We start from the raw sequence: 72,089 nt of genomic DNA, 5'->3' as shown, positions 1-72,089 counted from the left end.
TATGTTATCCGGTGTGCATGCAAGCTTCTGTACATAGGCAAAAGCATAAGCAGGTTGAAAACCCGAATTTTTGAACATTGCTCATGTATCAGAACTGCTAAGGTGGAAGCCCCTTTAGCAGCCCACTGGTTGGACACTCATCATTCTTTACGTGACATAAGGATTTTTTGCCTTGCAAGTGCCACTTCCATTCCCATGTGGCGGTGACTTCTCTAAATTTCTAACTTATCGGGAGCAGTGTTGGATCTTTACATTTAACTCCGTAGCACCCACAGATTTAAACAAGGATATTGAATGGTCTGTTTGTTACTAGCTCTGCCTGCGCGATCACTTCTCTTCAAAGTCATTGCCCCGCCTCTATACCGTCACCGCACGGTCAGCATCTTTTGCACGCGTTTTTGATCCTGTCAGTATATTAGTTTGGCAACTCACATATCCGCGCTTCTAAGCCGTGGTAAAAACTTCTTTAAATGCCTGAAAAGGTAATGTTACTTTGATCCCTTTAGTATGGTTTAATTTTAAACTTACTCTCCCGGTTGTTTGCCTGATCTCTGCTTCTTTTAGATACTGTTCCAAATCCCATATGTACTGTGTCGGTAACACTGACTCGATTTCAGCAGTGGTTTGTGCCTTCATTATCTGGAATTGCAATTTCTTCATATTTATGCCGAAAAACAGTTTTAATGACTTCACTCATCAGTGTTAGGAATATTCATGAGTGTGTCCTATAACAAGTATCCCTTTGTCTTTTAATCTATGTGGCCTCAGTGCTATCAGTGAGAACCCTGTTGTTGCCCAACCTATAGTACCTTTGATTTACACATACATTTCAATCTGTTTATTTTAATCTGTTTATTATATGTATATATATTTTGCAGACGATTCCTTCTGTTTAATAACTGCAGATGGTATGTGTACCAAACATTTTCTTTTCTGCTGTAGCCTTCCTTTTCGGTCTGTTGTTTAACTATTTGTTTAACTATTTTGTTTAAACATCTTTTGACTTTTATTTAAACATTTTTTGTCAGTTTATTTTTTTCCATACTATTGTTCCTCTCAGTGAAGCCATGGCGAAAGATGGTCCCGTGTCTGGGAACAGAGGAGTTTGGAAGAATACTGCAGACTGTTGAATAATTGGCAGGCATTACATTTTTTTTATATTATTTGCTCAGAGTTCCTGCAGGTGCCAACATCTTTAATCAAACACTTATGAGGCATCCTGAGTTCTTCCTGCTTCATGCTGCGATGAAAATGCCCTGCTACTTTCCTGCGCTTCTCTATCGGGTCCTTCCGGAACAGATTCCCATGGTCCTTGGGATTCAGCCCCAGGGCATCCCTCACTGCCAGGTGCAGCAATTGTGCAACGCAACGGATACCCCCAGAGCCTCCTTCCACTGCTCTTGTCATATTTGTACCACTGTTTGTCACAAGAAAAGCGTAGTCCCCCACCAGAGCTGCTATCTGGCCTTGCCTCGGCCAGATCCCACCAGTGTGCCGTCAGGGAGAGGTATTTATCGTATCAATACCACAAATGAAAGAATCCACTAAAGCCAGGAAAATAATGATTTCAACTATACAAAACGATCCCGTATTGAATAAGGAGTGGGAAAGCTCAAAGAGACCGCATAATCAGTGCCCATGGTTGGGCTGATGTAAAGCTTATAATGGCTCAAGCTTTTCTTGTTAGAGCTTATAATCATTGGTCTCCATGAGCTGTTAATGAACGGTGCTACTCCGATATGTAGCTACCTGAATGCACTGAGAGTCTCTTTGAGCTTTCCCACTCCTTATTCAATATGGGATAGTTTTGTATAGTTGAAATCAGGGAGAGGTAAGCATGCATAGCATTCACCCTGATCCAGATATCGCCGGCGACACGCACTCTACTCCCCTATGTCCTAGGTTGTTGCACCTGGATGCCGCTACAGCACTGGTTGTACAGGGCGTGGGAAACCTGTCTACTAAACGTAGTCCTAGAAGGAATTTTGTAACTGGGGGCTGTGACATTGCCAAGCAAACTTAGGCTGGAGACACGAAGGAGGATGATTCCAGCCTTCTTTCTTAACGAATTGTTTATTTATAACACAAAGTAGTAACAGCATCCGAAGTGCTTACCTCCAGCAGCATAAACATAAGTACAGCAGTCACTTTCAGGACAGCAATCTTACAGGAGCTGCATTCTCCTGGAAACCCAAGGCCTCTCTGTTCCTCTCTGGGTCTGCGCACCTATGCCTGCTCTCAGGGGACCCAACCACAGAGCTATCTGTTTCTCTAGTTTCTAAGGTGGATCCAGCTAGATGCCTGACCCAGCATTGGTTAAGGAGGGCTTTCAGGAACACTCATTCACAGGGGCTAATACTTGCAGCTAGTGCTTAAATCTCAAATTCTCCACTCCCCGCAGGGCCTGGTTATCTAAGTGCAAAGATTTCCCCAATGTTCCTGGTTACTACTTTGGATGCTGGGACACTGATATGAAACTCCACCCCATTTTCTCGGTAATGAGTTTCCACTGTGAACTCATGGCAGAGGGGCTGCTGGCCTGCCACCTGCCTGCTGGAAGGGACTACGGGAGAAGTCTAGGGAAAAGAATTGCCCCTTTCAACCCCCTTTCCTCTGGCTTTTGCGTGAAATGGTAGAATAGGTTCCCAATCTGCTACTGCCACCCTCCCCTGGTGCTTCTGCAGGTGATATTGCATACCCCAACATTTGTCAAATGCCCCATTTCCTTCCCTAGACTAATATCCTTAGCACAGGGAATACACTGAGCAGAATGCAAGTCCTCACTCACTTTAAAGCGCCTCCAGATCAGGAATGTCTTCTGTGATCTCATCGCTAAACATTTGGGGGCCGGTGATGATACTGAAGCTGAAATTGAAGATGGACCATATAGAAGAATGCCAGGGGCATAACTCACACTCTCTACCTGCACTGGAGGTTGCTGTCATTACTGACTAATTCTCCCAAATTTTCTTCAGGTATTAGCTCTTCAGTTTCTGATTCAGAGAATTCCAGACAAGATTCTTTCTCAGAAACAGTTGCTGAAAATACCTCTTCTATTTCCTCAGGAGCAGTAACCAATGTAGAGAAGCATGCTGCTGGTTTTGGCTGCTGATCTTCTGCTGCCCAGTCTATGCTCCTGCCTTATTAATGTCAGCCTTGCATAGCTCTCCAACCTTTTCCATCTGCTCCAAAATAAGTGAGAAAGGAACAGACGGTGGTGGCACATATTTCCCAAATTTCAATTGCTTCTGCCTTGAACGCCCTTCCATTCCTGCCATTCTGTGGATAAAGAAGTCTCTATTAAATTTAGGAACAGGAATCCCTTTTTTTTCACTGCTACTGCTAGGCTAGGAGATTTTTTTTTTTTGTTGATTTTGTAACTGTACACCCACTGACAGTACCGTTCTGCTGTGTGTGTGGAGTAATATGGGCAGCCAGGACATCACTCGCTCACATCCGCCCTTTTATATTTCCAATAATACAACAGACAACAGTTTGGGTTAACAGGGCCGCAGCTTTAATAAACACTAGGGAGGCCTGATCCCCGCAAATAACATTACAATTTTCAAGCAACAAAATCTCCTAACCATTCGCTGCTCCCCCAGCAAGACGGTCAGCACCAGCCACATGGCTCATCCTTCCAGGCCTTACACCGTGTTCAGACCCCCGCCACCTCCCAGCAAGGAGCCAACCCAGTGGACCCCCGCCACTAACCAGCAAGGAGCCAGGCCTCCCATCAAGGAGCCCATACCCGACAACTGCCCCAGTTGTCAACCATTACCAAATTGTAGCAGGAATCAATCTTAATAGATAACAAATATAAGCTGTAGCGGCTCGAGCCATCCGCAACAACAACTCCCCCTCCCCCCCCCACTGCGACAAACGAACCCCCAGTACAACAACCACAAAAGAAGAAGTGTGGGTGGGAGAGAAGCGACCAGCCGGCTCCCGAGACAGACACCACAAAGTACTGAGCCAGCATCACGCTATCCCTAAGCCCCTCCTACCTACTGCTGACCTCATGCTAACTGGCCTATCATGGCCAGCCAGCACCACAGCAGCTCCCCTGGGAGTGCCCAATCCCGAGCCATCTAGCCCGGAGCCTAGTCACTCCTCCTACTTGCATCGCCCCCTATACCCCCCCTTGACCCCTTGCTGTCCTTCCTGCCCTGATTGACCCCCCAGCCTAGCCCCCCCCCCTCCCCTCACCAACTGCCGTGGACCCGGGCCTGCTTCCCGAGCATGCCTGGGCCCATATTACCTTGGCCGACCGGACACTAGGTCCAGTCGACCTCCCAGACGGTTACCTACTCACACATACGCAGACACATATACCGTGTATATGTGTGCTGTGCGCACGCAGTGCTAATTGATTCCTTTTCTAAATCACACAGGAAAACCTGTTAAACAGAACCAAAATTTATGTCAGCCAGATAAGACTCTCCTTCTCTTCAGTCTGTCAGTATGCTAATACCTCCACTGCTGCCCCACCTCAGACACTCAGACAAAACAGAGAAAAAAAAAAATCACTAGCACTGTTTCAATCTCCATATTCCTACCCTGATCCTCCCCCAGTGAAGAAAGAAAAAGCAGCTGTGCCACTGCCTTTGTTTTTCTGGCTCAATGAGTGAGACCACACTGCAGCAGAGATGAGAAACAGCCCTTTAACAGTGTCAAATACAAATGTTTTTGGTTTTGTTTTTTTTAACTTTGAGATAGCTTCCGAACATAGGCCCTTCCCTAACAACTGCTAGAGAGGAAATAAAGGCCTTCTTACACATGCTCAGACCTTAAAGTGGAAGTAGGTCAGCATCACGTGATCCAGATAGTAGCTATTGGCTAGTTCAGAAGATGCTGCACTCTGATTTTTCCTCTATCTGGTCTCCTCACCCTTTGTTTTCTGCCTCAGGCCTGTCAAGGCTGCGAAGTCACACAGGCAATAGTTGGTTGCTATAGTTACCAGTTGTTTATTTGCTCAGCAGTAGACAGTCATAGACTTAACTGTACCGTAGACTTGAATGGGAAATGTAAACAAATGAGACAAACATTTTTGTTTATATTTGTGGGACCCCTGCATTTGTTTCGGGGGGGTCCGACAAACGGAACAAAAATTGACTCATTTGTTCTGTATTACCCATTTGTTTCAAATGGATGCACATCCCTAACAGAAACTCCCTGACAGTATTATTAATAAACTGTGCGCAAAAAACAATAATGCAATATGAACATTCATATCCACATGCACTACTTCTGTTATGTGGTTATCAGAGCCAAAATACAGTGCACTGAATTAACTTGTCCAGTTCCACCTGTATTGATTCAAAGTGTTTGCCATTCCTGATAATACACAGGAAGAATCATTTACTGTTCAAATAAATATTGCCAAAGCTGGTCTGTCCTACCAGTATCTCAGCAGAAAGATTAGTCACCAGGCAGTAACTGTTTGGTCTGTGAGAATAAACGAGACTGAGTGATGACAAGAGAAATCTTTCTGGTCTATAAGATAAGATATTGTTTGCATATACTGTGCCACCCATTTGTCAATAGAGGTGAAGGATCTGCTGTCTTCCAATGTTTGTTTCACAGCCGTGTTCCCTTCCATTCATCGTGCTTGCCAAAGCTAGGGAGAATGTGGTCTGAATGCAGGCAGCAGGTGCCTGTAGTGTTTATAAACTAAAGCGGTGCCAATATCCTGTCACCCGATTACTGGTCGACTGCTGGAAACCTCCTCTCTTTGTCTATATTTCATCTAATAAAAGGAAGTAATAATGCAATAATAGTTCTGTAATCCACCCATTTACAGCGTACAGGCAGAGCTCGTTTTACATCCAAACCCCTCCAGAATGAAAAGAATGGAGGCAATTCATACAGTTTAATATGTCTCTGCTTTCTCCTCCCCACTGAAAATCAAGGGGGTAGAATATTATTTTTACTTTCAGAAACCGGAGACTGCTTCCAAATTGGGTACACACATATCACATTTTAAGAGAATCCCCATCGACTAGTAGGTCGACATGGGGTGGCAATACCAGGCTCCAGGGGGCAGCAGAGGACACAGTCCTTTAGACAGAGACAATTATCGGTGCCACATGGCACAATTCCTTAAGGATCAATACCAATATGAGCTTTGGGGATTTTTTTAACAAGGTAGAATAGTAGGCATGTAACTAGAAATCACCGACGATCTGCTCACTACTATTTTCACTGTTTCCACTGTTCTCATTAATTGTATCCACAGAATTGATTTTTTCCTGCATTTTCATTTATTTTTAATTCCCCCACCTTAGATGGTATGTCCGGGTGACTCATTTATCTTTATTGGACCTGAGGGGACATAGGGAAATTTCCTCAGAGACTATACCTAACCTCAGCGCCGTATTGGGGACATCAGGAGCCACCAAAGTAGCGGGATTAGTTCTAGTCGTCAATTATCCTAATAGCTTTTAAGATTCAAAAGTCAGAGTTAGAGATTTTTATTTTCTTTCTTCACTGCTCTTCTGGGACAAATGACAAAGGCTTTCTGCTTCCTGTGCAGGAAAGTAGTTAGACCTTGCGGCAAGCAAGATGTCGTGAGTGGGTAGAAGTAAAAGGCAGCGTATGTATGGTGATAGGGAGTTCAGACAGATTGAACCATGGAAATGTCAAAGATTGGAAAGTCGCAGCTTGGCAAGGTCCAAGTTATACCAACGTACTCCTCCGGCCAATTAGCAAGAATAACTTTCCAGACAATGAGAAAGCACAATATTTACAGTAGACTGAAACAAGCCACTTGTGCATAGGTGACATTTCAGAAGCAGGTGACAAATTGCTGAACTATAAAGATAACCTTGTTGGGGGCATTGCCGGGATGTACCTCCTGGTAAAATGGCGTCTGAAGCAAAGTGACCACAGCCTGAAGCAAAGTGACCACAGTCTGATGTCGTACGTTACGTCAGTTGGCAAACTTGCTCTGATGTGAACAGAGAAATAGCACACGCATCAATGAAAGGAGTCTCTTTGCAACTGGCTCATGAGTTTCACCAGTATCTGAACTGCAACCAAGAAGATTACAACGTTTCCTGAGCGGAGACCAGGAAAGAGAAAGAGGAAGAGACCCTGCCAAACATTGGAATCTGCATTGTGAGACTTCCACATTGCCACTGGAGATTTTCCACTAGAGATAGCCACAGTCCACTTCGAGTGAGATAGAATCATGCTGGGATTTTAATTCCTTTGGGTTTTTATTTTCTTTCCTCATATAAATACAGAATTGGGTTCACATGCTTGTGCTAAGGATATATATATATATATATTCTGATGAATAAAGCTTGGCATACAATTCTTAATGTGTCCCAATGAGTTGTGACTTACAAGTGTTCTGAGTTACAGGGTAACAATTTCTAGGGATATTTGTGGCATCGCTATTACTTTCCTTTCCTAGTAACCTGATCACACCCTAAAGGACTAGATTTAAAATACAGGCATCTGAATCTGAACTGGGGACCGTGTCCTGGAATGACTGGGATCACTCATGTTAGTACAAGGGACAAGGTGTGGAATTACTTCACTTCGGGAGATTTTCTTATTGGGATCTAGGAGGTGCTTCCTTATCCAGTTCACTGTTTAGTGTGCTCTTTAGTTTTGGGATGAGAGTTGGAGAGTTGAAGCTGCCATGAGCTGGCCAGTTGCTGGAAAGGGTGAGCATACACCTCCCTCAGCAGCAGCCGTCTTCCCTCCCTTCCCGGGCTCAAGCACATGGGCCCGGTGACATGCTCGGGTCCTGCTGGCTCTGTCAGACGGCAGACTCAAACCCAACTCTACTAAGCTACAGCATGCAGCATTACAACTAAGCCAAGAAGTATGCTCAAACGTTGCTCTTTACTGAGAGCTATCATTACACTCTTTTCTCTATACAGACATTTCAGACTACTTCACCTTTCAAGTCATTAGAAGAATTTTAAAACAATTTTTCATTTTTGGATTTAGCTCACAAATTTTCAAGTTGTACATTCATGTGCAGTAGCTATTGCTCTGCCCCTAAAGGGTTTACAGTCTAAGGGGGTCATTTACTAAGCTGCGGTATTCTCCCCTTACGTAATGGGGCAAAGGCAAGATATCAGCTGCCAGGCACCATTTTGGAAAATGGCTGCAACAAGTCCAGAGCCTTGGGCAGAGTTTTTCAACTCAGTCCTTGGGACATACCTAACCAGTCAGGTTTTCAAGAGATCCACAATGAATATGCATAATATGGATTTGCATACAATGGAGGCAGTACATGCAAAACTACCTCATGCATATTCATTGTGGATCTCCTGAAAACCTGACTGGTTAAGTGTTTCCCAAGGACTGGGTTGAGAAACATTGGTCTAGAGTATGCCCTTGGTCCCCACTAGAGTACCAGAGCAATTTTACCAAGCTGGGGCTCCAGAAAGGGCAGAATGTTTTGGTTTTTTTTTAACAAGGGAAGGGGTTTGAGGATTTGGATGGGGCCTGTGCCACTTTTTGTAAGTATAAAATTTTATTTTTCTGACGGTGGCTGCTTCAAGGGGTGGTGGGAGATAGGGTCAGCGGGTCTCCAAAGACCCCTGGGATTTTTGGGACACTTGAGGAGGGGGTAACTTCAGGCCAGTCAGCCTCTTTAGAGCATGGTCTGTGGAGCATTTGGATGCGCATTAGCATCCCGATGCTTTTGGGAACAGTTGTAACTAACTTTCCGGGAAATAACACAACTTGTCATTTTGCAAGCCAGCCACGTTATTTTTTTTTTACATGAAATTGCCTAGTAATGAGCTATTTTGCATGTAAAGCAGCTCATCACCATACCAGCAGTATTGGCATTAGTGCTGCATTAGGCCATTTACCATATGGTGAATGCCTAAGGCAACTGAGCAAACGAACCCCTAAGTTTGTATCCAAGGCATTGGAGGGAGAAGCAACTTGTCCAAAGTCACAAGGTCCATGACGTCATAGTTTGAACATATGGAAGTCAATAATGAGTCTGATTAATAGTAAATAAGGAACAGGGAGAAGTTCTTCCATGAATTAGTAACCAAAGTGAGAACAAATTATGCTAACATGTTATCAGTTACTGTAGAAAGAGAGTGGCCTGTTAGTCTGTCAATAACAAAATTAGTTAAAAGAAAATCACAGTTGAGTTGGATAGGGATGGTTATTTTATAAGATTAGAGAATGCCATAGATGGAAGCTTCAGGACTACTAAGTTAAGCCTCATTAACTTTTTCAGCATTGGTGAAGCTCCCCTTAACAGGAACTAACAGAGAGGGGTACAGTACATATTCAATAATAAATTGTGGCCATGGTGGAAGCCATATTGAAAGGCATTGCACACATGCTCAGTGCAAGCAAAACTGAAGAAGGCATCTGCTTATAGTTCACTAAGGGTTGGGATTACTTTCAGATCCTGAAGGTAGAGGCAGCAGACCTGAGAACAGGTGCCAGGTAAGCTGCAGGCCTGCGGCTTACCAGGAACCTCAGAGGTTTACAGAACTCATGTGGGATACGTTTGGCTAGAAAATAAGTTTTTATATTGTTAAAAGTTAGCTTAAGCAATGTAAAGCGAGAGCCTATGAGATTGACAGTGAGTCAGAATTGTGCTATTGAAGTGGGGTTTTATAATGTGGGGTTTACTTTACTCCTGTTGAAACCCATTAGGAGCGAGAGCCAGGCAAGCTTCAGACCTGTGGCCTAACCAGGAAGCTCAGAAGTTTAACATCTGACACCCTAGACGGAGCCATCAGTGCTTCGGAGAGGAGGGCTAGTGCTTCATAGGGATGTGAATCGTTTTAGGACGATTAAAATTATCGTCCGATAATTTTAATATCGTCTTAAACCGTTATGGAACACAATACAATAGAGATTCTAACGATTTATCATTATAAATCGTTAGAATCGTGAGCCGGCACACTAAAACCCCCTAAAACCCACCCCCAACCCTTTAAATTAAATCCCCCACCCTCCCGAACCCCCCCCAAATGACTTAAATAACCTGCGGGTCCAGCGGCGGTCCGGAACGGCAGCGGTCCGGAACGGGCTCCTGCTACTGAATCTTGTTGTCTTCGGCCGGCGCCATTTTCCAAAATGGCGCCGAAAAATGGCGGCGGCCATAGACGAACACAATTGGACGGCAGGAGGTCCTTCCGGACCCCCGCTGGACTTTTGGCAAGTCTTGTGGGGGTCAGGAGGCCCCCCCCAAGCTGGCCAAAAGTTCCTGGAGGTCCAGCGGGGGTCAGGGAGCGATTTCCCGCCGCGAATCGTTTTCGTACGGAAAATGGCGCCGGCAGGAGATCGACTGCAGGAGGTCGTTCAGCGAGGGTTCCGGGATGTGAATCGTTTTAGGGGGTTTTAATGTGCCGGTTTTGCGATTTTACGTTTTTTCGATTTTTTACGATTTTTCACGATTTTTCACGATATTTTACCCCCCCAAACGGCAACAATACGATTCCCTCCCCCTCCCAGCCGAAATCGATCGTTAAGACGATCGAGGACACGATTCACATCTCTAGTGCTTCATGAATTGGAATTTGAAGAAAATTCAAGACCACCGTAAGTAACAAATCCAGTACTTTGAGAGGGAGAAGGGGCGTTTGCATAGTTTGTTTTCACCTATAAATACTCACAGAGAAAAGTTGTATTTAGTCTGCATTCAGTTTAAAAACCATTCTGTTTGGAATGTTATATATCGGTTGATTTAAGGGCCAGCACCTGATGTCTAACAATTAAACACATTTTACTTTGCTTGCGTGTGTGAAGGTTTTTCGTTTCTTTGTCTTATCACTAGGGATGTGCATTTGTTTAATTTGTTTTCAGGGCCAGTGCTGTAGTTTTTGCTGCCCTGTGAGAACAATTACTGTGCTTCCACCCCCCTCCCCCCCATCCCAGGCCCACCAAAAATCACCCAGCTCCCTTCAGTGATACAAACTTTCCTCCCAGGCAGGCTCCCATTCACACACCCACACACACAGACCAGGCCGTCAGGGTCCACAGGTCAATCCTCCTCCGCTGCTGTTACCAGCCTGAACCTTCTTTGTTGGGCAGAGAGCAGTGATTCTGCAGCTCCTCTACATGTGCTGGCCCTGCGGTTATTCGACACCTGTGGAGCTAGCACTTCCTGTATTCTCATCTTGTGCATTGCCGGAAGAGCATCCCGTTCTGCTGTGGCCTCCTGCTTCCTCTGCTGCTGGTGGGGTTCGGCTCCGCCGGTGGCACCACAGGCCCCCCTGCCTCTTCTGCCACCAATGGACCTGATCCCACCAGCAGCAGCAGCACGGGCCTCCACTTCTTCCGCCACTGGTGGGATGGGGTCCACCGGCGGCACCATGGGCCTCCTGCTTCTTCTGCCACCGATGGACCCAATCCCACCGGCGGTACCATGGGCCTCCACCTCTTCCACCGCCGGTGGGATCGGCTCCACCAATGGCAACGCAGTCCTCTCCCTGCTCCCGGTGCCACCCCACTGAGTGTGCTGCCCTGTGCAATTGCACAGTTTGCACACCTGGTGGCAACAGGACTTGTTTGGTGTTGGTTTATACTGCACACTACATCAAAATGCCGCCTACTAAATGGAATTTGCGCATTGTATGTGGGCAATTATTAATGGTGATTTGCAGCAAAGTGAAATTTTGGTTTTAAGAATTTCACCCATTCATGTTCTCTGAGCTTAACATTAATCTACGCCGCTCCCAGCACGAGAAAGAATGCAGTAACCCCAAAACGTGCTTCCCCAAAATCAGCTGCGTTACACGGGTTGTGCGTGTGCGAGGAGGTGGAGGCAGCTGTTCGGCTTCACTGGCTTCCCCGTCCGTTCCTACGTACAGTGCAGGATTCTCATGCTCACCTGCAAGAGACTTCACTCAGCGGTTCCTCCCTCTCTCTCTGTCTCTCCCTACACCTTTCCTTTGCAAATTCGCTCATCGGGCAAGTCGCTCGACCCCCCCCATGCTCTTTTCCTCCACGCCGGCTCCCGACTCCACCGTGTGCCCGGAATGGAGTACCCGGACGAGGGTATCGCGTGCTCTCTCTCTGGCCATATTCAGGACCTGCTTTTAAATCTTAACCCTTATTTCTCTGGCTCCCAGCCCTATTGGTTTTAACCACGTTCTTAAAAAAAAAAAAGAAATTTCCAAAGTCTCTTTTGATCGGCTTTAAGCTCTCCAGAGCATGGACTCCCTCTCGTGTGCATTTGTACAGTGCTGCGTACATCAAGTAGCGCTATAGAAGTGTTTGGGTGTGGTGAATGAATAGAGAGCTGCAAGTGCTGGAGCTTCGGCTGCGGTGAGCCAATTCATCCACCCAAAAGTAGTTTTATATTATTGAGTGCGATTCTAGTTGATAAAATGTTCTTGCTACAGTCAAAACTGCAAACAACTGAAGCCTGACTCCCTGCGAGTAATCATTTTCCTCACGAATGAACAGATGCTGTTTTTCAAAATTAATTTGAACTTACCAAAGAGGTCCTTTTTTTTTCTGTTTGTTGTCTTTCACAATCCACTTTCAAACTTTGAAGACCTGATTAGCAAGGGATTTTTTTTTTCTCCTCGACAGCTTGTTTGTCTTATTTTTTTAATGCCTTGATTTCCCGTCCCCCTAGAAAAATTCAGGTTGCATACAGATAATTTAAATCATTCCCTGGGGTGCAGCTTTAATTCACTAGAGGCTCGCACATGTACTGCCTCATTCGTCAAGGAGATTAAAACAGAATATGCTGATAAAATCTACCTGACTGGATATGAATTTGCATGGTATAAAACCTTCCCTTTGCACACTGAGAATAAACTGAAATGAAAGTGGAATTCCCTCGACTTACGGCTCACTTGAAGTCCCATGCTGTTAGCGAGTGAGTACAGCCAAGGTGTTGAGGCCTCCATGATTCAGCTCACTTACCATGATTCCTGTGACTCAACATGCCACGGGGGAACTTATTAAGCTACCAGGCCAGAAGGAAATAAAAGCTGAGAGGTTAGACAATTTCAGCCAATCAGGCGCTACCACGCACAGTCTGGACCAATTAGAAGCTGAGAATTATGTTTTGATCTGCCCTAGAATAACTCCAGGAAGGGACTGAGAGTAGAAGAGAAAAAGAGAATCTTCACGGGCAAGCTAAAGGCATCCCCAGCACAGAGGTTCCTACAACAAGAAGGGCTAGAAAAGATACTGCAGATTTTCAAAGTTGCTAACCTGTCTCCATGCCATCATGAGAAACCAGTCCAGTCCTTTTTTTTATAACTCCCATCTGCAGGAAAATAAGGACTGGACAGCACCGGGATGCCAAATAATAAACTAAGACTGGGCAGAGCCAGAGAAAAGGTTCTGGGTGCCCCGTGCTGAGTCAGACTAAGGTCCATGGAGCCTAGCATCGTGTCTCTGACAGTGGCCAGTCTGAGGTCACAAGCACCTGGCAGATTCGAAAAAGAAGATCCTTTTCTTTTGTTGCCCATGCCCAGGGATATCTACAGCATTCTTTATTCAAACTGACTAATTAATATATATTTTATGGACGATTCATCCAGGAAATTGTCCAAACCTCCTTGAATCCCTACCATGCTAGGCGCCTTGATCAAGTCCTCGGGCAGCAGATTCTACAGCGTGGTAGCATGCAGAGTGAAAAAATACTTCAGCCGGATGCACGCCCCCCTCCTACTGGCAACAGCGGCTGCAGCTCCGGCCCAGCATCCCCCTCTCCCAATCTCCCCCTTTCTCTATGCCCCTGCCCAGCAGCGTACTCCTTCTCTCTCTCTCTCCCCCCCCCTGTCCATTATCTCATTTCCCCTCTCCCCATCCTCTGCCCAGCTCAGTACCACTGTTGTGTGTTACAATTTAATCTTATTAGATATAAGTTCTGCTTTCAACACAATAAACCACAATATTCTGATAACTCGTTGGACTGATGCTGGAATAGCTGGGCTGGTCCTCTCTTGGGTTTCCTTCTAGTTCTCTGACTGTTTCTACCAAGTTCACTTAGCCTCCAGCTCCTCCTCCTCTTCATGCCCCCCCCCCCCCCATTGCTACTGATGTACCCCAAGACTCTGCCCTATCAGCTGCCCTTTCTAACATTTACATAGCTCCCCCTTTGTACCTTGCTCTCAACCCTCGGCCTTCTGAATAAAATTTATGCAACGATATTCAGATCTTTTTCCCTTTAAAAAAGTCTTGGACTGCTACCGTTGACTTTGCTCAACTCTGCCTCTCCTGTATAAAAAAGCTGGTTGTCACACAATGGGATAGCAGTAAATCTTTAAAAAAAACCCCTGAAATTATTATTTTAGGCTGCTGTATTAAATATGAGTTTCCAGATCATTTTTCCTATAATAATCAAACTTTTCAGGTATCTAAAAAGGTATGGAATCTTGGCGTCATATTTGATTCATCTCTAACAATGAAACCACACATTTCACATATTACAAAAGCTTCATTTTTGAAATTAAAAATGTTAAGACATATTAAACCATATTTAGATCAAAATAATTTCGCAACTGTTCTCCAATCCTTTATCTTTCCATCAATAGACTATTGCAATTCACTTTTCATTGGCCTACCACAAAACATCTTTCATGCACTGCAGATCACCCAAAATGCAGCAGCGTGTTTACTGACCGGTTCCAACATACGCGACCATATTACACCAGTCCAGTTTTCACTCCTTTGGCTACCTGTGACATGGAGAATTCAATACAAACTAGCTATCAACATTCATAACAACACCTACTTGATATTCCTTCAGTGCGCCAGGCTCGTCTCGACTGCACTAGGTAACGTGCTTTTTCAATTGCTGGTCCTATATTTTGGAAATCTCTACCACTTCATCTTCGTAACCTTAATAGCACAAAGGAATTCAGGAAAGCCTTAAAAACTCATTTGTTCATTCAAGCATTTAAAGATTTAATGCCACCCGACACCGGCAGTCAGTCAACTAATATACTTCATCTCTGCAAGTGTGTACATAAGAATATAAGAAATTGCCATGCTGGGTCAGACCAAGGGTCCATCAAGCCCTGCATCCTGTTTCCAACAGAGAACAAACCAGGCCACAAGAACCTGGCAATTACCCAAACATTAAGAAGATCCCATGCTACTGATGCAATTAATAGCAGTGGCTATTCCCTAAGTAAACTTGATAATAACTGTTAATGGACTTCTCCTCCAAGAACTTATCCAAACCTTTTTTGAACCCAGCTACACTAACTGCACTAACCACATCCCCTGGCAACAAATTCCAGAGCTTTATTGTGTGTTGAGTGAAAAATAATTTTCTCCGATTAGTCTTAAATGTGCTACTTGCTAACTTCATGGAATGCCCCCTAGTCCTTCTATTATTCGAAAGTGTAAATAACCAATTCACATCTACTCGTTCAAGACCTCTCATGATCTTAAAGACCTCTATCATATCCCCCCTCAGCTGTCTCTTCTCCAAGCTGAACAGCCCAAACCTCTTCAACCTTTCCTCATAGGGGAGCTGTTCTATCCCCTTTATCATTTTGGTTGCCCTTCTCTGTACCTTCTCCATTGCAACTATATCTTTTTTGAGATGCGGCGACCAGAATTGTACACAGTATTCAAGGTGCGGTCTCACCATGGAGAGATATAGAGGCATTACGATATTTTCCGTTTTATTAACTATTCCCTTCCTAATAATTCCTAACATTGTTTACTTTTTTGACTGCTGCAGCACACTGAGTCGACGATTTTAAAGTATTATCCACTATGATGCCTAGATCTTTTTCCTGGGTGATAGCTCCTAATATGGAACCTGACATCGTGTAACTACAGCAAGGATTATTTTTCCCTATATGCAACACCTTGCACTTGTCCACATTACATTTCATCTGCCATTTGGATGCCCAATCTTACAATCTTGCAAGGTCCTCCTGTAATGTATCGCAATCCGCTTGTGATTTAACTATTCTGAATAATTTTGTATCATCCGCAAATTTGATAACCTCACTCGTCGTATTCCTTTCCAGATCATTTATATATATATTGAAAAGCACCGGTCCAAGTACAGATCCCTGAGGCACTTCACTGTTTACCCTTTTCCACTGAGAAAATTGACCATTAAATCCTACTCTCTGTTTCCTGTCTTTTAACCAGTTTGTAATCCACGAAAGGACATCGCCTCCTATCCCATGACTTTTTAGTTTTCTTAGAAGCCTCTCATGAGGGACTTTGTCAAATGCCTTCTGAAAATCCAAATACACTTCATCTACCAGTTCACCTTTATCCACATGTTTATTAACCCCTTCAAAAAAATGAAGCAGATTTGTTAGGCAAGACTTCCCTTGGGTAAATCCATGTTGACTGTGTTCCATTAAACCATGTCTTTCTATATGCTCTACGACTTTGATCTTGAGAACAATTTGCACTATTTTTCCCGGCACTGAAGTCAGGCTCACTGGTCTATAGATACCCGGATCGCTCCTGGAGCCTTTTTTAAATATTGGGGTTACAGTCTTGGGGTTACAGTCTTCAGGTACAATGGATGATTTTAATGACAGTTTACAAATTTTAACTAATACATGAGAAATTTCATTTTTTAGTTCTTCAGTACCCTAGGATGCATACAATCCGGTCCAGGTGATTTGATACTCTTTAGTTTGTCAATCTGGCCTTCTACATCTTCCAGGTTCACAGTGATTTCGTTCAGTTCATCTGACTCATCACCCCTGAAAACCATCTCTGGAACTGGTATCTCCCCAACATCCTCATTAGTAAATACAGAAGCAAAGAATTAATTTAGTCTTTCTGCAGTGGCCTTATCTTCCCTAAGAGCCCCTTTAATCCCTCGGTCATCTAATGGTCCAACTGACTCCCTCACAGGTTCCTTGCTTCGGATATATTTTTAAAAGTTTTTATTATGAGTTTTTGCCTCTATGGCCAAATTCATTTCAAATTCTCTCTTCGCCTGTCTTATCAATGTTTTCCACTTAACTTGACAATGCTTATGTTTTATCCTATTTTCTTCAGATGGATCCTTCTAATTTTTGAAGGATTTTTTTTTGGCTAAAATAGCCTCTTTCACCTCACCTTTTAACCATGATGGTAATCGTTTGCCTTCCTTCCACCTTTCTTAATGCGTGGAATACATATGGACTGCACCTCTAGGATTGTATTTTTAAACAATGTCCATGCCTGTTGAACACTTTTAACCTTTGCAGCTGCACCTTTCAGTTTTTTTTCTAACTATTTTCCTCAATTTATCAAAGTTTCCCTTTTGAAAGTTTAGTGTTAGAGCTGCAGATTTACTTATTGTTCCCCTTCCAGTTATTAGTTTAAATTTGATCATGTTATGATCACTGTTGCCAAGTGGCCCCACCACCGTTACCTCTCTCACCAAATCCTGCGTTCTACTAAGAATTAAATCTAAAATAGCTCCCTCTCTTGTTGATTCCTGAACCAATTGCTCCATGAAGCAGTCATTTATTACATCCAGGAACTTTATGTCTCTAGCATGTCCTGATGTTATATTTATTTACCCAGTCAATATTGGGGTAATTGAAATCTCCCATTATTATTGCACTGCCAAATTGGTTAGCTTCCCTGATTTCTCTTAGCATTTCATTATCTGTCTTACCATTTTGTCCAGGTGGATGGTAGTATACTCCTATATCTATACTCTTACCCAACACACATGGGATTTCTACCCATATAGATTCTACTGAGCATTTAGTCTCTTGTATGATCTTTATCCTTTGGACTCTATACCCTCCCAGACATAAAGTACCACATCCCCATCAAATTGATCTTCCCTATCATTGCAATATAATGTGTACCCTGATATAGCACTGTCCCATTGGTTATCCTCCTTCCACCAAGTCTCTGTGATGCCAATTAAGTCAATCTCATCATTTGCTGCTATACACTCTAACTCTCCCATCTTAGACTTCTGGCATTGGCTTACAGACATTTCAAAGTGTGTTTTTTGTTTGTATTAACCTGCTTTTCAGTTAGGGATAATTCGGAAATCATTAGCTTCAGTGATTTTTTACATATAGGCACATGGACTATGTCTGCTTTTAATGGAACCTCTCTATTGGGATGCCCTAACTCTCCTGTTTCATTAGTATCCTTCAAGGATACATTTCTCTGAACCATGCACTGCTGAGTGACTGTCGGCTTTCCCCCTTGTTCTAGTTTAAAAGCTGCTCTATCTCCTTTTTGAAAGTTAGTGCCAGCAGCCTGGTTCCACTCTGGTTAAGGTGGAGCCCATCCTTTCGGAATAGTCTCCCCTTTCCCCAAAGGTTTCCCCAGTTCCTTACAAAGCTGAATCCCTCTTCCCTGTACCATCTTCTCATCCACGCATTGAAACTCTGGAGCTCTGCCTGCCTCTGGGGACCTGTGCATGCAACAGGAAGCATTTCAGAGAATGCCACCCTGGAGGGTCTGGATTTCAGCTTCCTACCTAAAATCCTAAATTTGGCTTCCAGAACCTCTCTCCCACATTTTCCTATGTCGTTAGTGCCCACATGTACCACGACAATGTTGTATAGTTAGCATTTAAACATTTTATTGATATTATTATAAATTGTCATTGTTTAAATATCTATGCACCAATTTGTTATGAACTATATGAATGCTTTTATGTTACCCGCCCCGAACTTTGGAGGGTGCAGGATACAAGCGATTTTAAATAAGTAAGTGAATAAAGAAATAATCAGATGGTGGGAACCTTGCCATGACTCCCCATCATTTTTCCTTCTCCTCAGTTCCGGCAGTGCAAGTTCATCCAACTCCTGGTCTGACAGTGGCACTCCGCTGATCTCGCAGTGTTTTGTGCATGCTCATGGTGCTGGCACTGAGGAGGAGAGCGAGCATTGGGGAGCTGCAGCATAGGCTCCCTCCACTCCTCACATCTAGTTCCTTCAGTTCTTGGCTGGACAGGTTCTGGGGATCTTGCTAACCAGGCTCCTCCGCTCAGTGACATCACTCTCTCTCTCTCTCTCTCTCTCTCTCTCTGTTCATCTAGCAAGGCCTGGGGATTGCTGCCCATCACCATTCTCCTCCCAATGGCTCCTTGTTATCTTTTGCTGGCTGGGACCCAAATGATGGAACATTTTTTGCTACCCTTTGTCCCCAATTTTGGAGCGCTAGGCTAATGCCTAGTTTGCTTAGAGGTAATGCCAGCTCTGGGGCTGGGCTCACATCCCATAAAGCATGGAGTTGAGTCAGCACTAATACTGGGGCAAGGGGGCTCATGGATCTGATTGGTGCCAGAAACGGGAAGCCATAAATCTCTGATCCTAAGAGTAGAAGAGGGCATTGGAAAAGCACAGAAAATCCATATTTGCATAAAAAAAATGAAGAGACAATACAGGAATTATCAACTGGCTCTGCCTGGCAGACTACACTTTCCTTCTTCTCTTCTTCTTCTGGCCTATAATTATCTGTCCAAGGCAGCCATTTTTGTGATGATGGTGGTGGTGGTGGGAGCAGGACCCCCGGCTCCAGCACCAGCTCTACCCCCTGGCTTGTCACAGCAGCAGGGGAACTCTCATGCAGGGATCACTGGAGTTTACTTCAATTTAATTGTATTCACTTGCAGTCCCGCAAGCTACACCTTGCTGGGTCGGAGTGCACCCAGCCAATGAAAACTGTAAACTTAGCCCCCGTTTCGGAGCAGTGGCAAGCTATTTGTTTTCAAAGTAGCCCTGTCAGAGAGGCTTAATAGGGATGGTGATCTTTCCTGTTCCAATCATTACAAGGAACTATAAATTGCTGTTATCAGGAAATGTTTCACTGTGAAATACTTCAGAAATAAATGCTTTCCCTTTCCATGGGAGTGGGGAAAAATGAATTCCTTGCATATGGTGCACAGGCTTATCTTGATCCAGATGGTAGACTGGGCTGGATGGTGTCCACTCTCCAGCAGAAAAGGATGTGGCGCTGCTTCTTGTCACCATCAGCTGCGTCAGTGTCTGCTAAGGCCTGCTCACCCTTAAGTCTAGCACTGGCAATCTATGCTGCTCTGAAGATCACAGGATGACAGAGATGATTAAATGACCATTCTTGGCAGTTTCTGCTAATGATGCTCTTTCAGTTACATTTCCAGGTGGCTTCTTCATGCCAGTGAAGATAATCTGTCTTCCCTCTAGTAGTATCACTAGTAGTATTAACGTTCAGAGATCAGTGAACTAAGGCATAGAAGTTCACCAGTGATAATGATGCTAAATTGGATTTGTGTAGCATTTGTCATCCAAACTGGAATTCAGATGCGCTTCACAAGCAAATCCTCCAGAAAGTTTGCAGGCTGAGGTCATGTGATTGGCTGAAGGTCTGCTGGTGTCAGGATTTTGCCAGTCGAGGTGAGCTGTCTCTTTTAAAAACAGGTAAGAGAAATGCAGAGATGCGTTTAGGTGTGGCTTTATGTCTAGCTACCATGATGCATCAGACAAATAGCAGGAAAGAAAATATATATACAAAACACACATAGGCTCCAACAGAATAAGCTGCTTCCCTAAGAGTCTCTCTTTTCTATAAGACTTTTAACCAAGCAAGCTTTATACTGCTCTGCTCCATCTAGTCCCGGCACTAGCTCTAAGTTCCCATGTGCACTCGCAGTCTGGTGCAGTCTGCCCTTCTTGTATGAAGTGACCCTCTCGCTACCATGGCTATAAACAATGAGATTTCTGATGTTATCAGAGGAGTCACTAAATATTAAGGACAAGAAGGGGTGTCAGAAAAGAGTTCTGTAGCACACCCAGACAGTCTCCCAAGGATAAGGAGGGAAGGCAGAATCCAAAAAAAAAAAAATGAAACCAGATAAAATCACAACGATTGCGTAAAAGAATTCCAAATCTTTTTTTTAAATTTATTTATTTAAATTCTTTTCTATACCGTCGCTAAGTTATATACCATCGCAACGCTTTACATGTAGGCACATAAATTAATGTAGGTGGATGCGTACTATAGTACATTTTAACAGGTGCCACAAAAGGTTCAGTTACAATAAATCGTTAGACAATCAATTGTTTAGTGAAGTAGGTTATGACCAAGTGTACCTGTAAGGTACGGTTCATGGGTAAAAATCATATTTATAGTGTTTACAGTTACGTTTATTGTGAGGTAGAGTTCATAGATTATTAAAATGCACATTCTTAAAATAGTGCTGTGTGCTGGTGTTCTTCTCCCTATTCCTGTATATTTTTATTCTCCAGTCTCTTTATAAAATGCTTGTTTAGAAAGCCATGTTTTTAAACTTTTCTTAAAGGTTTCGAGATCTCTTTGCAACCTGATCTCTAGGGGCATTGTGTTCCAAAGTGTGAGGCCTGCTAAAGATAAGGCCCTTTCTCTCACTTGAGTTAGTCTCGCTGTTTTTACTGAGGGACTGGTCAAGAATGCTTTATTTCCAATCGAAGGTTTCTGTGTGGGACGTGCACTCATAGTGCTGTGTTTAGCCAGTCCAATTTTTCATCATGTATTAGTTTATGTATGGTACATAGGGCTTTGTATTTAATTCTATGTTCAATAGGTAGTCAATGTAATTCTGCCAGGGTTTCGGTTATATGGTCCCTCCTGCTTTTTCCAGTTAGTATTCTAGCTGCTGTGTTTTGAAGTATTTGAAGTGGCCTTAATGTTGAATTCGGAAGTCCTAGTAAAAGGGCATTACAGTAGTCCGTGCTGGAGAACACTAGTGCTTGAAGTACTGTTCTGAAATCAGTTAGTGTTAGTAGTGGTTTTAGTTTTCTAAGTACCATGAGTTTTGCATAGCCTTCTTTTACTTTTAGCGATATGTGCTGTTTTACATTGATTTCTGGGTCCATTATTATTCCAAGGTTTCGTACTTTTTCTGCTAGTTCAATTTTCTGGTTGTCTTTAGAGATGAGCTTCATTTTTCTGGCTCGGGTGGGTTTCGGTTCGGGCACTTCGTGGGAAAACTCGTTTTCCCATGGATCGTTTTTCACCAAAAACAAAACTGGAACCCGAACCCGAAACCGGAAAAACAAATAAAAATCAAACAAACCACGAATCAGAAAAAAACCCACGAATCAGAAAAAAAAAACACACCAACCCTTCACATTTACTTTCTTATAACCCCCCCACCATCCCGATCCCTCCCCAAGACTTACTAAAAGTCCCTGGTGGTCCAGCGGGGTCCCACGAGCGATCTCTCCCTCCATGCCGTCTGGCTGTCGGGCCTGCTATGACTCAAAATCTTGCCAATAGCCTTGCCCTTACGATGTCACAGGGGCTACAGGTACGATTGGTCAGCCCCTGTCACATGCTCCTACCATGTGACAGGGGCTGACCAATGGCACCGGTAGCCCTTGTGACATCATAAGGGCAAGGCTATCGGCGCCATTTTGAATACTGGCAGCCGACGGCACGCGTGCAGGAGAGCTCTCCGGACCCCCATTGGACCACCAGGCAAGTCTTAGGGGGGACTCCTGACCTCCCAAAACTTGCCAAAAGTCCCTGGTGGTCCAGCGGGGGTCCAGAGCGATCTCCTGCACTCGGGCCATCGGTTGCCAGTATTCAAAATGGCGCCGATAGCCTTGCCCTTACAATGTCACAGGGGTTACCGGTGCCATTGGTCAGCCCCTGTCACATGGTAGGAGCACAAGATGGCGCCAGCTGTCCATTTCATTGAAATTGCCTAATTCATTATAAATGAATGCAGATGTCTAGTTGTCTTTGAGGATTATTGGAGTTTGGATGATTTCAATATTTTTCCGTTCTAAGTGTAGAAATTCTTATTGAATATTTAGCAGTTGTAACCTTGTAACAGAGATTTGCATATGAGAAAATAATAAATATTCATACTAAGTATTAAACCATTAAGAGTTCTTTAAGAGTTCTTTTCTCATCTTGCTAGTTTCTTTGGGAGGAGACAGAACCTGTTCTGTATCAGTTTAGGATAACAATGTCAGATAAGCATAATAACAGTTCTTTTCTTCTGAGATCAATAATTGTGATGTTAATACTGATGGTTGTTAAACATAATGGGCCGGATTTTCAAAAGCTTACACATGCTGGGCCTATTTTAAGAAGGCCCGGTGGCTCGTGTAGAGCCCAGGGACGCGGGACCATAGCCCACCAACTTTCTGCCGGCACTTGCAACTTGCGCCTGTCTGGAGGCAAGCGCAAAAGGTAGGATAAAACATTTGGGGGGGGGGGGGGTTTAGAGTAGGGCTGGGGGGGGGAAAGGTTAGGGGAAGGGGTGGGAAGGTCAGAATAGGGGGAAGGGAACGGAGGAAAGCAGTGCGGCTTGGCGCGTGCAAGGCTTACAATTGTGCACCCCCTTGCATGCGTTGACCCCAGATTTTATAACATGCGTGTGCATGTTATAAAATCAGGCACACATTTGCGCATGCTGCACATGTAGGCCACGCGTGCATGTTATAAAATCTACCCCAATCTGAGGCTTTGTGTATTCTTTTTTCCAGATGTTGTTACAAGAAACAGATGATATTGAATTATACTAAAAAATGATTATAAGAGGTGAAACGTGCTTTGTCTTTATATTCCTCCCTTTCTATCAGTCTTTATTTCCTTTGTTGCTGTCTGATTTTTTTCCTTTCTCTTTTCCCCATATATGTGTATTGTCTCCATGTCTATCTTTTCTATTAGTGAGTGTTCTTTCCTCTCCTTTCTTTCTCTTTCAGTCTACTCTGTAGATGTAGCTGAATTTTTGGTTTAGCTAGACTCTACCATTGGTGGTGGTGTTAGTGTGTACACTTATCTGGAGTCTTCTAACAAGTGGCTGTTGCGTCCGTTGGTGTCAGACGGCTTCGACCTTTGTGCCCTACCTTTCTCTCTGCTCTCCCCGCTAGTGCTCTCCCCGCGTCTGCATGCCGCTCTCCCCGGCGTCCCCGGAACGGCAATGGCAAAGCCTCACGCCATGTTTCTCCTGAGGGCCTCCTAGGGTGCGCGTGCACACGCCATCCATGTCAAGGCGGGAACCTCGGGGGCGTCCCCCTCGAGTGACGTCACGCTATCCAGTTGTTTAGCCTGCCCTTCATTTGCTAGCTATCAAATTAGCAAGGATCGTGAATGGATGGAAAGCCTCCAGTCTCAGCTGTTCTGCTGCTTCCTTGCTGCCTCTAGAAGCTCTCTCTGCCCTTCGGGGTATTTCTCTAACTTGGGTACCCGCTCCTCATGGGCCCTTTGCTTTCTTTCAGGTGCCTATCTGGGATCAGGTACTCGCTCCTCGAGGGCCTGCTCTCCTTTGCTCGATGTCTGTATACAATTACTTCTGCCTGCTGGGATCTCCACCTATACAGCTACCAACTTAGTGAGTAATCTAACATTCTCAGTCTGTCTCATCTACAGCTCTGCTGCACTGGGAACCTGCATCCATATCTCCCTATACTATCTCTGTGAGATGGGTCTCCTCTGCCGAGGGGCCCCTGGTCTGCTACCTCTGGATCACCTCATTACTGCCACCTCTGGTGGTATATCTCAGCTGTATAATAAAAGACAAATCTCTGTGTTTGCATGTCTTGATTTTAGCCTACTACTGTGGTTCCTCACAGGGCTCCTCCTCGTGGGCGTGGTCACCTCCACAGTACCCAAGAATCCACTCAAACACCTCAAAACCATAACAGATTGGTAATGCCATGGATTCAGCTCAGCTCACCGCATTGCAGGCCATTACAGGCCTGGCCCAGCAAATCTCTGAACAATAGAACTCACTGGATAACTTGACTACTGCCTTTAACCAGTTGCACACACAGATGAATACACCAACCACCACAGGTAAAGAAGTGACGGTCAAGACAATTGTACCTCTATCTGCTCTAACATGCTTCTCAGGGGAAGTTTGGAAATATAGAGGATTTATCAATCAATGTTGCATGCACTTTTCTATGCAACCTAATTATTTTCCTACAGTCTATGCCAAGATCACCTATATCTTGTTTATCTGGATGGAAGAGAGTTGGCTTGGGCCTCTCTGCTGTGGGAGCACGATGACTCTATCTTGCACGATCTTGCCGTGTTCCTTGAGCTGTTCAGATCAGTATTCGATGCCCCTGCCCGGTACACGGCTGCAGGATCTAAGTTAGTTCATTTGAAGCAAGGTAATAAGCCTTTACCAGACTTCGCCATAGAATTCAAGACATTGGCATCAGAATTACATTGGGACCCTAAATGTCTGAAGACCCTCTTCTTTGAAGGACTGAACTCCAGGTTGAAAGACAAGCTTGTGGCTTGTGAGATGCCTGAGACCTTGGCAGAACTAATGAAGTTGGCAACAAGGATTGATCACCGACTTCGTGAAAAGATTCAAGAGACCAAGACTCCCAGAAGACCACTTCAGGGAGAAACTTGAGTTAAGTCCACACCCAGGCCTACTCCCTCTGTTCCAGTTGCTGGCGAAAAAAACCCAATGCAATTAGGCCACAGTCACTTAACCTCAAAAGAGAGAAGAACACGAAAGAGATTGGGACTGTGCATGTATTGTGGACAAGCTGGTCATGCTGTACAAACATGCCCTCTATGTCCGGGAAACTGGCAGATCTAAGTCCTGTGGGAGAACTCTTCTTAGGTCTAATTGCACGCTCTCCTCCACTCTCTCTTCCTGTATCCTTAATCTGCGGACCTCTAGAATACCAGACCCTTGCCTTAGTGGACTCTGGGTCAGGAGGAAATTTTATTTTGAAGCGTCTAGTAGAACACTTGTGGATCCCCACCACTCCCATGACGTCGCCACTACTTCTATCTTCTATTCATGGGGAGCCCTTACCGGGTGAAGTAACCTTGCTCACTGAACCAGTGAACTTACGTACCGGTGCTCTTCATACAGAGACTATTTCCTTCTTTGTGCTAGAGAAGGCCATGCACCCTTTAGTACTGGGGCTGCCATGGCTGCAGAAGCATATGCCTCAATTCAACTGGGCCACTCTGGAGCTTTCACGTTGGGGCCCAGATTGCCATGGTAAATATCTGATGGAGGTCTCTCCAATACCCTGCATGCCAACTACTCCATTGATGCCTGGGTTGCCGCCTCAATATGCATCTTTTCAAGATGTATTTTCCAAAGAAGCCGCAGACGTACTACCTCCACACAGATCCTACGACTGTGCCATCAATTTTAAGCCTAACACTGAACCACCCAAAGGAAGGGTCTATCCTCTCTCCGTAGTAGAGAATAAAGCTATGTCAGAGTACATACAGGAGAATCTTCAGAAAGGCTTCATAAGACCCTCCAAGTCTCCTGCCGGCGCAGGATTCTTCTTCGTGGGGAAGAAAGATGGAACATTACTTCCATGCATTGACTACAGAGGTCTAAACGAGATCACTGTGAAAGTCCGCTATCCCTTACCACTCATCTCGGAGCTATTCGATAGACTATAGGGAGCCAAGATATTCTCCAAGCTTGATCTTAAAGGAGCCTATAACCTAGTTCACATCCGCTCTGGCGATGAATGGAATATCCAGGATGGGCACTTTGAATACCTGGTGATACCCTTCGGCCTGTGCAACGCCCCGGCTGTCTTCCAAAACATGATGAACGACATGCTGCATGATCTACTCTACAAATGTGTCATTGTGTACTTAGACGACATCTTGATATTTTCCCAGGACCTGAATACCCACCTGGAAGATGTCAAAAGAGTGCTGTTAAGACTTCACGAGAACCACTTGTACACCAAGTTGTCTAAATGTGAATTCCACAAGGAATCTATGCCTTTCTTAGGGTACATTGTTTCAAACAAAGGCTTCCAGATGGACCCACTGAAGCTTGAGAGCATTCAAAAATGGCCACAACCTACTGGTCTAAAAGCTCTTAGATGATTTTTGGGATTTACCAACTACTACAGAACATTCATCAAGAATTACTCTTCACTAACTGTTCCACTAACAGCAAAGTTCTGGAAAGCTTTGTGTAAGAAGTTTGACATCTCTCTCGACTTCACCTCTGCATACCATCCTCAGTCGAATGGCCTAACTGAGAGAATGAATAGAACACTCAAGCAGTTCCTTCGAGCCTATGTTGGTTTACGTCAAAATGACTGGGATGAACTGTTATCCTGGGCTGAATTCGCCATCTTCTCTCATCCAGCAACATCAACTGGATCTACACCATTTGAAGTGGTTTACGGACAACTACCTTTACCACCCTTACCACTTCCTCTTTCAGTGTCATCCCCGGCAACTCAATCTACTGCCAAAGATATCCAACTACTGTGGAATAAGACTAAAGAGATGCTCCAAAAAGCAGGACAAAGATCAAAGAAAGGCTATGATGCTCACCACAGCAAAGCTCCTGAATTCCAGCCTGGTGACAAAGTCTGGCTGTCTACTAAACATCTAAGACTCAAGCTACCATCAGCTCATTTTGCTCCACGCTTTGTCAGACCCTATCCCATCCTCCAATGACTGGGTACTCTCATGTACAGTCTGAAACTTCCACCAGCGATGAAGATTCATAATGCGTTCCATGTCTCGCTACTGAAACCGCTAGTCCTTAGCGAGTTTTACACCAAGACACCTGAACCTACACCTATTGATGCAGAAGAAGACATCGAGTCAAAGGTTGATGCCATCCTTGATGTGAGAAAGAGAGGGAGAGTTTGGGAATATCTCCTGTCATGGGAAAACTCTTGGGAACCTTTGGCTAATATCATGGATAAAGAGATGCTTCAGCAATACCACAGATCGCATCCTCAAAAACCAAGACCAGGTAGGAGGTCTGGAGGGGGCCCTATGAAGGGGGGTACTGTTGCGTCTGTCGGTGTCAGACGGCTTCGACCTTTGTGCCTCAACTTTCTCTCTGCTCTCCCCGCTAGCCTCGGGAAGATGGCTACCACCGCATCTGCATGCCGCTCTCTCCGGCGTCCCTGGAACGGCAATGGCAAAGCCTCATGCCATGTTTCTCCTGAGGGCCTCCTAGGGTGCACACGCACATGCCACTCACATCTTTATCCACGTCATGGCGGGAACCTCGGGGGCGTCCCCATCAAGTGACGTCACGCCATCCGGGTATTTAGCCTGCCCTTCGTTTGCTAGCTATCGAGTTAGCAAGGATCATGAATGGATGGAAAACCTCCGGTCTGAGCTACTCTGCTGCTTCCTTGCTGCCGCTGGAAGCTCTCTCTGCCCTTCGAGGTATTTCTCTAACTTGGGTACCCGCTCCTCGGGGGCCCTTTGCTTTCTTTCAGTTGCCTATCTGGGATCAGGTACTCGCTCCTCGAGGGCCTGCTCTCCTTTGCTCGATGTCTGTATACAATTACTTCTGCCTGCTGGGATCTCCACCTATACAGCTACCAACTTAGTGAGTAATCTAACATTGTCAGTCTGTCTCATCTGCAGCTCTGCTGCACTGGGAACCTGCATCTGGATCTCCCTATACTATTTCTGTGAGATGGGTCTCCTCTGCCAAGGGCCCCTGGACTGCTACTTCTGGATCACCTCGCTACTGCCACCTCTGGTGGTATATCTCAGCTGTATAATAAAAGACAAATCTCTGGGGCGGATTTTCAGAGCCCTGCTCGCGTAAGTCCCGGGGTTCTCCGAGGGGGGCGTGTCGGGGGCGTGTCGGGGGCGGGCCCGGTCGTCGCGGCGTTTCGGGGGCGTGTCGGCAGCGTTTTGGGGCGGGTACGGGGGCGTGGCTACGGTCTGGGGTGGTCCGGGGGCGTGGCCGCGCCCTCTGTACCCGCCCCCAGGTCGCGGCCCGGCGCGCAGGAGGCCCGCTGGCGCGCGGGGATTTACGCCTCCCGGAGGGAGGCGTAAATCCCCCGACAAAGGTAAGGGGGGGGTTTAGACAGGGCCGGGCGGGTGGGTTAGGTAGGGGAAGGGAGGGGAAGGTGAGGGGATGGCAAAGGAAAGTTCCCTCCGAGGCCGCTCCGATTTCGGAGCGGCCTTGGAGGGAACGGGGTAGGCTGCGCGGCTCGGCGCGCGCCGGCTATACAAAATTCATAGCCTTGCGCGCGCCGATCCAGGATTTTAGTGGATACGCGCGGCTCCGCGCGTATCTACTAAAATCCAGCGTACTTTTGTTTGCGCCTGGAGCGCAAACAAAAGTAGGCTGTTCGCGCTCGTTTTAAAATCCGCCCCTCTGTGTTTACGTGCCTCGAGTCTAGCCTACTACTGTGGTTCCTCACAGGGCTGCTCCCCGTGGGCGTGGTCACCTCCATTGTACCCAAGAATCCACTCAAACACCTCAAAACCATAGCAGTGGCTTCTGTTGATGTGTGTGATGATTTGTCGTCTCACCATATCTGTGGTTTGATGATAAAAAGTGTTGTTAGCCTATGCAGCTTGAGTAGCTGAGAGGCAACTGTAGATCTTCCAGCTTTCTCAGAATCTCTTCTTGATGGAATGACTTCTGGCTTTCAATAACCTGTACTTTTAATTAAATTAAAAAAAGGGAACCTGACTATACTAATGAAATAAAATCTTCTGGTAAGGGAAAACTAGAAAGTACCCTAGATGTTTTCTAGATGACTTATTGTACATGATACTAACTAGGGTTCCAAAATAAAATAACAGTTTTCCTGGCATTCAAGATGGAAAAGAGGGAAGTTATTTGATGAAATGTTGATGTTGTTACAGACACTCATTACCTTTCTCTCGTCTATTGTTAAGGTTGTCGCTATCAGGTATTGCAGCTGGAGTCTTCTGTGCATAGACTCTATATTTGCAATAGATGTATAACTGTAGGTCACAGTGTTAAGCAAGCACTGAACCTTTGAAATCTTGAAACCTGTCAATCCAAGCATCTTTAATGTAACCACTTTGTCTCATAAGATTATTAAAGACTTTAACACAGCAATGTCACCACTGTTTAAATAAAAATACTTCCCACTCTACTTCACCATTATATAAGATTTTACAACATACTGAAACCCCTTTTAAAACTCTGATACTGAGTTTTAAATTCCTCAGTGATATACTGGGATTTCTCAATGACTTTAATAATAGGGTCGTTTATCTCTCCTTTTTCTCTTTCTCTGAACAGGTATTATGGAACTGGAAAATTTAATGTAGATTTTCCAAAAGTTTTATTTCTCAATTATAGAGAAATGAAAACTTTATTCAGGGAATAATTTTAGCTCACCAAGGGGGTCATTTTCTAAAGGGCTAGCATGCGAAAAGTCCCTAAATCGTGGCGGAGTCAGGGCAGAGTCCGCACCGGAAGGGGAGGAGTCGGGGCGATGTCGGGGCAGACTCTGCGACAACTTCGCTGACAGCGAAAAGGTACGACACCTTGTCGCTGCCAGTAGTGTGCCCAATAGCACCATCTTTCATGGTGGCGCTATTGAGTGCAAAAGCTGGCAGCGAAAACACCGCGGTGGTTCGAAGGCTGCCGACTTTCACAGGCCCGCCCCCCCCACCCCCCGTTTTCTCTGGATTCACCATTCTGCGATAGAATGGTGAATCCAGGCCTTTCTATATCAGAGTGGTATTATTATACTCCCAAGTGATATGTTTCAGTCTTTCAGAACTGATTATTCTTTCGCATCTTTCCTATCAAAGGTCATGTATATTTCTGTGGTCTCAGCCAATATTTACTTTTACCTAATTCTATTCTGTCTCTTACCTGCACAGCCCTTAACAAATATAGGATTATCAAGTTTATTTAGCACTCACGTACCACATTCACGCAACAGTGTGCTTAATAACTTCCCTCAGTGTCTTTACAGTACATTTTTGGCACTTTAACAGCTTCTCTTAAAGAATAGCTGTCAAAAGTTCCTGCCCTGAGCAGTAGTAACTATTGTTAGTGTTTGGATTAGTGTTTGGATAACTATTGTTAGTGTTTGGATAATTGCCAGGTTCTTGTGGCCTGGTTTGGCCTCTGTTGGAAACAGGATACTGGGCTTGATGGACCCTTGATCTGACCCAGCATGGCAATTTCTTATGTTCTTATGTTCTTAACTGTAGGATGAGGTATTCTTGACTGTAAATCCTTCCTCTCGCTGATGTCATGAGAAGAAATAGTTCTGCAAATGAATTGAAATGACTTTCACAGATAATTTACCTTTTGTTTGATTGCTGTGGATTTATGTGGTTATATTTGACCTTTTTTCTTTATTTTTGATTTATATAACAATAATAAAAAATGTGATAAAGATACAATTGAAAAAAAGAAATGGCTTTCATGATGAAATGACTACGTTAGCTTCCCTCTTCCTTTTTACAACAACTTAGGGAGAGATTTTTTTTATAATTTTTGAAATATTTAAAAATGCTTTATAGGTTTCAAATAAATTAAGAAACCCATGGTTATAATGTGTCCCAACGCCTGCCTTTTACTTGTCAACCCTCATGAGATGGCTATGTTACCATAGAAATGGCTTGATTTTTAATCCTGCCAAGCACTGCTCAAACTAAGGCCAGAAATATTAAAAACCCATACTGGATCTGAAAACGTAACTGTACTGGCGGTAAAAGTGCACAAAATTTACATTTTACTTTTTTTTTCAGAAATTAATTTTATAATTTATAGAAGTTCTATGAAGTTTTTAGATGTTTTCAACCCAATTATTTCCTCATTTTAGTGACAAAAATGAAAGGATTTTATTTGATGGCAAAATTACACTCCTCTTAACTTTTAAGATAAAGGAAAGCTATTTTAGTCATTTACAGACTGTTCTGATGTTCCTTCAATTTATTTATTTTGAGGATTTTTTAGCCCTTTTTCCTTTTGCTGAAAACACTTCTAATTTAAACTCAATTATCCCTTTCCAAAATCGTTTTGACACCAGATTAAAGGTTTATTGGGACCCCTCACATATTCTCAATATTTATTTTAGCTAATTTGTTAGTATTTTAGGTTGTTTAAAATTTTTTAATGCCAAAATCACTGATGTCAGTTTGGAGTAATACAATTTTACAGGGAGTCTCTTTAATGCTTCCCCACCTGGAATTAGTCTTTATTTAATATATTTTTACTTATTTTGCCTTATTTTGCACTTTTTATTCCAGCCATGGTTCTGCTGCATGATATCACTGCCCAGCACGGGAACATGGCTTAACTTCCTTTAAGCACCAGGGGCTTTCCTAGTGTCCCTGATGCTAAAACTAAGGCACTCTATGGGCCTCATTTTCCAATATCGCATTGGTATCGCATACGATACCAAAAAGGGGTGTACCTTATGCTAATAAGCATGTGTATCACAAATTGCGATATCAGCTATGCAAAAGGCTGTAATCGCAAGTTGCGCTGTTAGCCCAATTTGGGCTACATTGCCAGTATATTGCCCACGTTAGGGTTGCAGGAGGAGGTGAAACACAATCCCAAAAATGCATGGATGCTGCTTATCTGTCCTTGCAGCCCATTGCTATCTTTTTTTTTTTTTTATATATACACCAACATTCAATCTCACTCAAGATATCACACCAGTTTATATGCAGGTACTTCTTTATGCCCAGAGGGCTTACAATCTAAGTTTTTGTACCTGAGGCAATAGAGGGTAAAGTGACTTGCCCAAGGTCACAAGGAGCAACACCAGGACTCAAACCCTGGTCGCTTGGTTCATAGTCCACTGCTCTAACCACTAGGCTATTCCTCCACCTTAACGAATACAGGCCACAACAGCCCTCAAACAGGCTTCCCAGCCCTCTTCCCCATTATAAGCCACCACAACTTTACCACACCATCCAGTTACACCAGCCACAGGGGGAAAAAAAAAAAAAAACCCAAAAAACATTATCCTTGAGTCTTCTCTGCATTCAGGTAATTGGAATTTATTTATGTATTTTTCTTAACTCCCCATCCTTTTTAATATATTTTACATTTTTACCCTTATTTTTATCCCATGGGTCACATGATTCTGCAAACAGTGGCCAAATATTGCCCACATGGTCACACCATTGATTCTACATGTCTTCTTTCTTCCTGTTTCCTACTGGGGGTTTTAACCTAAGGGAGAAAAAGAAATCTTTGTGAATCAGCAAGATCCTAGATGGTCTGAAGGTGGGCTTCCCGGGTTCATTTAGGGAATCTTTTAAGGTAGATTGATCTTCTGGCTTTCCCTGTTCTTCTATAGATCACTTTTGGAATCCAAGGGAAGAGAGTTTCCTGTTATAACTCAAAAATATCTAGCCCTCATTTCACTTCTTTTAAATTGAGTCTGACGCATTCTTTTTCAGTTTCAAGAATATATACATAAAGATACAGATGGGTCAATACTTTGGATCCCAGGGCATCAGTTAGCAGGAGCAATCAATAGTTTAAAAAGCTGAATAGCCATGTGGGAGACTATGTTCGGAAATATGGAAGGCCAGGACCAAAGCAAAGGTGTCATTTCACTTGGCGTCTCGATCAACCTGAGCAGACACTGAAGCAGACCATTTTTCACTACAGCTACCATTAGGCAGCTCACCACCTTGGTGAGCCAAAGGGAACTGCCCCCCTGTGGAACCTCTTTGGGAGACCTTAATTTTTGTAAATTATGTGTTGGGATAAGAGTATCAGGGTTGGTGGGTCAATAGAGATTAAATATATCACAGGTATGGGCAGATATAATACTAATAATATTAATTGTAGAAACAGATGAGATCTCATGATAGGTACAAGAGGCAAAATTTGATGAATGGTGATACCAACTCAATCTTTAAAGGGGCAGAATCTTGCACTGTCTGTGTTTTTATTTACTACCAGATCAATTCAAAATAAATTACTTTCAATACATAATTTAACGTAAGGAAAAATTCAGACTTGTTATTCATTAGAGACTTGGCTGGCCGATACACAATCTATTGCATTGTCCCAAATAGGTCCCACTGCATTGGCTTGGTTGGCAGGTACACAAGCTGTTGCATTGTCCCAAATATGTCAGTGCATTGGCTCCCTATCCATTTCCGCATACAGTTCAAGCTTCTCATACTCGCCAACAACTGCCTTCATGCTGCAGCTCTTCATTACCTCTCCTCTCTTATCTCTCCCTACACCCATTCTCGTGCACTCCGCATATCAGACAAGTTACTCCTATCTATGCCGCTTCTACCACCAATTCCTGGCTGCATGCTTTCCACTTGGCTGCACCATGTCCTTGGAATAGACTTCCTGAGCTGGTGTGTCACGCTCCCTCTCTTACCTTGTTTAAATCCCTTGATCCACTGTTTTGAAGCTGCTTTTAAATCTTAAGCCTGAGTGTCCACCTTCAGCCTCATTAACTAACTAATTTTAACAATTGTCTTTCTATATGAAACTCCCCAAGTCTCTTGACTTGTGTGTTTGTCTTGATTTGATTGTAAGCTCTTTGGGTCGGATTTTCAAAAGGTTAAGTGTGCCGGGCCTATTTTAAAAGGGCCCAGCGAAGCGCGTAAAGCTCCGGGACGCGTGTAAGTCCCTCGGCTTACAAAAAGGGGCGGGGGAGAGGGCGGGCCGGGGGTGGGGCAGGAGCGGGGTCAGACTTCCGGCACAGCGGCCATATTGGCCGCTGTGCTGGGGATCACGCGCCAGCCAGTTGGCCGGCGCGCGCAACTTGCTTCGGCCCCAGGGCCAAAGTAAGTTTTGTGACAAAAAAAAGAAAAAGAAAAAGGTAGGGGGGAAAGGGCGGGGGACGTAGGGGAAGGGAAGGGAGGGTGGGGTAGGTAGGGAACGGGGGAAGGCAGCGTGGCTCGGAGCGGGCTCGGCGCGTGCAAAGTGCACAATTGTGCACCCCCTTGCGCGCGCCGACCCCGGATTTTATAACATACGTGCGCCTGAGCATGCATGTTATAAAATGGGGCGTACATGTGCGCGCGCCGGGTAGTCACGCACATGTACGCCCGCGCGCAACCTTTTAAAATCTACCCCTTTGTGTTGTTTGTACAGCACTGTGTACATCGAATAGTGCTACAGAAATGTTTAATAGTAATAGTAGAAGATAGGCAAGATAAGTGTGGAGGTGGGGCAATAGATGAATTTACCTTTAATAGAACTGTGCATTGAACCTCCCCCACCTAGCTATGTCTTTCACTATTAAGGTTGACCTCACACTTCATTTCATTAGTTTTTTCTATTGTCCCCCCAGGCTTAAACAAGAGTAATTTAGATGAAGTACAGAAATTGCTCCTTTTGCTCCTTGCTCAAAGCCTGTGGTTTGCATATTTTATTGCCAAACGAAAATATACATAGAAAAAATATTATTACGGTAAATCTCTAATATTGACATAAATAAAATATAAATCTATTGTAGGAAATATAAACTTTAATAGAAAATGATTACAAAAATATATTACAACACAAAAGGACTTTTCATCATAGAGGGCCGGATTTTAATAGCTCGTGCAGGAGTAGATTTGTGCGCGCAACCGGGCGCACCCAAATCTACGCCCAGTTTTATAACATGCGCGTGCAGCCACGCGCATGTTATAAAATCCGGGGTCAGCGCGCACAAGGGGGTGCACAGTTATGCACCTTGCCCTAGGGGAGCCCCAATGGCTTTCCCCGTTCTCTACAGGCTGCTCCGAAATCGGAGCGGCCTCGGAGGGAACTTTCCTTCACCCCCCCCCCCCCATCTTCCCCTCCCTTCCCTATCTAACCCGCCCCCCAGCCCTACCTAAATCTCCCCCCACCTTTATTTTATAAGTTGCGCCTGCCTCCGGTCGGGTGTAGGTTGCGCGTGCCGGCTAATTGCCGGCCCGCGATCCTGGGCACAGCAGCAAATGGCCGCTGTGCCTGGAAGCTCCGGCCACGCCACCGCCTCGCCCCTATTTTCGAGCCCTGGGACATACGCGCGTCCTGGGGCTTTACACGCGCCGCCGGGCCTTTTGAAAATAGGCTCGGCGAGCTTAAATCCTCCTGGATTTATGTGCGTAGGCTTTGAAAATCTGCCCATACTGTATAACATGTTTTATGTGATGAAAACTTTTTTTTATTGTAATTTAATTTTTGTAATCATGTTCTATTCATGTTTATATTTTCTATAATCTATTTATATTTTATGTCAATATTAGAGGTTTAATCATATTTTTTGTATTTATCTTTTTATTTGGTGAAAAATTTGGTCAGATACATCTTTTGATTCGTTCAGTATTCTTATTATTAAATTTCTTATCGCCCTTAATGGTTTTTATCTTCATACTGAAGTAGCTAATTATTATGTTGGAGTGGAGTTGTAGCCTAGTGGTTAGAGTAATAGGCCTTGAACCAGTGAAGCCGGCATTCACTTCCTACTCAGGGACTACTAAAGGCAAATTACCTATCCCTCTGGCAAAAATAAATAACCTTTTTGCAAACAGAATGTTAGGAATTATTAGGAAGGGAATGGTGAATAAAACGGAAAATGTCATAATGCCTCTGTATGGCTCCATGGTGAGACCACACTTTGAATACTGTGTACAATTCTGGTCATCACATCTCAAAAAAGGTATAGTTGCGATGGAGAAGGTACAGAGAAGGGCAACCAAAATGATAAAGGGGATGGAACAGCTCCCCTATGAGGAAAGACTGAAGAGGTTAGGGCTGTTCAGCTTGGAGAAGAGACGGCTGAGGTGGGATATGATAGAGGTCTTTAAGATCATGAGAGGTATAGAACGAGTAGATGTGAATCGGTTATTTACACTTTCGAATAATAGAAGGACTAGGGAGCATTCCATGAAGTTAGCAAGTAGCACATTTAAGACTAATCGGAGAAAATTCTGTTTCACACAACACACAATCAAGCTCTGGAATTTGTTGCCAGAGGATGTGGTTAGTGCAGTTAGGGGTAGATTTGCAAACGTGAGCGCGCTACCCGGCAGGCACACATGGATGCCCGATTTTATAACATGCATGTGTAGGTGCCTGCATGTTATAAAATCGGGGGTCAGCGCATGCAGGGGAGTGCACATACCTGTGCTTCCTGCGCACGCTTATGCCCATGGCCTTTCCCAGTTCCCTCCCAGTCTGCTCCAATTTCGAAGCGGAATAGGAGGGAACTTCCCACCCCCCCTACACTAACCTCCCTTCCCCTTCCCCTAACCTACCCACCCCCTAGCCCTAACCTAGCCCCCCTCAAATTTTTAATTTACCTCTTGCACCTGCCTCAGAGCAGGCGCAGGTTGCGTGCACCGGCACCCTGCTGGCACGTGATTCCCCCGGCACAGCGGCAAATGGTTGCTGTGCTGGGGGCCTCTAGCCCTGCCCCGCCCCTTGGACCACCCCCCAAACCAACCCGCCCCCTTCCCACCCCTTTCCCAAAGCCCCGGGACTTACATGCATCCCGGGGCTTTACGTGCGTGGCTGGGCCTTTGAAAATAGGCCCGGCACGCGTAAGGCCATCTACGTGCGTAAATCTTTTAAAATCTGGCCCTTAGTGTAGCTGGGTTTAAAAAATGTTTGGATAAGTTCTTGGAGGAGAAGTCCATTAATGGCTATTAATCAAGTTGACTTAGGGAATAGCCACTGCTATTAATTGCATCAGTAGCAAGGGATCTTCTTGGTGTTTGGGTTCTTGCCAGCTACTTGTAGCCTGGACTGGCCACTGTTGAAAACAGGATGCTGGGCTTGATGGACCCTTGGTCTGACCCAGTATGGCAATTTCTTATGTTCTCAGCATCTTTTGTCAACTTTATCCATGACTGATCTGATGCAGCTAGTGTTGACCCCAACTCATGAGCAGGGCCACATCTTAGATGTACTTTTTAATTCTCTTCCGGCTAGACAACAAGTTGTATTACAGATTTTGGACATTAAAAATATCCATTTGGTCTGATCATCTACTTGTGGAGTTCTCTTTTTGAGAATCTGACCCATAAGCCTCATCAATACTTCCTAGGAATTCTAGGGGTAAAATGGATGTGCCTTAGTGAGAGTTTATTTGAGCCAACCATGACTGATATTTTTGGGTAAAATAAGTTGGATCAAACCTTGGATTTTTTGCCTCCATAGAACCAGCCCACAGATTAAGAAGAAAACCTATCCTCTGGTTGTAAGAAGGCCTTTCGCTGATTGGAATAGTACTGGATTAAATCCCACAGCCTAAATGATAGAACCAGGTGGAGGAAGGCTGCAAATCAATTATTTCAGTGCTCTGTATACTGGCCTGCTTATTAAGATCATTGAAGACTTTAGATTAGATAGAACATTGTGACAAGAATTGTGTCAATTAGCTCAAGACAAACTAATGCTATCCTTCTGTTCCATAAGTGATACTGAGTGATTACCTATTTCGGCCAGATTGTAGCTTCTCACCCTTGTTTTTCATGCTCATTAGTAGGGGCTCTCACTCCAATCCCTGAGATACACCATGCCAGTCAGGTTTTCAGGATATTCAAATTGGAGGCAATGCATGCCACTCTATCTCATATATATTCACCGTGGTGGTCCTGAAAACCTGGCTGGTCAGGAACACTGCTCTGCGGGGAAATGTCCACCACACGTTAAACGTACGCTATGTTGGAACAGGTCAAGAAGGGACCTCAGGTCCAGCCGGACTTCTCTGTCGTGAATGCCTCCTTTGCACATAATTCACCAGTTACACCTAAGACTGAAAGGATTTTCCACAGTGATTCAGAAAACTGTGGAATAGTATTTCCCTAGAGATCTGGCAAGAATCCAATTTGTTAACATTTAGGAATAAATCTGAAGTCATGAGGTTTTAAAATCAATCCCTAATATCTTCAGGTTAAGTAAATGGAAAAGGCTTATCTTCAAGTGTGTGTCATGACTCATGACTGTCTCATTAAATATTTCATATTTTTTGGTATGTATACTTGCTTCTGACCTTTTTATTTTAATTTTGTAGTGAGTTGTATTTTTTATATTGTTGGTTTTACTTGAGATTGCACTGTTGTACACCAAATAAAAATGTTTTTTTGTAAATAAATTAATAACTATGATGACCCATTGTCTGTTTGATAGTCCGTGCAGCAAGCAATATGCAATACACATTTTCAAAACTACATTTACTTTTTCTTAGAAGAGTGTAAATATAAACTTACATTATTGCTTTCATTCAAGAATTTAAAAAAATATTTATCCATAAAGAAGGAATAAAAAGCTTCAAAGGTAATGGTAGCCAAAGTCAATGCTCTGACTGTCACTTGGAGGCAATATGTTCTATTATTAACTGCATTTGCAGTAGATGGCACTTTTGCTTTGAAACAGAATATTTCATTGGTGCTGATGAGATCACATGGCACTTATGCTCCTCTTTCACTAGTTATCTACACTAATAAGTTAACTGGCTCGAGTCTGGTCTAGAGCCAGTTAACTTATTAGTGTAGATAACTAGTGAAAGAGGAGCATATTGGGGGAGCGAAGTTCCATTTTCATGAGCGGATTGGTTAACTAGTGAGAGTCTGATGGATCAGGGAAGGCTTGTCAAAACTTGGCTGTTCATACAAGCCTTCCCAGATCCATCAGACTCTCACTAGTTAACCAATCCGCTCATGAAAATGGAACTTCGCTCCCCCAATATGCTCCTCTTTCACTAGTTATCTACACTAATAAGTTAACTGGCTCTAGACCAGACTCGGACATGAATCACTGTAATTAATTTATTTACCCCCTTAGGGCCTTTCTTCTTCCAGCTGACTCAGCTTCCAAGTTCATGGTCCCTGTTTTATGTAACTTTTACTTTTTCACTTTGGTACTTTTTTGCTTCCTCTGATTATAAAGAGTTGTTACTATGTTATATTTATCTATCCCCTATTCGATGTAAACCGACCTGATATGGTATTCTTCCTTGAAGGTCGGTATAGGAAAATGTTAAATAAATAAATAAATAAAATAAATAAACTTATAAAAAGGCTGATTTTCAAAGCATCAACGTGTGATTAACTTAGCTGGACAGATTTTGTCAGGCATGAAATTAGAACTGAAAATTATCCTAAACCTAGCTGACTCAACATCTGGCTAGCTAGATTTAGGCCAACCACGTGGCCCTTTGGGGCTACCTGGCTGATTCCTTGTGATTTATGTGCGTAAGCCATGCCCGCTAACCAGTTCATCCAATTTCCAATATATTGTAAGATTTAAACATCATACATGCTGCAAATCCTAATTATGTGGTATATTTATTGCAATGTCCTTATCTGTTGATCTAAATCAGATGTACAAAGAGATCCCATCCATACAAAATTCATAGAACATAGTAGATGCTTAAAGAATAAGAAGATACAGGCACCTGTAAGACAACATCATCTAACGAAGCATCCTTCTTTTCAGCAAATATACTGGTCCATTCATCAGAGCGTGTTAGGGCCTGAACACACATTAAACGAAGTCTAACGTGCATTGGGTGTGTGATAAATAGTGCAACGCAAGCTAGCATGCACATTTTAAATTTGGTATCTATGTGGGAAGTTTAATGCAAATTAAGGTATCCTACTGTATTCTGCTTAATGCACACTATCGGGGGATTTAACATCAGAAATAACTACACCTTTGTTTTGCGGTACCGGGGGGGGGGGGGGGGGGGGAAACATTTATCAAACTCCAGCAGCCATTATCGCGGTTTGTGGCTATTATCACGTACGATAAAAAGAGGCCTTCTATCAGACACGCCTACCAGGCCCTCCTGGGCCAATAAAAACACCTGTGCTTACCTGGCCTGTCTTCCTAAACCTATAATGTTTGTGACAAGCGTACTTGTTGGGGGGATACTGGGTGCTTCGGGAGAGTCGCTTCATTCAACAACAAGAGGAACAAAAGTTACCTCAAGAACAGACAAGGGAAGTTCCAACCCATCCTAGGGAAGTCCCTGCACCGGAGCCCGAGCCACTGGCCCTGCAGGGAGAGGATTGTGGGCGACAGCAGCTCCTTGCATGCAGGTGGCCACAGCAGAGGAGATACAGGGAGCGTATCTTTCTTCCATGAGCATCATTACGGGGCATGCCAGAGGATTATGTGGTTAGCAGGTATTGCCTGGGCTCTGGGGCTATCCTGGAATTAAATGAAGAAATCCGAGGGGATCTGGATCCGTTCAAGGAAAGGTCCCACTCTGTGCCGGGCCTCACCAAACTATTGGCCGCCCTGCATTTCATGGCAACCGTCTCCTTCCAAATGACAGTAAGGGTCGTGGGGGGAAATGTCCCAAACCACTCTTTCCCACTCTGTGGACCAGGTCATAACTGACTGTATGAATCGCTACAGAGCAGGGGTCAGGAACCTATGGCTCGGGAGCCAGATATGGCTCTTTTGATGGCTGCATCTGGCTCGCAGGCAAATCTTTAATAAAAAGTAAAAATCTAACAAAATCCCTCACCCTCCTGACACCCCCCAAGACCTCCAAAATTAATTTACTACAACCCCACCCTCCTGACCACCCTAAGACCTGCCAAAAGTCCCTGGTAGTCCAGCGGGGGTCCGGGAGCAATCTCCTGGACTTGGGCTGTCGGCTGCCAGTAGTCAAAATGGCGCCGACGGCCCTTTGCCCTCACTATGTCACTGGGGTCGACCAATGGCAGCGGTAGCCCCTGTGACATAGTAAGGGCAACGGGCCGTCAACACCATTTTGATTACTGGCAGCCGACGGCCCTTTGCCCTTACTATGTCACAGGGGCTACCGCCGCCATTGGTCGACCCCAGTGACATAGTGAGGGCAAAGGGCCGTCGGCGCCATTTTGACTACTGGCGGCCGACAGCCCAAGTCCAGGAGATCGCTCCCGGACCCCCGCTGGACCACCATGGACTTTTGGCAGGTCTTGGGGGGGTCAGGAGGGTGGGGGTTGTAGTAAATTAATTTTGGAGGTCTTGGGGGGCGTCAGAAGGGTGGGGGGTTGTAGTAAATTAATTTTGGAGGTCTTGGGGGGCATCAGGAGGGTGGGGGGGTGTTTGTTAGATTTTTACTTTTTTATTAAAGATTTGTCTGCGAGCCCTGGACCCCCGCTGGGATCACCAGGGATTTTGGCAGGGTCTTGGGGGGGGGGGGGTTAGGAGGATGGGGGGTTGTAGTAAATTAATTTGGCAGGTCTGGGGTGGTGTCAGGAGAGTAGGGGGTTGTAGTTAGTATGGCTCTCACGGAATTACATTTTAAAATATGTGGCGTTCATGGCTCTCTCAGCCAAAAAGGTTCCCGACCCCTGCTACAGAGCATTTCCTCGGGACAGGCAGGACTTGATGGATTTGAAGAGAGGCTTTTATGCCATCGCAAGCTTTCCAAATGTTCTGAGAGCTGTCGACTGCACTCACGTGGCCATCGTCCCACCCCGTGACAGGGAGGAGATCTTCCGCAACAGAAAGCTCTTCTACTCCATCAATGTGCAAGTGGTCTGTGACCACTTGCACATTGATGGAGTAGAAGAGCTCGAATGTGCATCCTCAACGTGGTGGCCAGGTACCCAGGAGCCACGCATGATTCCTTTATACTTAGGCAATCGGGGCTGTATGAAAATTTTGAGGATGGCCTTTATGGAGACGGTTGGCTCATAGGTAAGAGAGATGCTTTTTTCTCTGTTCTACCTCTGGCTATGTGTTTGCAGCAAATGCCACGGAAGTGGGCTGTGGGGGATGTAACTGCATTGCTGACATGAAAGTGGCTTGTGAAGTTACGTCTGCATGCCATTGCGCCAGGATCTGGCTTTCTCTTCCCATGTTCCAGAGACATGCTAATCTTGCCAGGCCAAGCAACGCACTTGTTCACTAACTATCAGCCTTAGCAAACAAGCATTATACGGATCCACATGCCAGGCCAGTACAGGGGAGGCAGCCAGTCTGTGGAGGTTTGAGTATTCCCAAGCATCAGCAGACCTCTTATCGGTTTACTCTGGGGCTGTGGGGTTTGTCTAAACTACACAAATGCACAATGAGCTGACGCAATGCATGGCGCACTGATGCAACATGCTAGGTGCTGACGTAATGCACCATGCAAAATTTCCTCTGCGAAGCAATACACAGGAAATTATCCTAACCACGTTCATTTTTTTAGTACCAGTGCTTTCTCCACTATATTTATAGAAATTTGATGGATCTAGGCCATAATGGACTATTATTGTTTCTGCCCCATGACTACCCCAAGTCATGGGGCAGATAGGGATAGGCAGTTGAAATAGTAAGAACAGTTTGGGATATTCACTTCGAATTCAGTGCAGCTGCTGAGTCTTAATAAAAATGCTGAGTGGCATTCACCGATATGAAGGACAAGCAGTGAATACCCATGGTGTTTTTGAATAGCTTGACATTTCCTCAGCAGTGCACTGCCTAACAATTGTGTCACGTTAAGTTTGATGGTTTTGTGTTATACTGTAAACTACATCTTATTATCGAATGGCCTGGGTAGAAAAAAAAATTGCATTCCTCAACTCGAAATAGTCTCCCAGAAATGAAAGGCCAATGGTTTAATCATAGAATTGCTCAGGCTCCTCCTCCCACTTCCTACTTCTAAACAAACTGCGAAGCCTTATATATACAGATGACACTGCATAAAGTAACTAGGATGGGCAAAGTGAAGATTTCCATTTCAGTCTAAATAGGTCAGGAATGCAAAGAGAATAAAACATCTAAGGCAGGAAGGAATTATTATTTATTTTTTTTTGCATTATCTGCAAAGCACTGGAAAAGTGGATTTTCTAATACAAGCCAGAAGTCTGCATGCGATTCTCCGCTATTTGCTCGTAGATAATAAACAAGATGAACAGCTGCTTAATTCCCATCACAGCTCCTTAGCAAGTGTAAATGTTTTGTGTGTTAAAGGAAGATGATGATCAAAAGATAAAAGGGAAATAAAGCCTCTGTAAATGACTCTTTTCTTTCACATTCTCACTGGCAGCATTTGACACATGTACAATGGCAGAATTAGAAAAGCTGACCCCCATGATGTCAGCTGCGCAGAATAACTCAGCGGAGAATTGTTATAATGCTTTCCTTGGCTTTGCTGGTTTATTGTGGTGCCTAAAAGGTAACTTGCAGTCAGCTTGAGATTACATCATTCTATTCCAATGCAATGATTTTTTTTGTGTTAGAAAATTGCTTTGGTGAGATCATTTTGTTCTCAGTTTTTACCAAGATTGATGCTACAGAACATTATTACTTTGCTCTTCCAGAGGTGACACTGATTCATCCCTTTTCGTAGTGGCAGTTAGCCACCAGGATTCTGGAGAATTAGTCAAAAAGGCAATTGGTAATGCTAAAATCTCCTCCACAAGAGCTGGAGCAGAGGAGGGGGAAAATATGAAAGCTCCCAGTATGGACAGACTCACGGATACAGTAAGACAATGAGGACTCAGAGGATTATACTTCAGCTAAGAAAAGAAATATTTTAATGCAAAATGGGAAGCAGTTTGGTAGTGCATGTCGATGAGTTTTCTGATTGGCTGTTTTATGGTCCTCAGGCAATAAGAATATAGGTGTTAGGCATAAACCTACCTGGATAAGTTTAACCCTACCTGAGTATCTTAAAGCGACCTTCTAAGCCTTGCCCTTTAATACACATTTTTTTGTGCACTAATTGGAAGTAAAACTAGCACACTAGACATGTGGGCCAAAGCTGAAATAATCAGCGACGCTAAGCCTAGCACAGTTTGTTACATCGACACCGCAGAGGGCACTGTTAGGAACAGGATTGAGAGGCTGAGTGAAAAACATGAGGAAAGGAAAGCTGGTACTGGCACAAATCTGGAAACTTAACTGATAGGCCTTCTATCAAAAATGGTACAAAACCAGCAGGAAAGGAAACTGGGCAGATGCTTTTTGCTTGGGAATTCTACTGTCTTGAGCAAATTTTTGAAGGATGGAGTTAAAAATAAACTTGATATATATTGTTACGACCATCGGCCGCGGCCGACCTCACTTACGTCATGTCATGCCTGGCTCTCCACTCCAGGCGAACTCGCGGCTGTGGCCAGCTGCTACTGCCACGTTCCTCCCTTTAAAGGGCCAATGGCGGGAACTCCAGGAGCACAAATGGCGCGCGCGCCTAAGGAGGCTCGGAGATGGAGCATGGGTCAGCTGCGTCCCCAGCCACCACGTGGAGCATGGGGAGCCAGGAGGAACGCGGCAGTAGCAGCTGTGGCCAGAGAGAGGGAGATCGCGTCGGGCCCCCCCCCCCCCCCCACTGGACCCCAGGTAATTTAAAACATTTTGGGGGGGTTCGGGAGGGTGGGGGATTTGTTTTAAAGGCTCGGGGTGGGTTTTAAGGTTTTTTTGGTGTGCCGGTTTTCCCGCGCCCTATTTAACGATACAATACAAATGCCCCTGACGATAAATCGGGGGCATTTGTATTGTATCGTGCACTCTAACGATTTTGGACAATTTTAAAATTATCTGATGATAATTTTAATCGTTCAAAAATGATTCACATCCCTACCTGCTATTAATTAAGTTGACTTAGAAAATAACCACCGCTATTACTAGCAACAGTAACATGGAATAGACTTAGTTTTTGGGTACTTGCCAGGTACTTATGGCCTGGATGGGCCACTGTTGGAGACAGGATGCTGGGCTTGATGGACCCTTGGTCTGACCCAGTATGGCATGTTCTTATGTTCTTATGAAACCTACACTGAAAAGGAAAGAGTGATAATTGAAGTGCCTCAGGAATCAGTTCTGGGATCGGTTCTGTTCAATCTCTCTAGGAGGGATATTGCAGAAGGGTTAGCAGGAAAAATTTGTCTTTTTGTGGGTGACACTAAGATCTACAACAAAGTATTCACACCTGAAGGTGCAGAGAAAGAGAAATGATCTAAGAAGTTTTCTTAGAGCGGTTGAAGGTTTTGGAGTTGAGATTCAATGCCACGAAGTGCAGAGTTGTGCATTTGGGTGCATAAATCCAAATGTGCTGTTCGTAATGGTGGGCAAATGTCTGATGTGCACAGACTGGGTGAGAGACCTCGCGGTGATAGTGTGTGATGATCTGACAGTAGTGAAGTAGTGTGACACAGCAGTAGCTAAGGCCAGAGGGATGCTGGGCTGCACAGAGAGAGGCATAACCCAACAGGAAAAAGGATGGGATAATGACACAGGTCATGGTTAGGCCTCGTGTGGAGTTCTCTATTCAGCTCTGGAAACCACATCTCAAAAAGAATAGAGACAGGATGGAAAGGTGACCAAAATGGTGCAAGGTCCGCACCAAAAGAGTTATGAGATGAGATTGAAGGACCTAAATATTTATGCACTGGAGGAGAGGAAAGACAGGGGTGATATGATTCAGACTTTTAAATACCTGAAAGGTATTAATAATGCCCAGGAATCAAACCTTTTACGATGGAAAGAAAACTATAGAACAAGGGGTCATAATATGAAGCTTCAAGGGGGTCAAGTTAGGACCAACGTCAGTGGATGCCTGGAATGCCCTCCCAGAAGAGTTAGTGAGAACAAAGTCGCTAATGGAATTAAAAAAGGCAGGGAATAAACACAGAGGACTCCGTGCAACTAAATGATGGAGACGAAGGAAAGAAAACCCCAGGTTGACTAGGGTGACCGCACAGAGCAATAATTACCCTAAGAATGAAATAAAATAAATAATAAAAAAGATATTGCTGGGCAGACTGGATGGATTGCTTTTGTCTTTTAGTGCAGTCATGTTACTATGAGCCCTCTGCATTTCCAACAAGAAAGAAATGATTATATGAAAATGTAGGAACTAGCTCTTTAGAAAAAGCTTTGAAGAACTCTACCAAGAACTGATCTTGCTCAGGAGATTTCTTAAGGGATGCAGAATTAATGGAAGCAAGAATCTCTTTTTAAGTAAAATCAGTCTCGAAGAAATTCCTAGTCTTAGTAATAAGAGGATGATCCAATTGACTAGAAATTAATCAAGAATCTCTTGGGACAGTGCAACCTCAGATGTAAATAACTCATTATAGTAACTTGTAAGATCGGAGAGGATATCATAATTTTTACAAAACAGGATACATCTTTGGATTTAATAGAATGTTCTCGCTATTGTTTTTATTCTTTAAATATTGGACCAAGGTTCATCCTGACTTGCTATCCTCAATGTAAAATCTTGCTTTTTGAAAAATATTAGCTGGTTGAGTACATAAAAAGTTATATTTAGGGACCTTCATTTTACATTTTTATTTTATTTTTCCCTAGATTTTTTCAGTGTTTATAAAAATAAGAAAAAAACACAGTATTTACCTAGGAAAATGACAGGATATTTTTCCACAGATTTCTCCCATTTTTGTTATAATAAACACTGAAAATTTCCTGGGTAAAATAAAATAAAAACTGAAAATATTGGTCCCTAGTTATATTTCCGCATTGTAACTTCTGAGCTTGTAAGAACACTTCAAAATCTTTAATCTTAATTTACTTCCCCTCCAGATCCCTAGATTTGTCCTTCTTCTTCCCAGACGTATAATTTCACAGTGCAACCTTACAGATATGTATTGGAGATTCAGAAGAAGAATTATATAAAAAATAACCAAAGTATCTCCTAGAAGCAAGCCCAGGATTAAACCTCTAAAATGGCTTCTGACATAGAGGATCTGAAATGGCAATATCCACTGTAACAGTGGCCTGATCAGATACTACTGTATTTTTTCTATATTGGTGGCTATAACTGGGGGTACTAAACATTTATGGTTAATTTTAAAACACCAGCGCATGCCAATACCGGGAGATACATGCGAGGCTGGACTGTGCATGCACCACGTGCATTTTCAAAGCAGCTCCCAGCACATGCGGAAGAGCCGGGCTAGAAAAAAGGGGCAGGCCGGGGGAGGGCTGAGGGTGGGGTTTGGTGGGGCATGGGCGTGGCATGGGCGGGGCTGGGACATCACCATTAGGCGCTGTCCCACTGATGCGCATGCCAGCAGCCAGCCAGCCCACTCAACTTACTGCTGCTCCATAGAGCAGGTAAGTGGAACAAGAAAAAAAAAATAAGGATAGTTAGGTAGGTTCTAGGGGTCGGGGAGGATAGGGGAAAAGGGAGGCAGGTTAGCTAGGGGGTTAGGAAGTTACCTCCCAGTCCACTCCTTTATTGGAGAAGACTGGGAGGGAACTGGGGCAATGCCAAGTCGGGTCGGCGTGTGTTTCTAAGAAAATTTCCCCCTCTGCACGCACGAGTCGGCACTTGTGCGCACATGCGTGCACCGATATATAATCAGGCGAGCAGGAGTGTGCACAAGGGTGGGAAGATATTTGCATTTACACATGGTGATGCATTGGGGCCTTCCCCAGTTGCCTCCCAGTCCACCTAGCCTGACCTCCTTCCCTTTCCCTATCCTAAATCCCCCCCCCCCCATATCGTTAACTTACCTTTTGCGCCTGCTTATAAGCAGGAGCAAATTGCGCGCGCCGGCACCCAGCAAATGGCCGCTGTGCCGGGTGCCTCTAGCCCCACCCCGCCCCCTGGACCGCCCCTTTCACTGACCCCAAGAATTACACACGTCCCGGGGATTTATGTGCATGGCTGGGCCTTTAAAAATTGGCCCGGCGTGCATTGGTGATTTAAAATCAGGCCCTTAGAGAATAGCCACTGCTATTATTGTCATCAGTAGCATGGGATCTACTTAGTGTTTGGGTAATTGCCAGGTTCTTGTGGCCTGGTTTTGGCCTCTGTTGGAAACAGGATGCTGGGCTTAATGGAGCCTTGGTCTGACCCAGCTTGGCAATTTCTTATGTTCTTGTGAAAATATTAATTCTAGAATAAGACTGGTGGTGTGTGTGGGGAAGAGGAGAAGGAGAGGAAATCTTTTCACAATCTGAAGGATGAAATAAACATCAAGGGTCAGCAAATTCCTTTTTTTTTTTTTAGTATGAAGTGCATGACAACCCAGAACCTCATTTGCCTAATCCTAGCTGCATATTTCCTATCCAATAGATAAATCCAAGGGTAAATTGAAGCATCCCCTAGGAATAAAAGGGATAAGACATAGGTTTGAAACATATAGATAAAAATGCAATGAATGAGAGCATTTTGTTTTATTTGCATACCCTCGAAACAAACGGTGTGTTCCTACAAATTAAGCAAACATTTTGGTTTCATTCGTTTATGCTTCCCATTCAAGTCTATAGCCTATTGAAAAGTGTCGCTGTGAGACTGGTAAGTATATTAACCAAGAAATTCCTGATTGAGGTAGTAGCCAGGACAGAACCAAGGCAGGAGAGGAGGGTAAGTAAGACAAAGGACCAATCAAGGTGAAGCTGTCCTGCTCTTGATGATACACCTTGAGGGTCTCTTGATACCACTCAACGTTCCTTCCAAAGCCCAGATCTTAGAGATTTTAATGCCAATCTTCCTTTCTGCTATACCACTTATGCTACTCCTTGAGGTCTTTGCTGCCACCCCCCCTACATCTTGGGGGTCTTGATGCCACTCTCCCTTCCTGCTGTACCACTTATTCTACACCTTAGGGGTTTTGCCACCACTCTGCCTTCCTGCCGCCCATGCCCCAGATGCTACACCTTGGGAGTTTTGCCACCACTCTCCCTTGCTGTTGTATCCCCTATGCTACTGGCGGTCTTGCTGACACTCTTCTTTGCTGCTATATTCCTTAGGTTACGCTTTAGGGGTCTTGCTGCAACTCAGGCTTGCTGCTTTATTACTTATGCTACTCCTTGGGCATATTTCTGACACTCAAACTTGCTGCCACTCTGCAGGCTTTACAACGGGGACCTTTCTGCTACTTTGCCTTCGTGACATACCCCAGACCTCGGGATGTTCTTACCACTATGGGTAGCTGCTTTGCACGTCTCATGGTGCTTTGAGGTTTTCATGCCACTCTTTGTGCTGCTTTGTCCACTTTTATTTTTTTACTCTCCCCTTTGCTGCTTTGTTTCCCCTTCATCGTGCCTTAGGATGCTCATGGTTTCATTTTGCCCCTCTCGTGCTGCCCATGGAGGTTCATGTCACTGTTAGTGGCACCCTCTTTTGAAGCCTTGTGGTATTATTGCCACTCTTGCTGCTGCTGCTTTTCTCCTCTGGGAGGGCCTTGGAGAACTCCTCCCACTGCTGATTCACTTGGAATCCATTTGGGGATAGAGGCCATGGCGCCAGAATTTTTTATTGTAAACATGTTTGGAATTCAGTTGGTTAGTTCTAAAGTTATCCAGGAACGTTTTCCTGGATAACCTTTGACCTGTTCCAAGGGATAGCTAGATTCAGCTGAAAAAAAAACCAAACTTGCTTGGCAAACTCCCAGTATCAGAGTTAGTGGGATAAGATTACCAGCTAACTCATTCCCGCCCCCAGAATGCCCACATGGAACTGACTCTCAGGTAAGGATTCTGCCTGGTCTGCTTTAGATTTCATGCATTGCAAAGAGGATGACACCCACTAACTGCGTACTGTTTCAATATGCCAAAATTTGCATGTAAATAACTCTTAACTCCCCAGGCAGGAAAAAAAAAAGAAAAAGATTTGCAAAGACTTCAAATTACTTGGAGAAATAATGAAATCCCAGTTGACTTTTGAGTAATGATGAAGCTAACACCATTCACCTATCTTCACTGCCTCCTGCAATGATCTCAGATATATTTAATAACATTTTTTTTTTCACTGCAATTTTCATGCAGGATTAAGATGAAACATAAGTTACCGTGCAGCTTCATTTGCGTATGTTTCTCAAGTGTTTCATTTTGTTCAGGCAAATTATATTTGCAAGTTTCTACTCTTCTAATGATGGGATACAAAAGGCTGCTAATTGAAAGGGGTTTTATTTAACTACTGTTGATGGATCCCTACCTAATCTTTTAATAACAGGAATTACACTACTAAAAGCAAATATTTCTAGCCTTCATCTGATAGGCATCAGCTCTTCGGATTTCTAGCTTTTATGTAAACTAATGGATTCTACAGGTTTTCTTTTGCAAACAATGTCCCTGCAAACTAAACTTCCTTTCCCTGCTAATATTTGAATTTTCTAATGCAAGCCCTGAAAAACCTCAGAATGCTCATCCCTTCTTTATCAATCCAGGCATGAGATGAATGAATGAAAAACTTAACTTTTACTTTTGATATTTGAATTTGTATGTATTTAAGGCAACTGAATTATGAATGCTTATGAAAGATGGGAGAATGGGCAGTAGCCGTAGATGATGAAGCTTTGGCAATTGGGATTACTGCTCGTTAAGTTTCTCATCTGGAGTCAGAGGAACAGAGAATATGGCAGATATTTAAGAACAAAAGAAATACTAAGCTTGGTCTCACTAAGGTCTATCAAGTCCAATGTTATGGCTTTGACAGTGGTGGTCTGGGTCACAAGTAGCAGGCAGATCTATTTCCTGTTACTCATTCCCAGGGAGAGCGATTAACTTTCTTTAATATACCTGATGAATAATGTTTTATTTTATTTTATTTATTTATTTAAAATCTTTTCTATACCGTCGTTAAGCGGGTGCCTTCACAACGGTTCACAATAGGCACATAACTATAGGTTGTATAGAGTGTCTGTCTAGAGTTCTAACAAATAAACAGGTGCCATCAAAATGCTGTAACATAGTTTCATAACAAATATTATTTGGTGGGTGTTATAAGTCATGTCCAGTTTTCTCTGTCTCAGCTATAAGATAAAGTATTACTTGACTAGTTCTTTCTTGCTTAAAGATAAAAGAGAATTAGAGAATAAAAATGAGAAACACACGCCTTAAGAAAAAGGTGTGTGTGCGTGGGAGTTTGACTGACCGCAACCGACATTTCCTTGGGTTCTCCTCTCAATTCTCTTTGTGGTATGCTTGCTTAAATAGCCAGGTTTTTAAACTTTTTCTGAAGGTTTTGATGTTTCTTTGCAGTCTGATTTCTAACGGCATATTGTTCCATATTGGGGGGTCCTGCTAGGGATAGGGCCCTATCCCTTACTTGAGTTAGTCTGGCCATCTTAACTGAGGGAATAGTTAGCAGTGCTTTGTTTGCTGATCTCAGGTTTCTGTGGGGTGTATGGACTTTTCCTTCAGTAACCTGGCCAAACCTCTATTAAAGCCCTGCATTATTTATTTTATTTATTTATTTAACATTTTTCTATACCGAACTTCATGACAAGCTTCATATGAGGCCGGTTTACATCGAACTTAGGGGTAACTGAACAAAACCATATAACAGGAAGCTAAGTCTTGAGTTTTTTTCAGAAGGTAAACAGGCAGGGTTCCAGTCTTAGATCAGTCGGCAGGTTGTTCCAGATGATGGGGCCAGCTGTGGAGAATGCCCGTTCTTTCGTGGAGATTAGACGAGAGGATTTAGTTGGGGGAACTTGAAGGGTTCCTTTGTGTGCCGCTCTAATGGGTCTTGCAGATGTGTATAGTTTGAGTGGGAACTGAAGGTCTAAAGGTAATTGGTTGTGTATGGATTTGTGGATAATGGTGAGTGCTTTGTGCAAAATTCTGTATTTAATAGGTAGCCAGTGAAGGTTTCTAAGTATAGGAGTGATATGAGTTCTCCGGTTGGTGTTGGTTAATATCCTGGCTGCTGAGTTCTGGAGCATCTGTAGTGGTCTAGTGGCAGAGATCGGGAGTCCTAAGAGGAGAGTGTTACAGTAGTCAGTTTTGGAGAATATTGTTGACTGAAGGACAGTTCTGAAGTCCTGGAGATGGAGGAGGGGTTTGAGTCTTTTCATGACTTGGAGCTTGAAGAAACAATCCTTCGTAATATTGTTGATAGATTTTTTTAGGTTCAAATGGTTATCAATGGTGACTCCTAAATCTCTAACTTGAGTGGTCTGAGGAATAGAGGTTGTCTGATCATGGCTGGTAGAAAGGTCGGTGGAGATGAGAAGGATTTCTGTTTTGGCTGCATTGAGTACCAGGTTCAGGCTGGTGAGTAACTGGTTGATGGACTTAAGGCAGTTCTCCCAGAAGGAGAGTGTTTTTGGAAGGGATTCTTTTATTGGGATCAGGATCTGAACGTCGTCAGCATATAAGTAGTGGATTAGGTTAAGGTTTGTGAGGAGCTGGCAAAGAGGCAGTAGGTAGATATTGAAGAGGGTGGGGGATAGAGAGGAGACTTGGGGAACACCTAGAGTAGATTTGAAGTTAGGAGATTCTTTGTTATTGATAGTGATCTTGGAGCTTCTATTATTGAGGAATGAGTTGAACCATTGGAAGGCGTATCCAGATAATCCAATGTCTGAGAGACGATTGAGGAGGATGCTATGGTTCACGGTGTCAAACGCCACGGAGATGTCTAAGAGAACTAGCAGGAATGAAATCCCTTTATCCAGGCCCATGAGGATGTGGTCTGTTAGCGAGATTAGGAGGGTTTCGGTACTGGAAGACTTGCGGAAGCCATACTGGGAGGGGTATAGGATTTTGTGTTCCTCCAGGTAGTCCGAAAGCTGTGTGTTCACCACCTTCTCGGTGAGTTTTGCTAGCAGCGGGAGGTTGGATATGGGTCGGAAGTTGGAGAGCTCATTAGTGTCCAGGTTGGGTTTCTTCAAGAGAGGTTTAATAGAAGCTGTTTTAAGGTCATCCAGGTATACTCCTTGGGCTAGGGAGCAGTTAATGATGTCGGCCAGAGATCTGGAGATGGTGTCTGGGATAAGGAGCAGAAGTTTCGTTGGGATGTGGTCCATCGGGTGGCTGGATGGTTACAGCTTCTTGAGTGTTGATTCTATCTCCAGAGGGGTGGTGGGCTCGAAGGAATATAGGGTAGCTCTGGGGGAGCATGTGGTGGTGAAGTTTAGAGCTGGTGGTGTTGGGTTGGTAGGGAGAAGCGCTAGCGTGTTTGCAATTTTATCCTGAAAGAAGAGTGCGAGTTCATTGGCTTTGGATTCAGCCTGATCGTCAGGAATGGTAGGGGCCGAGGGTTTAGTGAGTTGAGATACATATGAAAACAGGGCCCTAGCGTCATACTGAATATCATGGATTCTGCTGGCGTAATAGTCTTTTTTTGCTTGTAGAAGAGAGATCCTATAGAGATGCATGATTCGTTTGTAATCGGACAAAGTTGTAGAGTTGGGGGACTTCCTCCAAGAGCCTTCCTTGTGTCGGAGGTCTTGCTTCATTCGTTTAAGTTCCAGTGAGTACCAAGGTTGCTTCCTTTTTTGGGTCCTATTGATGGTTTTCGTCTCTTTGGGGCAAAGTTTGTTGGCTATAGACTCCGTGATATTGCGCCAGGATAGAAGGGCTGAGTTGGGGTTGGAGGTGTCTAGATTAGGGAGTTCCTTGGAAAGGTGTTCACTGAGAAGATCGGAGGTACATTTTCTTCTGAGATGGATGGTGGAGTGAGGTTACAGACATTACATTACAGACATTACATTACATTACATTACAGACATGTATGCATACTTATGGACCAGAGATGTACTCTATTTTATTAACTGTGAGCCCAATATTCAGAATGGCACTTAGCTGGTAAAGCATCTCTTAGCCAGCTAAGTGGCACTGCTCACTATCTGGCTAGGTTCAGCGGGTACCACTTGGCTGGATAAGCAGCTTAGCCAGGTAACGTTTTAGGCCTGGTTCATCATCCTTCGCAGAATGATGAATCCTGCGAAAACAGGGGGGCGGGGGTGCAAAGGGGGGTGGGTGGGCCTGCGAAAGCCCACAGCCTTCGCACCATGGTACGATTTCGGTGGCCGTGGTGCGCCGGCTGCCGGCTTTCGCACCGAACAGCACCACCGTGAAAGGTGGTGCTATTTGGCACGCTACTGCCGACGATAATGTTAGTAACATTATTGCCGGCAGCCAAAGACACCGCCGACTCCGCCCCCTCCCCACCACAACTTCGCCCCTCCCCGCCCCCAATCTAATTTACATGCTATCGCACGTGAAAAGGACCTTTTCGCATGCAATAGAGGCTTATCGCAGGCGATGCGGCCGTATCGCCTGCGATAAGCCTTTGATAAATGACCCCCTTAGTTAGCTAAAACAGGGCCGTGGAATGGGAGGATCGGGGAGGAGTCGAGTTGGCCAGATAAATTAAATGGCTAACTCAATATCAGAGTTCGCCAGCTGATTCATTTGGCTAACTCTGGTCAGGCCAAAGGGCTATCCTTAAGTTAGCTGGTGAATATGCAGCATTAGTTAGCTGGTAAAGTATAAGCGGCTAACTAGCAGAGCTGTGTGGTGGCTGAGTATGAGCTTGTACACTATGTTATAAATCAGTCTGTGCAGTGTTACACAATTACACCTTTACAGCTGTGAGCTGTGCCTTAGCTGATTGAACAGGCAGAGTATAGAAAATGAGGATAACCTTCAAACAACTTCATACAGCCCTATATATGTGCATGTATGGCCACACGGAGATCAAATACAGTATTTTATGATTTTATAAACTATGTATATTTATCAGATATGTGCAGATTATAAAACAGTTAAATGAATATTTGGGTAGAAACTAAGAAGATTGTGAGTCCTCAGGAAGAATGAGACCCGCCCCCGATGACGTCACCACGCTAGCGTCAGAGCCGGTAAATGACGCCAGTCCATCAGGCGTTGCGCGCCGGGCGTCGCGCTCCAAAGGGGCGCGACAAAGGGGCTCTCCCCTTTGTGCTCCCCTTCGTGCTAACCTTTGTGCTTCTTTTAAAATAATTTTATTTATGTTTTTCTTTTTAATTAACCTTTATTAAAGTTGTTTAGGTTTTTGTTTTGTTAACATTTGTTTCGTTTTAGATGTTCAATGTATTAGACTAAGGAATTATATTTCCTGCTTATTCAGTTTCACTGTAAACCGGCCTGATTTGCATTGTATGCAAGAATGTCGGTATATAAAAATTAAAAATAAATAAATAAATAAATAGTTATCCAGCTAAAATTTTGCCAGATATCTTAATATTAGCTAAAATTTAGCTAGATAAAGTGGGGACATTTTGGGGAGGAGTTACGTTAGCTGGATAAGTTATCCAATATTCAAAATTAAGAAGATAACTTATCTGGATAAGTCTAATCATGCCGTAAAGCTCGCCTAAACTTTAAGATTGCCAGCTATATTTAATAGTGTGGATGCACAGTTGAATATACCTCGAAAGTTAGCCGGATAAGTTTATCCAGTAAATTTTGCTATCCAGACTGTGAGTCAACTTGAGTATTATGTGCAGTACTGGTCACCACATCTTAAAAAAAGATAGAGCAGAATTAGGAAAGGTACAGAGAAGGGCGACAAAGATGACAAAGGGGATGGAACGATTCTATGAGAAAGACTAAAGAGGTTAGGACTCTTCAGTTTGGAGAAGAATCGGCTGAGGGGGATATGATAGAGATCTATAAAATCATAAGTGGAATGGAACAAGTAAACGTTAATTGGATCTTTACTCTTTCAAATAATACAAAGACTAGGGGGACACACAGTGAAATTACTAGATGATACATTTAAATCTAATAAGAGAAAATAATTTTTTTACTCAACACAATCCAGTGGGGGCACTGAGAGGAGAGCATCATCTTGCTGGTGATTGAAGAGGATTGGTATGTATTGCTTTGGGAAATTTTAGAACTTAAAAAAAAATTTGGGGAGAGGTAAATTATTGGGGTATATTCTTTAGTGTGTGTGTGTTTGTTAAAAAAAAAACCAAAACAAGCCAAAAGGTAGGTAAAAGCTTAAAGTTTTTTCCAAGCTGAAGAGCCCTAACTTGCATAGTCTCTAATCACGGGAGAGCAATTCAATTCTCTTTAGCTTTTTTTTTTTTTTTTTTGCCCTCTTCAGCACCTCTTCTAGTTCCATTATGTATTTTTTAAGATAGAGCAACCAGAACTGCATCTAGCTGCCTGAGTGAATGGGTCTACGATAACTAGAGTTGTCATGTGGCTCCAGATTTTCAGGACAGATTTACTCCATTGCATGCTGTAACTTGTAATTCTGACTTCTCTACCGCAATCCTTTAGAAAAGCAAGACCCTAAGTCCCTGCATGCATTGGAGTAAACGAAGGACCGGATCAGCCTGTCCTGAAAATCTGGAGCCAGTTGGCAACCCTAATGATAACTTGGATGTCCTCAGTGAGTGAGTTACTAATGCACAGTCATCTGCAAATGACATGTCCCTAACCACTGATTCCACCACCTTAGAGCAAGCCTGGAGATGGCTCAGGCTGAACAAACCTCCACCTGATTGTAATGGGATGTACACACCCTGATCCATGCCCTGACAAGATGATGGAAGAAGAGTGTTGGTGCCAGTGCACACAGCCTTCTTTTATATCATTTGAGACTAAGAAGGAATCAGAGGCTTCACCAGATTCCTGCATCTTGTGCTGCATCCCTTCAAGAATGGATCTACTTGAAGGAAACCAACTTCTGTGGACAGCCAGATTTCTGAAGGATTTTCAACAGGCCATTGCAGTTGATCATATCAAGGGCCTTAGTCAGGTATGTAAAGGCCAAATGTAAATTTTAATATCGCTCAAGGCACTTCACCTGGATCTACCTACCTCGAGGAGATTTGAATCTGCACTGTGATTTCAGAAAATGCTCCCTATTAATAGCTCCATCATTCTACTGAAAATTACTTTACTGAGGAATTCTCAGCAATGTGCATACACACTATGAGGTATGTGCATCTTATCTAGAACTTGAGCTATTTCTTTGTTTTTTTTTCATCAAATCGGTCCTGATATTTCTTTTTTAACGAAGACAAGAACATCTGCACTTGCAGAGCAGGTTGCATAACAAAATTGGCTCAATGCTGCTTCACAGTCTGTACCTGTGAAGTGGAAGCTCAGAAGCTGAGCAGCCAGAATGTTGTAACTCCTTCTGAGTTCTTAGATATCTAAGCTTAGGAAAGTTTAATTCCTTTGAAGTTTCTTTTTGCTATAATGTTGTTTTTGTGGCAGTATTTGGAGGAACATCTAGTTTCTGACTAGTCTGTGACCACAGCAATTATCTAAACTTCTCATAGCACTGGTAATCCTAACATCATCACTGTAGCTATGGCCTGTGTCGAGAGAGAATGCTCTGTCCTGGCCCGGGGAGGAGGGAGAGGAAGATGGATAAAGCTGGAGAAGGAAGCGATAGCTGACAGGTTGCTACAATATCAGATGCTCATTCTTTCCTTTACTGTATCCCACTATCCCTCTGCCTCTGGTACACTCATTCCTGCACCCTAACCAACAACTTATCCTTCCACTGAATTAAAGGTGCAGACTGGTGGGTGATACTCCCTATCCCCTGTGGATCACAGTGTGGCTAGCATATAAATATTGCTGCCACTACATGTAAGATGTCCCTTTCCTCTAGTGAATAGTGAAGGGAGTCTTCAAAACCCAGGCCATCTCTGAAACGCCTCTACACCTCAGATCTCTTTTGGGGACCTCTTCTCTCTCGTGCTAGATCTTTGGGGGGTGCTGCTGCTGCTGCTGCTGCTGGTGTTGGGGCTGGGATTGAGGGTAGACCAGCATGTAAGTATCAGGGGCATCTCTCATGCCACTTCCTGCTTTACCTGGGAGGTGCTTTGAGCCCTGGCAGTATCATTTTCTGCCTCCTGTAGCTGTTCACTGGAGGTTAAGATGCTAGCAACTAGATTTCCTCTGTTACTAGGCGTTCAATATCCTCCCTATTCTGATAATCCATGACATGATTAATCTGAATCTCTCACGGAGTCAATACTAAGCAGATATCAGGGAGGAGCACTGTGTTGCTTTTGGCTACTTTGCTCCTATTCCCCTTACCACTCCACTGTGAATGCCCTTCCTTACTGATTTTGCCTCCTCCTCTCCTTCCCCTTCGCCATAGGAGCACAAGCAACAGTGGAAGCAGGTGGTACATGCTCTTCCAGCTTCAGCTTCTTCTTGCTCGGCCCTGCCTGTGTTTTTTGGTTTCCACTGCTTAAAAAAAAACTCTCTTTAGCCTGGGCAGTGGTGTCCTGGTCTTCACTGTACTAGTAGTACTACCACAACTAGAGGTGCTTGTTCTAGGTTCCTTTCTAGAAGGAGGCAAAGCTTTTCCTCGTCCTTTACTATTATTGTGGGTACTGGAACATCTACCTCTTGATCCATTCCCTGTGACAAGATGGAATTGGATACACTCATGCAAGTTATTATAAATGCCAGGAGAAAAGGGTTTTTGTTTTCACAATAATCTGTACTCTTACCCGCTCACAAACACACCCACCCACCCACACACACATACAACACCAGTGCAGAGAGTGCAAAAAGGTCACAGGCATAGTCAGACAGCACACAGGTATAATAACACACACATTCTGTTGTTAAAAAGCGTGCCACATTTTCGCTTTGCTAAATGCTGCTTTCATAGTGCCTAGATTAATTTCAAGATACTGTATTTCCTGACACTACAGTGATTCCTTTCTCAAGGCAAATAAAGTTGCAAAGAACAAAAAGCTAAAAGGTAGATTTTAATAGCCTTGCACGCACAAAAACAGCCACATACGCGTGTAAGTGGGCCACGCAGGAGCTATGGGAATTTTAAAAGGTTGGGAATGGCGCATGTACATTGAGGTACACGCACCCCAAAAACATAAGAACATAAGATATGCATTACTGGGACAGACCAAGGATCCATCAAGCCCAGTATCCTGTCTCAAGCAGTGGCCAGTCCAAGTCACAAGTACTTGACAAGTACCCAAACATTAAATAGATCCCATGCTACTAATGCCGGCAACAAGCAGTGGCTATTCCCTATTGATTAACAGCAGTTTATGAACTTTTCCTCCAAGAACTTATGCAATCCTTTTTTAAACACAGCTACACTAACTGCACTAACCACATCCCCTGGCAACAAATTCCAGAGTTTAATTGTCCGCTGAGTGAAAAAGAACTTTCTCCGATTAGTTTTAAATGTGCCCCATGCTAACTTCATGGAGTGCCCCCTAGTCTTTCTACTATCCGAAAGAGTAAATAATCGATTCACATCTACCCGTTCTAGACCTCTCATGATTTTAAACACCTCTATCATATCCCCCCTCAGCCGTCTCTTCTCCAAGCTGAAAAGTCCTAACCTCTTTAGTCTTTCCTCATAGGGGAGCTGTTCCATTCCCTTTATCATTTTGGTCGCCCTTCTCTGTACCTTCTCCATCGCAATTATATCTTTTTTGAGATGCGGTGACCAGAATTGTACACAGTATTCAAGGTGCGGTCTCACCATGGAGCGATATAGAGGCATTATGACATTTTCCGTTTTATTTACCATTCCCTTCCTAATAATTCCCAATATTCTGTTTGGTTTTTTATTTTATTATTATTTTTTAAATAATACAGACCAAAAAAAACTTTGTAGTACTTGAAAAGTGTTAACCGTGACAGGTAATTATGAATACAATACACCAAATAAAAAAGACAAAAATAACAATAAATTGCATGAAGGAATAATAATCCATAATTGAGGAGACTGCTGGTATCTGATTAGTAAGTAAACTCAATAATATGATGGATACATCCTTCCAAAATTAATTTATTATCTTGCTCTGACCTTGTCTTATCCTCCAGAAATATTTTTAATTGAGCAGGTTCATAGAAGACAAATTTATTCCCCAGATAAATTAAAATGCATTTACAGGGAAATTTAAGAAAGAAAGAAGCCCCCAATTCAAGAACTGGAGACTTTAATGGAGATGCAGCGGTACATTTCTGAAAGGAAATGTGATATACTTTATGAATCAGAGGCATGTTCTGGGGTAACATTTTTTAAAGTTTCAGAGAAATATCTCTTAACCGTTTCAAATGGAGAAACAAATAAACATTTTGGAAAATTTACAAAGCGCAAATGCCTATATTATCTAATAGAATGTTCAAATATCTCCAGCCACACATGGAAAGAAGAATTATCTTTAACACATTCTGAAGAAACTGACGTTCAGAAACCTGATTAAAGAGGGAACTTAACAGGGAAGTGTGGCTATCCAGTAATGATTGGTGATGCTCGGGTAGAGCAGACGTGTCAGCCAAAAAAGTACAGAGTTTAGCCACGCATCCCTCAGGAATATCCTCTTCCCGTTGGAATGAGGAAGCAAGGTCATTTAGGGAAATCTTTTCAGAAGGAATATTAGCACCTCTGTGAGGGGCAGAAAAAACAACAGGAGACAAAATCACAGATATTGGTCGAGTTAAGGAAGAAACAGGTGACAAAATCTTACTCCCAAATGTTTTAGCTTCTCTGTCCAAGATAGGAGAGGATGGCATACCTCCCTCTGTCTCTTCCAAGACAGGCCCAATGGGGCAGATTTTCAAAGGGGTAAGATACGCGCATACCCCCCAAAAACCTGCCCCAAGCTCCCCCTGCATGCGCGAGCCTATGTTGCATAGGCTGCCAGCGTAGGCAAAGCCCTGAGACGCACGTAAGTTCCGGGGCTTTCCTGGGGGGGGCATGTCAGGGGCGTGTCGGGGGGGGGGGCGGCACCATCGGGGGCATTTTGGGGCGGGGCCGCAGGCGTGGTTCTGGCCCAGGGGCATGTCCGCGGCCTCCGGACCAGCCCCCAAACCTGAACATGGCACACCGGCAGCCGGCCTGGCGCACGCAAGTTACGCCTGCCTTGGGCAGGCGTAACTTTTGGAATAAAGGTAGGGGGGTAATTAGTTAGGGCTGGGGGGTGGGTTAGGTAGGGGAAGGGAGGGGAAGGTGGGGGGAAGGTGGGAGGAGGCGGAGGGAACGGAGGCAGGCTGTGCGGCTCGGCGCACGCAGACTGCCGATTTTGCGCAGCCTTGCGCACACCGACCCCGGATTTTAAAAGATACGCACGGCTACGCGCGTATCTATTAAAATCCGGCGTACTTTTGTTTGCGCCAGTTGCACGAACAAAAGTACGCGCGGGCGTACTTTTTTAAAATCTGCCCCAATATGTGAAGTCTCTCCTGGGCCCACTCTCTCCTCAATCCCTGAATTACCAATAGCATGGACCTGAGGAAGTGAAACCACTGAGAATGCAACAGAATTAAAGGGTTGTAGACATTCAGTTTGGTTTTTGACCGCCATAGCACACTCAGCCAATGATTTCAATATAATATCAACTATGACACCCAGATCCTATTCCTGGATAGGAATTCCTAAAATGGAACTTAACATCGTGTAACTACAGCAAGGGCTATTTTTCCCTATATGCATCACCTTGCACTTGTCCACATTAAATTTCAACGAAATTGCCTAATTCGTCCTGGTTCAGGGAGCCCGAAACCCGAAGGAATTTTCCCCGAAATTTCGGGAAAAATTTGTTTTTGGGTTTAGTGCGCACTATTCGGGGTGACCCGAATGAAATTCGGGTCTCCCCGAATTGTAAAGGCCCGAACCACGGGAAATATGAAAATTCCTGCGGTAAGCCGAAAATGAAGCACATCCCTATTAAAAAGCACCGGTCCAAGTACAGATCCCTGAGGCACTCCACTATTTACCTTTTTCCACTATGAAAACTTACCATTTAATCCTACTCTCTGTTTCCTGTCTTTTAACCAGTTTGCAATCCTCCTATCCCATGACTTTTTAGTTTTCTTAGTAGCCTCTCATGAGGGAATTTGTCAAATGTCTTCTGAAAATCCAAATACACCATATCTACCAGTTCACCTTTATCCACTTCTATTCACCCCTTCAAAAAAATTTAGATGTGAGAGGTAAATCCATCCTGACTGTGTCCCATTAAACCATGTCTGTATATATGTTCTATGATTTTGTTCTTTATGGTTTCCATTATTTCTCATGGTACTGAAGTCAGGCTTACCGGTCTATGGTTTCCCGGATCACCTCTGAAGCCCTTTTTAGATATCAGGGTTATATTGGCCACCTTTCAGTCTTCGGGTACAATTGATGATTTTAATAATAGGTTACAAATTAGTTGTAATAAATCTGAAATTTCATTTTTTATATCTTTCAGAACCCTGGGCTGTATACCATTTGGTCCAGGTGATTTGCTACCTTTCAGTTTGTCTTCCAGGTTCACTGTGATTTGATTCAGTGCATCCAAAACATCACCCTTGAAAACTGTTGAATAGGTATCTCCCCAACATCCTCATCAGTAAACACCGAATCAAAGAATTCATTTAGCTTTTTCATGATGGCCTTATCTTCTGTAAGTGCCCCTTTAATTCCTCAATCATGTAACAATCCAACCGATTCCCTCGCAGGCTTCCTGCTTCGGATATATTTTTAAAAGTTTTATTATGAGTTTTGCCTCTATGGCCAACTTCTTTTCAAATTCTCTCTTAACCTGTCTTATCAATGTTTTACATTAACTTTATTTATTTGACAGTTTTTATATACCGTCAGTTGGAAGTACCATCATAAGGGTTTACAAATCGAACAATAAAATGCTTAAACTTTTTACTATTTTCTTCAGATGGATCCTTCTTCCAATTTTTGAAGGAAGATCTTTTGGTTAAAATAGCCTCTTTCACCTCACCTTTTAACCAGATCAGCAATTGTTTGGCCTTTCTTCCACCTTTCTTAATATGTGGAATACATCTGGACTGCACGTCTAAGATGATTTTTTTTTAACAATGTCCATGCCTGTTGGCTTGCTGATGCTGATATGTGGCTGAGGGCTGCTGACCTTCTGTCTGAGTGGTGGAAGGAACCATGGGGTCAGCTTGAGAAAAAAACCCCTCCTCTTTTCTATGGTTTTGCTACATGTGCTTTGAGTGGCAGATGGGGTACACAGGCTAGTGCTGGCCTACTACCTGATGCCAATCCTAGCAGGTGGTGTTTTTATAAGATGCTACATACCAGTGTTTGTAATATGCTCCAGTACCTTCTCTCAACTGATGGCCTTACTACAGTGAATGCTCTGAGCAAAGTGTGGTACCTCCACTCCATGGATGTCTGCTGAGATCTCCTCTCCCTCTCTGGATCCTTGGAGTGGTGCTGCTGACACCTGGGGTTGAAGGAGGACCAGAATGTAAATGCTAGGGGCATCACTCAGGTTCTCTAATTGCATTGCCTGCTCTTCCTGGGGGTGCTCTCAACCCCATCAGTATTATTTGCCTCCTCACTGGAGGTTAAGATGCTACTGACTAGAGCTCCAACTTTTCTTCATTTATTAGCTGTTCTATACCCTCTCATTTAGAGAATCTAGAAAAGGATTCTTGATCGGGATTAGTTTTGCAAATGACACCTCCATTGCCTGAGAAACAGTAATCACGGTGGACCACAAAGTTAGTTTTTGGTGATGCACTTCTGCTGCCCCTGCCCTGCTTATGCCAGTCTCCAATGGTTCTGCTGCTTTTTTGTCCCTGCTCCAAAGCAAGAGAGCTAGGAGTAGGTGGTGATAGCACATGCTCTCCCAGTTTTAACTTCTAATGGCTTGATCCTTCCATGCCTGGCTTTTTTGCAGCTAAAAAAAAAAAGATCTCTCTTTATCTTAGTGGCAGTAACTCACTGTTATTACTGCCAGTGCATGTGCTTCTGGCAGGCTTTACTGACTCTGCAGGAACACCCAGTCCACTGCCATTTACTATTCTTCCTTTTCCTTGCAATGTTATGCTAGAATTGGAAATAGTGGCAACTGAAGTTTTTCATGTCACAATATAATTTATTAATGCACTGTAGTATATTCATTAAAACCCCTCTAATGCTGATTGACTGTCTCTCACACACAAATAAGTCAACAGACTGAGTGTACTGTAGTGCTTAGCAAGCAAAGTTACCAGCGCAGCAGTGGCACAAACTATCTGCTGGCTGGCTATGCCTATGGACAAGGAAAGACACTCAGTAATCCTCAGTGTATGCAAAGAAAAATCTCATACATACCCATATACAGTATATGTGTTCTGCTGGCTACTTTTGCACACACACAAACTCTCAGAAGAAAAACCAGACATGGCTCCAGGCTCTGATAGCTCTTGTGTTCACTGTAGTCACAGTAGCTAATTGTAGCTACTAAAGCAGAATACAAGACTAGACTGCAGTGAACTGGAGTGAGACAGAGACACTAAAATCTACCCTTTTCACTTCTTCTCTCCATTACTCTACCCCAGTGAACAGACAGATATAATCCTAGTGCCTCTGTCTACCTCACACAGTAAGCACTGCAACAGTGAAGCAAAAAACAAAGCCCTCCTGTGTCCAACTTCTCTCTCCTATTTTTCCATGTTTTAAACTTTTTCTTTCACTCTGACAGAGCTCCAGAAAATAAAATCTACCCCTTTGAAATCCAATACAGAAGTGATCCTAAAATGGTGTTTGCACAGGCTCAATCTATTCAATGGGAGGAATTCAATACTACTTAATACAGGTGCCAGCTGCAGGTTGGTTAAAAAAAATGCCTTTTCTTGATAGGTCCTTTTAATCTTTTTCCCTGCATTTTCCATTCCTGTCTCTAGAGAGACTAGGAAACTGTACCATCACTGGATGATTGCTATGTTAACAGAAATGAACAAGCCATGCTGGCTGGTACCTGCAGTTTTACATTGCTCATAGATTATAATGAGGAATGAAAATGAACATGAACTCAAATTTTTGTTATTTTCATGGATTCCCTCCATTCAATTCAGGGGACCACAAACAAAACAAAAATGACCTCAGTTTGTCACATGTGAACCCTGGAAGCTATACTGCAGACACCTCAGGCAACCTCCTGTGATCTATCTGCAATATAAGGAGGCACAACAGAATCTCCAACAGAGAAGTCAGTGAAAGGCGCCAAACGTCTAGTATGGAGGAAGCTATGATGAAAGCTCAGCTATGGTGGGCAGACCATGTCATAAGGATGGAGTACATCAGAATTCCCAAATCAGCGTTCTATAATAGTCAACTGAAATGTGGACACAGATCAAAGTAAAGACCATGCTTGAGGTTCAAGACCCCCCCCTCAAGTGCATCCTTAAAATCTGCAAGGTAGAACATGTTGGAAGAACCTGTCCTTCAACAGAGTTAGATGAAGGCTGCTCTGTCACTTGGCCTTTCAAAACTTGGAAACCAAGTGAACAGAAGCACATCAGGAAGAGGCTGGGGGAACAAAGGCCAACTCTGCAACTTCAGCAATTGCAGGTTCCACTTGTGTCATTGGTGGTCTCATTAGCAGGTGAACGACTGCTCTGTGTTACATCAGTAGACACATACATTTAGTCAAAGGAAATTGCTGAAAGGTCATACATTGTAATTGACAGGAGACTCCAGCATCATCATCGTCATATACAATGCAATAAATAATAGCTCAATTACACTAGGTAGTGCCTGGCCCTATCCTGAGGTTAGGGACATTCCAATACATTTTAGATTGGCTTATGAGAGGAAATGTCAGAGTTTACGTGCGTGGCTGTGCCTTGCAAGCACTGCGCAGATTTTACAATGGCCCCGGCCATGCGCGTAAACCCCGGTGCACGTTGAAGTGCCGAGCCTTTCCAAAGGGGCTGGCCGGGGCAGTGTCATTTGATTCTGTCCCAGGGAAGCACACCAAGGGATAGTTAGGTTAGGTTTAGGGGGGCGGGGAGGAGAGGAGAAGAGGGGAGGAAGGTTAGGTAATGGGGTAGGGAAGTTCCCTCCCTGTCTGCTCCTTAATTGGAGTGCACTTGAAGGGAACAGGGGGAGGCCCGATTGCATCACCACACGTAATTTGTGAAAATTCCCCCCCTGCGTGCACCGCCTGCACATGTGTGCACAGATTTTTAAATCCGTCGCGCATATGTGAGCGGCCTTCAGAGTTTGTAACATGCGCGCGCTGGCACGCACATGTTATAAAATCGGCGCATCCGCGTGCGCGCTCTGGGAACCACGCGCACATGGACGCGCACACGCGCCGCTTTTAAAAACGACCCCTAAAGTTTTACTCACAGTCTGTGCTTCTGGAAAAATAGCTTGATAACTTAGACTCTTAGCTGGCCTGTGGGTTTAAAAGCAAATGCCTGGAGAGATCAAAAGATATGGTAAAAGGATGAGGGTTTCTTCAGCTCTCACAAAATCAGGAACAAAAAAAAAGGCAGGAAAGAAATGGCCATTTGCAAGGTTGATCCAGTTAAAACACAATTGGAAGCTAATGATAGCATAACACTAATCCTGGGAACATTTGTGATGGATTGCTATATGATTTATGATGTGTTATGTCATGGTTTTCCCTAAACCATTGTTAGTATTTTTTTCTCGAACATGACTCATGTTCATCGGTGTCTTTGGAAACTGTTATGTGTAGACAATCTGCAACAAAAATGTTTGAAACACAGAACATTCGTATTAGTAATGCAGTTCTGTCTCCCCTGATTTCCTTGGACGTTTTTGTACAGTCTGGCTGCTAGAAAATTGTTGGCCATGACCATGTTCACCGGAGTTGGCTGCATGGAAGCCTCTAAAGGGCAAAATTGCAAACGCTCCTTGAGATTCTTATCTTAGTGTTACTTATTGTTTACTTCTTTGTTGACGTTGGGTTTTTTTCCTCCTTTTTTTCCCCACGCGTGGCCTCAAGGCGGAGTACAAAACAAGTTTTAAACGAGTCTACAGCCTCCCTATGTAGAGTGCAAAAGCGTCATTTTCTTAGGGAAATTAGGGATCATTTCATCCTGTGCAAATTCTTACACGGCCTCAAACTTTGAAATGGTATGTGTTTAGATTTGTACTCATTCTCTCACATTTGGAATCTCGCTGACATAAACTTATTTAACTTTCAGGAATCTCAGCTTGTGTAATATTAAACTCATGGAATATTCAGTGGCCAGAGTAGAAAAAAATGTTGAAAATACTTTATATGATGTCAAATGTTTGGCTTAATTTAAAGTGCTGTAACTTTAGTAGACGTCAAGCACAGTTTACAGTTAATATAATAAGTTAGGACATTAGGAATAACAAAATAGAGCAAAGATGTATATAAATATATTGCAAACCTTTTCAAAAACACAAGAAAGATCTGGCTATAATCATGTAGATTTCTGAACACTGGGAGGTGAGCCATGAGTCAAATATTTCCAGTTCTAATTTTATAACTTTTATAGTTTTGTTCTTTTGAGGGCCAGGGAGTTGATTTTTGGCACCTAATACACACAGTTTTATTTCATTTAATGCTGTTGCAATTCTGTCCCTGCTATTGTTATTAGATGTGAACTTAATCCTTTCAAGCAAAGAAATTGGATGGATGGATTGTTTATCTTAGACCTGGTCTTCATACCTCTAGTTCCAGATCAAAGGGTGTTTCCCTCATAGTCAAGATCCCGTTCTCTCTGCTCTGGTTCATCAATAGCAGCCACACATTTGAATAATATTGCTGGCCATCTTAAGTTAGGCAGTTAACTTTATCTGGCTAAATTTAGGGCAGCTGAAATTAGTCTTTGAAAATGTCCCATTCGGCTAGGAAAAGGCAAGCGAGGGAGAAAAATTACTCTGGGGCTGCTCCGGAGACACCTTTAACCGGCCCAATAGATGCCCACGTCTTTCGAGGGGTTTCAACATCGGGAGTGGAGTCGCAAAGGCAGGGAACCATGGAAGAGGAGCAGAGTTCCCTACCGGACTCAGATATATCTTTGTCCCTGATGGTGAGGGAGGCGCCGGTGAACCCTGCTATGCTCAGAGACCCGGATGTGAACCTGGTAGAGTCGCCTGCCGAACCTGCAGATGGACGGAGGCACTAGGCAGGGAGCTCGCCCCTGGGAGGAGAAAGCATAGATGCCATACCGTTGCAGCACGATGAGCTGACTGGCAGCCCAGCCATGGGAGAGCTCAGTCTGAAAACATTTGGCGGTTCTTCAACGCCTTCAAAGCCAAGTCTAAGATTTCCCCTTGCAAAACCGCATCAGGTAACACTTGAATCACTTTGGGAAGCAATCGAGGGCTTGTGAAACATGATTATCAACCAACTTAATCCTTTAACAGAAAGGCTAGAGGATCACAAAAATCGTATAAAAATTTTGGAGAACACTGCTAAAGTATCCAGCCAGCAGATGATTGAGATTAAGACTGTCGTAAGTTCCAGTAAAGCTTTGCAGGACTCTTTTGCTAAAGATCATGCAATTTTGTTAAGTAGAATGGAAATATTGAGAACACCATCAAAGGAAGGAATCTCCGGTTAGTGAATTTTCCAAGAATAATACACATATCCCCTAAAGATATGTTTAAGAAATATTTAACGGAGGTACTGAAAGTAAGAGAAGAAATTATACCACATTGGTACGGGCGTTCTATATACCTGTTGGGAAAAAAGCCACAAAGAGAAAATTTGGACGTGATAGAAACGAGTAAGATCCCAGAACTTGCAGAAGATCCTGGGGTAGAAACAGGCTACAGCTATACCCGGGTTGAATATCATTGAATTCTTGGACACCTCGGATTCAGTGCAAGCTATATCTGCAACTATGATATTTACTTTTGCACTGGAACCTGATAAAGAATGGGTTTTGAAACTCTTTTTTAAACATCGGTTAAAATATTTTATGAATATGCAGGTTAGGGTTTTTCCTGACGTGTCCAGGATGACACACAAGAAAAGGAAGCAATTCCTGTTGCTTAGGCCACAGGTTTTACAAAATGTGGATTATTTTTTGTTAAAATTCCCCTTCAAATGTTATATTAAATATAAAGAGAATTCTTACCTTTTCTATTCTCCTTCTCAATTAACGCAATTTATGTGGGATAAAAGTAAAATTTAAGAGAGGTATCGCATAATGTAATCTTTCTGAGTCTCCCTATTGTTTCGCTCGCCGCCTGCGGCAGCCCCACAGTCCAACCCTCTCACCTCTCTATGCAAGCTTCAGGCTCCAGCTCTTCATTGCTGGCGGCAGTGGGCCACCAGTCCCGACCTCGGACTCCCGCCGGCACCTCTGGCCCTGCTCTGCTTCCCGGGACCTCCAGCCAGGATGCCTCCATCCGTCGGGCCTTTCCACAGGGTTCATGGAGAGAAGCCACCAGCACTGCTGCACCCCTCCCTAGGCGCGCGCACGAGCACTGGTGAAACCTTTAAAGGGCCCGCAGTAGGAACCTGGCCGCGGACCCAGATGCTGACATCAGTTCCTTCAGCGCTTAAAAGCTCAGGCATGGCATTGAAGGGTTGCCTTTGCAACAGGTTTCTTTGGTCTCCTGTTCCTGGTTTCCTTGAACTCGTTGCTACTCCGTGAGCTTTGCCTTGTGTTCCTGTTTCTCCAAGTTCCTGGATCCTGTTACTTATTCGTCTCATCTGTGTGCTGATTGACTTCCTGGTTCTGACCACTGTTACGCCTGACCTTGCCTGCCTTCTCCAAGCCTGACCACTGCTACGCCTGACCTTGCCTGCTTTCTCCAAGCCTGACCACTGCTATGCCTGACCTTGCCTGCCTTCTCCAAGCCTGACCACTGCTACATCTGACCTTGCCTGCCTTCTCCAAGCCTGACCACTGCTACGCCTGACCTTGCCTTCTTTCTCCAAGCCTGATCATTGCTATGCCTGACCATGCCTGCCTTCTTCGTGCCTTGACCATTGCTATCTCTGACCATGCCTGCCTTCTCCGTGCCTTGACCATTGCTACGTCTGACCATGCCTGCCTTTTCCGTGCCTTGACCATTGCTATGAATGACTTCACCTCAGACTTTCTTGACTCCAGAGTTCCACGTTGCCTGCTACACCTTACAAGTGCTACCAGCTTCCATTCAAGCTTGTCAGTGATGCCTCTGTCCCTATCTTCTGGATACGAACTATTAAGGCTTCGGCCTTCCTTTGCTCAGGCACCTTCAGTCCCTCCTTGCTCCTTGGTGTTTGAGTTCCCGTTCCACATCCTGTCTGGGATAGGACCACACCACCTGCTGGCTGCTGTCTCTGGGCTGAACCATCTACTATCTGTACTTAACCTTGAGGCCTGCCTAAGTCCTGCCGGTCCCGGCACCCGAAGGCTCAAACTGATGGGAATGTGTGCTGGTATAGGTAAAGCTCCAGTGGCCTCCAGCTTTAGCCCACTCCGCCTGCTGACGGTGGGGACCTGTAGGCCCTCGGCTACGGGTTGACTTCCCTGTTACAATGTAATTTTCCAAACTTAACCTGTTTACTGTAAACCGACATGATGTCCACAACGAATGCCGGTATATAAAAATGTTTAAATTAAATAAATAAATAAATAAATAAATATTTGTTGGTTTTTATATACCGACATTCGAAACGAGTATCACATCAGTTTACATGGTAACTTGAGGGATAGTTTGACAACAGGTCATCTTATCCTTTTACATTGAAACATTGTAGAACAGGGTAATGACTTATCTTAACAGTATAACATGATTTTAACTAGTTGTCTGAACAGTATAACATGAAGTTTCATAGATTATCTTAACTGTATAGCATGACATTTAATGAATTATCTTAATATAATAGTGTGATTTTTAAGGAATTATCTTAACAGTACATCATTGCATTTAGTGCTACAACATTATGAAGTGAGCTTGATTGTAGCAGATTGGGTATTCTCAAAGAGTGTTATGCTTTGTGGGGTTAAGTGTGGTAATGAGTTGTATCTGAATTGGTGGGATGATTGTTAGTTGTGTAGGCTTTTTGGAATAGCTAGGTTTTAAGTGATTTCTTGAAGATCTGTGATGAGGGTTCTGTTCTGAGATTTGATGGTAGTTTGTTCCACAGCATGGGACCTGCTATTGAGATTGCACGTTCTCGAGTTGAGGTGAGATGGGCCTGTTTATTGGTGGAATGGTAAGTAGTCCGGTGTTTTTGGATCGCAGGTTTCTTTGGGAGGTGTGTGGGATAAGGCTGTCTTTTAGCCAGTCTGTCGTTTTGCTGTGGATTGATTTGTGCATGAGGGTAAGGGCTTTGTATTGAATTTTGTGGGTTATCAGGAGCCAGTGGGGGTCTTTTAATATGGGGGTGATGTGTGAAGATCGTTTGCTATTTGTGATGGATCTGGCTGCCACATTTTGCAGTAGTTGAAGGGGCTTGAGGGAGGAGGTTGGGAGCCCAAGGAGTATGGAGTTACAATAGTCGAGTTTGGAGAATATGAGGATTTGGAGTACTGACCGATAATCTTGGTAGAGTAGAAGGGGTTTGATCTTCTTGAGGACTTGAAGTTTGAAGTATCCTTCTTTTATTATTGTGGAATTTATGCGCACATGCGAGTGCCAACTTAAAATTCAGCACACACTTGCACGTGGCCAGGCTATTTTATAACATGTGCATGTGTGCGCTGAATTTTAAGTTGGCACTCGCATGTGCGCATAAATTCCACGTCTACCACGTAAATGGGGAAATTTAAAAAGGGATGCACACCAACATCACTGCCAATTTTCCCCGTTCGTCCGGTTAGGGAATAGGTCTTCCAAACCCTCTTGGTTTAATAGGCTTCCTTCCCGCCTATCAGCCCTGACCCTTAAAAACCCGCTGATCTGCCTAATTCTTTTAGCTTTATGACTTACATGTCACCCATAAATATGCGGGGAGATGTTACAAGTTGATGCCACCTTGTGACTGATTGTTATATTTCACTGTTTCTACATCCTATCCCTGTTGTTACTTTAACCTTGTGTGTTGCTTGTTAGGTAGTATAATCAGCAACTGAGAATCGTATAGGTAAATTTATTTGAGAAGGCAGTCCATGTGAGACACGTAGATTCAAGAAATTTCTCGAACATGGATTGCCTTCTCAAATAAATTTACCTGTACGATTGTCA

The sequence above is a fragment of the Rhinatrema bivittatum genome, chromosome 7 (assembly GCF_901001135.1).
Source record: "Rhinatrema bivittatum chromosome 7, aRhiBiv1.1, whole genome shotgun sequence".
Classification (NCBI taxonomy): Eukaryota; Metazoa; Chordata; class Amphibia; order Gymnophiona; family Rhinatrematidae; genus Rhinatrema; species Rhinatrema bivittatum.
The sequence above is the reverse complement of the archived record's forward strand: the minus strand, read 5'-3'. Positions refer to the sequence as shown.